Genomic DNA, 72,089 nt, shown 5'->3' with positions numbered 1-72,089 from the left:
AAAAAAAAAAAAAAAAAAAAGAAAAGAGAGAGACTACGGCAGAGTAAAACTACAAGGAAAAAACCCAGAAGATCAAAAAGAAAAACATTGTGCTAAAAGTTGCATGTGAAGAACTGCACACCAGAACGTCAGTTGTATCAAACCCTCAGATGCATGAGCAACACTATGAACGCTGAAGTGCCATCTACTGGTATATCTTGTGCTAGCCACGTTGCTTGGAGTCCACCATGCGATTCCATATGGAATAGAGATCCATGTTTTGCTCTGATGCTGAGTTTTTGGTAACTGTGGGTAATGGACCTTGTGTTATATTTTCTCCACTGTAAAAGGCAGTTAATTGAGATTTCAATTAACCTGGGTATTTTCACAACTAGTGCAAAGCTCTTCAAAATGTAGCGGTAGAATGTTCTGCAAGACAAGGAGAAAATTTTGCATGTCCCCATCCAAGCTCAGTGCTTCTGGACAAGACGTAAAAAATGAGATGTGAGACTCATAAGAAATGGACAACAGAAAACAGATGAGGAAAAAGAAAAGAGAAGAAGGTAAAGACCAGTAGGAGTTAAGGAGGAGGAGAATCAATAGAATACAGTGTAAGTGATTAATTGCTAAGGACAGTACAATTTACGCTGCAGTTTTACCAGATGTGTATGTGTTGCTCCAGCTGTGGGAACAGTAGACTCTCCAGATCTTGTTTCTGACACACAATAACTGTGAACTCTATTATGTGCAAATAATAAATCTAAGCAGCACCTCCAACATATGAATGAGCAAGAAAAAGGAGGTCATATTTTCAGAAGTGTTAGCACATATTTGTCAACACCAAACTTAGCTAAATAGCACAAAGGAAGACTACAAGACAATGGTAACACATATACAAAGCAGTGTGTGAGCTTGCAAGTAGATACACAGTTTTGAAATCCCATGTTTAATAGGTAAGGCCCTAGGGATGGCAGACAGGCAGGGTCTTGGGCAGACTGGATGGACTTGTTTTGCTGATGTATTTACTGGCTGGTATGTTAATTTTTTCAATGTGTTATAGAGCAGTTCCCAAGATAGGGTCATGACCCCACTTGGGGCCCACAAGCCTGGAAGTGAAAATGAAAGTGGGGTTGTGACCCTGGAAGTAGGGTTGCTAAGGGAAAACTTTGGGAAGCACTGATGTTGTGCTACTAGGTGAGACCCCTACGTGGATGGTATGTTTAATCACTGCTGAGGGACAAAGTTTTTACCAGCGCCTATATTTCTTAGAGTTGTCTCATTTCTTGCCAGATTTATTGCCAGATTCAAGTAAATGCTTCAAGTACATGAAGAGAAACTTGAGAACTAGATTGAGAATTTTGAGTATCACATCTTGAAAAGATAAGGCCCATAATACAGTGAATGCACATCCACCATTTTCTTTCAAATATCCATTGGTAGCCACAATCTACAGATTAAAGCACTTCCCTCACAATCCTTGGCCAGATTCAATCACTTCCACTTTTGCCATTTTACAGAAGCATGATCATGCCACCAGGTTATCATTGTGGCATGGAACAAAATCTTCGGGTGTTGTTGAACTCTGCTTTGTTACTGGGGAACATGGGGGGTTGTCCCTCATCACTTATATAATCTTTGGGCAAGGAACATCTATATCGGCTAAGAAAAGAGTTACTACATTGAGAAAAATACTCAATAGAAAGGGATAACCACTCTGAAGTCTGACATTCCTTAGAAGAAGTGGCACAGATACCTTCTTCAAGAACAGATCCTGAGATTGAATCCAGCTAATCTGGTGAAGGTTTGAAGGTTTAGTTGCCAGGACACATTAATCTAGTGTCACTTCAGGCACTGTAGAACATCTTTGTTGGTCTTCAGCTGCTGTACCCAAATTAGACAGTTTTTCCATAGCTCCGGCATAATTTCTCATACCCCACAAGGGAGTTTTGATATGCCAGTGAGTTTTAAACAGAAAAAGATCCCCATGTGTGGACAAGTGAATTGAGCCCTTAGGCTCTTAAGTCATATAAGTACTTTTGAAGAGTCATGGAAAGTAGACATAAAGAGTTGAATCTCCTTATTTCTCATGCTCTATGCACATCTATTTCAATCTAAAATTATATTGTGCCTTGACTGCAGTTTTCACTGTGGAGCTGGACAATATTTCTGACTTTCATTGTAGTCAGTAACAGAACAATTGTGATACGCAGCAAGTCATTTCAGTAAGTGAAGAGGCATTAACAGCTGATTTTTGGCAGCAACATGTCTTTGTTTCTCATTTATTAGTAACCTGTATTGATTTATACCAGGATTAATTATTGATACAAATATTTCATCCATATTTTTTATGTCACAAGCAGGGAAAAAGGCATGGCTGTGAATAATCCATAGAATGGTTTATGAAGCACAAATTCCTCAGAGAGTGTCAGATACCCACCTGGTGTCCCTGAGTGCTGGATTTCACATTTAAATCTCTGAATTAACAGATGTCTATAGTCACACACAGGCAGAAAGCCCCTTCTTGATACTGCATCTGAGGAGACTCATGGACACTGTTTATTTTAACAAAATGGTGGGGTATCTTGTGCTTGTGAAATTTATTCCAAATCTACACGTCTTGGAATGTTAATAACCAGTATCTGCACAGAGTTCAACTCCCAAGTTTTAGTTCACAAAGCACATTTTAAAAAGACAAGTACACTTATTGAAATCAATTTCCAAAGAGAAAACACCTACAATTTTGAATAGAAGTCTCCAAATACAAAACCCACGGTCTTCTGATGAATGCAACCCCATTAAAAATTATGTTTGTTATTTTTTGCCTGAGTATTTTGGCAAATGAGATCCAAACATTTGAAATTAACTGAGGCAAATAAAATTTACAGAAGGCATTATAATAAAAACTGAAAATGGTGGGTATCAAAAAGAAAGAACTTCATTTAAAGCTTACCATATTTTGAAAAACTGCACATTTCAGATCCTCCCATTTCCTCTCTTAGAAGTGGGGACTGTATAACCATTTTCAAGCTTTTTCTCCACCACTACGAATACTTGAAATATAGACTTCTATGAAGAAATAATGTTATGCAAGAACTTGGGGATTTTAAGAAACCAAGCAAAAACAAACATTGAAAAACATGATAAAGTCATTAAGAGTCAGCAAGGCTGCTGCCAAGCAGAGAGGACTTTATTTATTCAGAACTGTTTTGTCCCATGAAACGGAAGTCTTATCTGCATTTAAGAACATTTCTTTTAATTAGTCCCACATAGGAAAAACCATTCTCCTCATCTATAAATTCTAATTCCAGCTTAAACAGGTTTTAAAGGTATATCCTCTTCTTGGCAGTGAAGCAAGAGTCAAGTCTTGGGCAAGAATGTCAGCATACCTACATCTTTGGAAGGGTAGGGTGAAGGACCGTTACCATGACAAAAAAATAAAATTGCATTGCTAGCAAACATAATCATGTCAGTAAAAAGTATCAAGTATAGACCAGACTGGAATACATCATTCTCTGTAATACCAGAGAAACCAAATTATTATTTAGAATTTGATTTTTCACAGGGGCAAGTAGCCACAGCTGCTTTTAAAGTTTTAATAGCTGTTTTTCACTGCTGTAGTAAATCACATAAGAATATATCAAAAAATCTTTTATTATAGTCTTGTAAAATATTCAACAGCATGTATCAAGCCCAGAGCCTATGTTCTCACTCTTTGTTCGGATGATGCTAATAACAACAAAAAAAAATCCAAACAACATAATATTTTGACATATGTGATCCCCAGAAGAAGACATGTCTGTCACTGTGAAATCTTCATCTTTTCTAATGAAAAGCAAAATATTTAAAGTCAGTTTTTCCACAGTTCATGGAAAAAAGCTCGCACAAACTATCTGGATATTTAAAACGAATGTCATTATTTGCACATGCAATCATTTGCTGAGCTGTCTTGTCTCAGGCAGATTGTGCACTGAATCCTCAAAGGTTTCTTGGGTTTCACAAAACCTGCAAATCACAGATGAGATCTTTGTTTAAAGCCTCCAATGGGGGAACAAGTGGCTCAACAAAGTAGAGGGAGTGTGACAACTGTTGCTCATGAAGAAGGTCTGACAGATCCACCATTATGTTTATTTTTTCCTCCCCCCAGGTTGCAAAGCAGTGCTGCTGCCGTTGAGTAAATCTAGGGGAGGAAAGATGTGAGTTTGGCCCTATCCACCACTTATGCAAAGGCACGTATCCCTAAGCTACTGACTTCAGTACACGGCTGGGGCTTAAGATCCAGAAAGGGACCCTGGATAGTATCCTAAGGCAGGCAGGGATATAACAAAATCTGGTAATACTGTATTGATAAGCTCAGCAGGGTCACAGTGTGGGTGTATGAGTGAAGTGTGAATTTGTTATCAAGGTTCCTGGCATACTTTTGGCTCAGGCCAACTACCTCTCTTCTATAATTCAAATTCCAGGATCTGCACAGGCCAAGGATCATCCCCAATAAGAATAAAGTTAATACAGCCAGGAGAAAAAGCCACAGGTTTTATCTTCAAAGAAGAGTCCATTTTATTCATTCACACAGACACAACCGTCAGGTCAGGTTTACACACTGTCTGCATGAAACACCTTATTTATATAGTTCTGGAAATTACTTGTATAACTTGCAACTGATGGAATGACATAAGACAAAGCCACAAATGAGCTGTGCATGATATTCATCTTAATTTTCCAGCAAAGGCAAGCGTGTATCAACCTGACTATGTTCCTTACTCCTTGAAATGCACCACAGATATTCTTCTTGGAGAATCAGGAAAGAGACAGCAGTTAAGTGAATATATTCAGTTAATACCTTAATATGCAAATAGTATACAAGTAAAACACTAATAAACAGAAAACGTGGTTGTTATTAAAATATTCAGGGAAAAAAACTGATTGATTTCAGTAACTTCAGTGAACTTCACAATCTGTGTTTTTGAATCGGAGAAATGCCAGATTTGGAATAAGTAGTTGCCTTATGGAATCTTGGCGTTTTCTCCTGCTCAGAAATGCAAACTCTGAAGTTCAACTGAGCTATGCAAATCATCTTGTCTAATGCTGCTCTTATTAGGCAATTCTGTCTTGATATTCTAAGTAATGAACTACATAATACAATCTCAATGGTATATGGAATCAACATGTTACTTCAAAAGCAAAGACACTTTCAGTAAAAAATTGCTTAGAATAATTTCTTTCATCCTTAAATTAAAGAGCTGCTGTCTGCACAAACATAGCTAGGCAGACTGAAGCAAGGAATGAGAAGGAATGAAGTGCTATTGGACACACCTCATGGGTTCTTGATATTACTAGGAATATTCCAGGTGCATAGCTTAGTCTGAGATGCTATCTACGCTATGGGATGTGGGCAGATAATTCACATTTCCTTTCTTGTATGTCACTGATCTGTCTGCATGAGAACAGGTTATCTAGCCTTCTGAACAAAAATAACTCATTAAGCTCTGTTTCAGAAAAGTTCACAGAAAATTTTTTCAAGGTTAAAGCAAACATTAAAAAAAAAAAAAAAAAAAAAAAAAAAAAAAAAAAAAAAAAAAAGGAAGAATGCATAACAAAGTATATTAAAATAGCCAGATGGACTACTAGTCCTAGCAAGCAAATAACAGGAGCTAAATCACAGCTGCTTATGTGTTTTTGTTTGGTTTTGGGGGTTTTGGGGGGGTGGTGGGTGTCTGGGTTTTTTTGGTTGGTTGGTTGATTTTGATTTTGTTTTGTTTGGGGTTGGTTTGATTTTTTTTTTTTTTTGGTTTGGTGGTGGGTTTTTTGTGCTTTTTTGTGCTTTTTTTGTTGTTTGTTCATTTCATTTTGTTTTGTTTTGTTTTTTGGTTTGGTTTGGGCTGAGTTGGGTTTTTTGTGGTGGCTGTGGTGGGTTTTTTTTAATTCCAGAAAGGTGGTTGTTTTTTTTTTTTATATTCCAGCACAGAATTGATTAAAAGCTACCTGCTTGGAGCATCCTTGTGGGAAAAAAACACTCTAGTTTTCCAGAAGTAACTGAGCAGAATCAAGGCTATTGCCTTGTTACTTCAGAACAGTATGATAATTGCATTGTCTTCATTAGGATTTTGCAGGCTTAGTTAGCAGGAACTATTTGATTTACTGAGATTATAAAAGAACTTAAACAAAATAGAAATTAGTGAAGTTACAGCTTCTGACCCTTCAGTTCAATGCCAGCTTGAGAGATTTGCACCTGATTTGAGCATCCAGGTCAGCCTGGGAGCTCTGTGCAGTATTAGTTCTCAGCTTGTGAGAGCTGTAGTCCCTTCATGCATGCAAAGCTGCTCTTCTGAAAATCCATCCTCTCGCAATAAGATAAGCTCTCTAATTTTTCTATTGGGAGAACATTCTGTCTTGGGTAGCACTCTTTGGGGGTCTCAGACAGCCACCAGCACCTTGATGACTTTAACTTAAGGTTTCCACTGCAAAGGAAGTAGAAAATCAGGCTTGGCAAAGGTGAAACCCCAGTTTTAGAAATATAAAGGTAACCAGTTCAAAAGGCACAAGAAAACTACAAAATAGTGACTTGCAAAATAGTTGCATTTCTGGGGCTAGTTTTACGAGGACAGTTTGCTAAGATTCATTCATAAATCCAGCAGACCTAACCGCATGGAAAGACAATCTGTCAAGAAATTACCTTGTTATCACCTTAAAATCATCTAATTTACTTGGTCCATGCATGGTGGAAGAGAAGACTGTCCTGTTTTCCTGTAGGCACTAGGATTTGTGGGCCAGTTGTCTTTTTCTTACATCATCTCTATCTCCATCAAGGTATCTAGATGGTTTGGATACGTTTAAAAGATACCATCAGGAAGTGCTTTTGCTATGGAAATCACATACTTCCCTAGAAATTATGATTTAAAAAAATACATAAAAATTGAGACTAAATAGATGGAAGTTCTGAAATCTTACTATAACCATTCTGCTAGTTAACAGGGACCCTTTTTGGTTGTAGTTTGCACTCAAAATTCATAATCCTGTAGGGTTTTAGCTGCTGTAAAGTTTGCAAGAGGTCTTCAAGTCCTTCTTGGACAGGTTACATGGTAACTGTGTTCTTATTCTGGAAACCTATCATCAGGAACTGGTGAAAGGGACATCAAGTACCTAGGACACTACAAAGAAATACAATTTTCCTCCAAATATTTACATGGGAAGATATGGAATTAAAAAAAGACTTTTTATGATTCCTTCCTACTGATTCCTCTCCACCTACTTTTGTTATAAAGAGGAGGATGACCTGTTCCAGAAAAAAGCATGACTTGGTGATTTGTCAAAAAGGGGATGAGTAATACAAACCCAAGAAATTGTATTTGGCTAGAATCAACTTCCAATGAAAACACTCCCTAGAAAGTCTGAGTTTGGAGCTTATTTTTACATCAAAGTATTTAAACTTTCACTAATAATTACAGTTTCAGACATCCCAATGTTGTATTTTTCCATTAATAAGCAAATTTTAGTTTCTGACTTAGAGCTTTCAGCTGGTTGACATAGCAAAGAGAAGAAGTGAATGACATTCTGGGAAATCTCCACCTTGTAATTCTTGGTCTTTAATACCTGGTAGAAAAAGCTTCAGGTTCCATGAGGCTTCCCTATAGATAAGGTTATTGTTTATAATGACAACCTCTGATCAGACAAAACATTGCATGCATTTAAAAATAAACAACATATTCTCACACAAAGGAAATGAAATAGAAATAATCCACTTGCGCATCAGCAAAAATCATGCCATGACACCATAAGGGAAAATCTTAGTTATGCTAGAAAAAGGTGGGGAGTACAGGAAAGTTGGGGGGGGGGGGGGGCTAACAAACAAACAAACAAACAACAACAACAACCAAGATAATCACTATTGGTCCCAAGGGAAAAAGTATCCCAACTGAGGACTTCTTAACCATCTTGTTTAATATACTTGTCAATTTTATCTTGAAACAAAATCCAAGCACACAGATGTTGACAGCAAATGTTAGGATACATGCTAGTAGTACAGATAAAGACACAGACACAACCCAGAAAGAATTATATGACCATGATTATTTGGCTAGTGAAAACAGACAAAAGAATGAGACTGCAGGTGAGGAACAAACAAAAGTGATACAAAACTATAGTGTGATATGAACAAACTTCAAGTCAAACACAATCCCAGGACAAGCTACAAAGAGCAATGAAGTTCTTGAACAATTTCCCTAAGGAGTAATGTGGCAGAATTAGTCCAGATCATATTAAGACGGAACTTTATCAAAAAAGGTTATGTTATATAGTTGCCTAATATAGGAGGAGATTGAGTGCGCCAAAAGATTCTTTTTAATCCTATATATTCTTGGTTAAAAAGACCAAAACACTTTGCCACTGTTTCTAAAACTGTGACTTACAAGGACGAAAACCTGCATTCAGCAACTTTCTATTAAAATTTATTTTCTTGTTCCAGATTTTTGTGTGTAGAAGCTATCACTGCAAGACCTTTAAAGCATTCCAGGGAAGAATTTGAACACAAAAATCCATATAGTGATAGAAAGTTTTTAACTTTTGTTTGGCTGATGAGACAACAACCAAAACAGAATAAATATATGAAAGAAACCATGGGCTCTGCCTTTGTAGGGAAACCTTAAAGACTGAAAGGTGTGGTGATGAGGAAGGTAATAAAGATAATTAATAAATGCAAAATTCAAAATAATTTATATAAGCATTCCTGAAATTCCCTCTCCCCCTCCATTTTGTAGCAAACAGTAACAATTAAACAAAGTTTAGTTACAACATAGAAAGTTCTAGGGGGTTACCTGGTATATCATTTTCTTGCTGGTAAATCAAACATTGCTCATTATAGAACTACAGAAATTAATGTGGTGTCTGAACTTCATAACTTGGATTTTTTCAAGAAATATCCCTAAAAACTGAAATTCAGAAACATGTAAAAACATGTTTCAACATTGTTGGCTGCGTACTTAAAGACAGAATATTAAGAAAAGGTAAAAATTCCTCTCTATTTTCACTGTACTTTAGGAACCTAGTTGTTTTCTGAAGTGCAAATTGCAATTTTGTCAATAAAATATTTCAAGAAACTGCAAAAGTTTGCATTTGTTTTTTTGTTTTTTAAGGGTTTTTTTAGGTCATTGGAATTAGAGACCTCAATTCAGTGAAGTATATTAGCACATTCCGAGTTTCCTTAGGGCCACGAATATCTCAATTAAATGCATGAAGGACTTTATATAACATCAATGTCAAAAATACATCTGGGTTTTAAATATATATGAGGCAATATTATAAAGTATTTTTCATTAATATCTGTTAAAAATGCATTTGGTTTTGAATATGGCAATATTAAAAAGGTATTAAAAAGGTAAATTAGGAATACATTGAATAACCAAATTTGATGCTAAAGGACTAGAAATTGTCTGATCCTGTCAGATATTACTTAAACAGTTGTTACATATATTAACTAAAATAATATTTGTGAACATATATAAATGTTTTTGCCATTTCTAAGATTCATCTGAATTAGAGATATGAGACATAAGATGAAATTTAAGCTTCCAGCAAATGTTGCTAATGTCATATTTTTTTTCTGGGAGCCTTTGTTCTCATTCAGAATGCCAGTGATCCTCTCTAGACCACAGAGATTCAATGGAAAACCTTTATCATTATGTCCATTTTGTTCATAAATGTACTCTTTTATTTCATCTTGTGTTCTCTTTTCAGAACAACTACCCTCCTCTTCAAAAAAGAAAACCCTAATAGCAATTTCCTCCAGTGAATTCCAGTAAAAGGAGGCAAGCAATAATAGTATGGATTAACAGGCATTAAAATGAAACCATATGGAAACATGGGCAGAGGATTTGAGCAGGAAAAGTACTGTTTAAAACTTAATCTTTATGTCTTAAAAGGGATTGCAAAAGTTCTGAAAACTCTTATTTCAATGCTGCTACAAAGCCAGTGTTCTGAAAAAGTAAAACAATGCTCATGTTGTCAGACTGGATCCTCTTAGAATGACAGCCTGAGAAATACACTTTGTGACCTAAATCTAAACTAACAAAAGACCCTGTATCTGTCACTTTAGTCACAATTTCTGTGATCACTGACATGTACATGTGAACAGGGAATTTATTACACTCTTGTGAGACTACTACCCCTTACCTTTTTATGATGAAAATAGAAAATGAGGAAGACTCTCCACTGTGTGACATGGCAAATAAAGTACAAAGAAAGAAACATGAGAGCTACGTTAGTATTTAGCCTCTTGGTTATCAGATGGGGAGAAAATGTAACATAATTTTAAAATATTTAAAATTACAGTTTTCTACCTGCTTTTCACTGCACTTGATATAAAATCGAAAATACATAAGAAAAGTAGTCTGAAAGAAGGGCAGTTTTAATACTTTCCAAACTGACATGAAGAATATACAGTCACAACAGCGATTACAAGTCTTTTTGATGAAGTGTCTCTCATTTAAACTTGTTTCTGCTTTCCTCATGAAATGGAATAATCTCTCCAAAATGAAATTTAAAAAAAAATACTCAAAGAAAGGTAATTGCTAGTGTAAGACTTAGAGGCCAGGGAAAAACAAAAACAAAACCCCAAACAAACAAACCAACCAAAAACAAACAAACAAACAAACAAACAAACCACACCACACACCACCCATATGGGAAGAAAGGTAGGAAACTGATAATACATAAATTGATAAAATTAGAAAAGAACTATTAAGAGGTAATTTCACAAGCCAGTTATTCTACCAAATTCTTAACTATTTCATTGGAGAGAAGGAAGAGAAAAAGTAATGATCATACCATTTGAATGAAAGAGCCTCAAATGGATGAGTTAGATCTCTCCAATTAAATCCTGACATACCAATATCTGAGTCAAAAGGATAAGTATGAATAACTTTGCCATCTATATTAGTTAAACTAAACTCAACAGGAACACTCAAATGAGTGGAAAAGTCCTATTTGCATATAATAGTTTCTGTTTCAGATGAAATAAGAATTTATTTCAGTGGGTTTTCCTTGTGTTGCAATACAACTGCTTTTGGTGAAAGCTAAATCTGATAACAAAATAAAACCAGCAACAATTTAGTCAAGAAAAGGGAACAGCGACCCCAAACTAAAAAAGGACTGCATAAGCTACTTTCTCTTGTAATTATATGCTTGGAGGATTGTTTTAATTTAATTTTTTAATTGCAAAATTGTAGTTAATTTTCATTTGCCAGGGCATTAATATCACTTTTGCTTTGACCGGGGGTTATTTTAACGAAGGCAGTGGGCAACAGCATGTCCCTGAGAGCAACCAGTGTTTTCAAGGCCTGGAGCCCACTCTGAAGGATTGCTGAAAATTAGGGAGAGGAGACAGGGCCCCATTTGGAAATCCAAGTGCTGTTTATTGTCGGGGCATGCATAGAGGTGACAGCCTTGAATATAGACCAGGGATGAGCACTGGGAAAGAATGGAGAGCATGGGATTAAATACAGGGAAGAAGGAGCAGATCCCAAGGACGGGGTCCAACAGGGACAGGATACAGTGGTGCATAGGAGGGGCCAGGGACTAGGGAGAAACAGGGGTGGAGCACTGCGGTGAAATACAACCAATGGGGATCAAGGAAGGGAAGAACATTCTAGGGATTATACATATAAAGTGAACAGGGGCTGAACTGGATGACATAAACTCAATAAACCAATGGAACAACAGAATTTACAAGAAATTATATGGTTGCAAAGGCCCATGGGGGAGAAGTTTTTCTCATTCTCAACCAAGAGGGTTTTTCTCTTCACCTGTCTCAGCCCCTCCTGGCTGAGGTACAACAACCTTGGTGGTAGGCCTCTAGGCCTCCAGAGCATAATGCTTCTTCACTAGTGTATTGCATAAAATCACATATTCTTCAACATATTCTCTTGTTAATCACTCAGATTTTTTCTTTTCTGGACATTTTCTAAATATTCTATTTAGTAAATATTCTGCTAATATGTATTTCAGCAACTTACTTCTATGGAAACAGAATCATTAATCCTTAAAAAAGCCATGAGATGCTTTATAGAAACCATATTGTTTTTCTGACATCATAGTAATTTTGCAGAAACTAATTGTGTGAACAAAACATTCCCGGTGCAAATAATACAGGGAAAATCACAATCAAAATTTAAAGTACTATGTAGTATGCTTCACTACGGTAGAAGGTTTTTATGTCTTTCATACAAATACAGAAGGTGAGGAAATACAGGTGTGGTCTCTTCCAGCATGCCAGTGTACAAGGCAGACAAATACAAAACTTGTATTTCCTTATCTAAAGTACTCACAGCTAAAGCAAGTATAATCAAAATGCGCTGTTGCCTTCTCTTTTGCAATCTCTTCATTTCAGATTCCAACTGCTATTGGGATATCCATCTTTCATTTCTATACGGACAGTTATGGACAGTTACAGATATTGAACTTTTTGGCAGTTCTTGTGTATCTTAAGACTCTGAAGCTCTAAATTTAAGACAAAACTTAATTTTTATCTTACAACAAAGATAAAAAAAATATATATACATGGTCCCATAAGATAGATAATCTGATTATGACAAGTGGGTAAATCAAAAAGGCCCAGTGTCAGAAAAACCCTTTTTCTGACACAGAGATGGGGCTCCTCAGGGGCATTTTAAAAGATTTTATTCTATTTTCAGTCTCATGAGAAGGGCAAGATGGTACAGATGTTACAATTCACACCATCAAAATCAGAAGCCAAACTATTTCCTAATTACAATACATTATAAGCATTTTTTGGCCTATCAGCTTTTGCCACACTATGCTGCTAATGATTCTAAGCCAATAATCGATCAAAACACCCCATGTGGGTCTCACTACAATACAGCTTTCATAGTTCTCTTTCTCCAAAATACCTAGTCTATTTGCAAGGTCATCATATGAAACTCGTTTCTAGCTCAATTTCTCTCTCAACAATGTCTGTCCTACTCTATTGCCCTTGAGGTATGCTTACCTCACCTCAAGGTTTGCACACAGATGCTTAAGACCATGCAAGCCTTCCGCCAGGCTCCGAGAATTGTCCTCAAAACCATTCCCCACAATTCCCCGTTTCTTGAATGGAAAAAACTTCTTTGATGGCCTTATTGACAACAGGCAAACTATGTTTTTATTTCTCTTTAGCAAACTCATTACATTTTAGGGCCCCTTCTCATTTCTCAAGAGATTGATTCGCAGTGCTAGGTACATGACAAATAAACCAATCCTCACACGAGGTAGAGCATAGACAGTCTTTTGACCTGGGGATTTCCACGGCACGGGAAATCCCAAAACTGCACAACGCTGAATATACACTGCCCTTTTCCAGATCTTGTTAGATGTGGAGCTGGCTGGGGTATGGAGGTGGCATGAATGCCTGAATACCAGCATGCTCAGGGCAACACAGGAACTCCTGTCAGCAGCACAAAGCAAGTTGGAAGTAGCACTTTCCTCTATCTGGTCAACAAGACAGGTGCACAGTTGAAAATCCCACAGATATTGCTGCAGCCAGGAGAAAATGCAAAAGCATTTCTTTAAATGTCTTGCAAATTTTATAGCACAGAAGCTTGATTCCCAGTCTTGTCTGTGGTTCTGAACTGCAAAAGTCTGGGGTCCAATCCTTACTTCAGTTTGTATGGCGTGGGAACCAGCGGCCAGCCTTCAAAGTTTTGTTTCTATTATACAAAGTGAGGTGGGGCTTATTCAAGACTTAGAACAATTGTTTAAAATATCCCACACAACACCTACCCGGCTTGTGGTTTTTACTGACAGAGAAAACAATCAAGTTCATTCGAACTCCATCTTTAAAATAACTTCTATGAGTAGGAAAAGCTTTAATGATAATGGATATTACGATGGGAACTTCAGAGTGGAAGACTAAAAGCCATCCTCACCTCCAGTGTCTTCAGAAACATCTTGCAGTGGTAACTACACTGAGGTCTACTTTCATGCTAACATGAAAGAATGTCAGTCTGATCTAGCATTGCACTGTTAATATATTTCTGCTCTATATTTCAATTTTCATAAGGCTAAAGGAAATTATTTTCAAGTATATTTTACTGGACAGCACAATAGTTCCATTAAGATATATTTATACTACATATTTTCAATAATTTCCCCTAATCTCTCAAAAACATTCAAAAGCCTCCTTCTTCCAAGCAGCTGGAGTTATTCAGTATCTACCTGTAGCTGATGCCATTCAATAATTAGGCAAGTGAGAGACTATTTATAGTGATCAAATTTCTCACATAGCAGTCGTATCCTTAACATTACTCTTGTGAAAAATTGAGCATAAAATGAGTTTATGAAGATCAGATCAGTTTAAGGTTTAAATTGTGCAGAGTAAAGGAAAGGAAAACAAAGTCACAAATTAGATAAAAAATGTTGGTTTCAATACAATTCTGTACCATTAAATAAATTAATAATTAACAAAGTAATATTTCTCATAATTTATTTTCCTAAATTTTCAAATGCATATATTCATTTAGTTTACTTATGATTCCTGTTTTCATAATGAATTAAAATCCTTTACATATAAATATAAATCTTATAGGGATGTATGGGATATACAGAATGTAGAATATATATAAATTGATATAAAACTAGATAAAATATAGCTCTATATTAATAGAATATATATCTCATGGATATAAATAAATCACTAATTTTCTGCAATATATCAAGAAACATTTTCTAATTTTGCATGAAAGGGAAATAGAATTCAGAAAAATGGGACTGCTGCTCCACTACATATTACTACATAATATAGTGTTCCCAGCAATATTACAGACTTGTGATTTTAAATTCTTTTTCTCTACATTAAATAGTTTAGGTCAGTTTTTTTAGTACTAAATACCATGTAGTATTTTGGAAACTTAGGGTTCAAAAACTATGCAAAATATGAGGTAAAGACTTCTATAATAGTTGGCAACTGAGAAATCTTTTTTGCAGCATGAACTATAAGGACATAGGAAGTCATACTGTGTCAAGAATGGAGGGAATAATTTCCTGAAGACTTAATTTTCCAGGAACCTCACAAATAGCTAAGAAGGAAGACTGACTATAGTTATTAGTCAAGGAGTGTCTGATCTGGACAGCTAAAAGGACTAGAATCTCTAACAATTGTTTTATTATTCTAAGACTCTTACACTAACAAATACTCTAGCATACCTAGGATCTTTCAAAAATCATATGAGAAGGCAGATGGCTATAAAAATTCATAGACTGAAATCTGTTTTACCTCCAGTTAAAAAAAAAAAAAGAAAAAAAAAAATTACCCTACAGATGTTAATAATTGTCTGGGGTGGGAGTCGGGGAATGGGAAGGCTGGCTTCTAAGTAAACAATGCAAAAGAAGACAAAGAGGTCCCTGCTGATGTACAACAATAAAAGCAGTTTTCTCAGCAGTGTCAGCTTAGCAAGCCTGAGGGTCTGTATTTTAAACCCCAGTGGCCTGACGTCACTCACCCTGATGGTGTGTGTGAAGGAAGCTATCTCTCTGCAATGACCGACCTGAAAAGTGTTTTCAAAGCCCAGTGGGCTAATGTCACTCACACCGATGGTGGATGGTGGGATCTCTCAGGGTGGCAGCCTGGGGGAAGTGAGCTGCAACACCAGCAGCCGACCATCACTCACTCTGATGGCAGGGGGTCAGCTGGGATTCTTTGGTGGCCTCCCGGGCAATGGTTAAAAAGAAGATTTTGGTTCACATGTCAATGTCTAACTTGAAAGCAGAGAGTATAAAAAGTGATTTTTTTTTTTCTTTTTTTTTTTTTTTTTTTTTTTTAAATTGTGTTTCACTAGTGGCAGCAGTGCAGCCAGGAAGGGGAGTTTCTCTGCAAGGACATCTGATTGCATGTGAAGCTTACAATGGGGCTGGCTCTGCCTGGTTTTAATTTTTTTCTCCTGTATGAGCTATTTTATTCCCCCATACCAAAGGGGGGGGAAAAATTAAATCCAGACAGCTCCAACTGCACTTTACATTTCATATGCAATCAAACAGACTTCGAGAATACCATCAGCTTTTTTACCAACCTGCCTGCCATGTAGAGAATGTAAACAAACACTAAAATTCCAAAACATCATGTTCTCATGTTAACTCATCTTGTAATGCAGAAACTGACATTTGGGACAAATTCTTGTGTTAAATTCACCCTGACACCTAAAGCATTGTAAGGCTTACAAAGGATTACACAGGAATATTCTCTGTCCTGCTGCAAATACTTAAAAAACCCTGTGAGCACTAAGTGTAGCTGATTTTTCATCAGCAAAGTAAATTATTTGGGACAGAATAAAGCCAAAAGGATCACTACTTACAGAGAAAGTTTTTTACAAAGATAACATTTTCAAAATAAAATTCTCAAACTAAAACTTAGTATTTTAAAAGCTAAACCCTAGTCCTATGAAAGTAAATGAATGTTATTTAGTCTGTGTTAAACTGTCATGCTTAGTTTCCTGAAGGGTCAGAATCTGAGATATCCAACATGGAAATCATAGCTTCTGTATGACAAATCAATGCAACCAACAAATAAAAATGAAACTGGGAATTCATGCAGCTCTAGACAATATAATCAGCTTTCTTGTATTTTGTATCCCTTTTCCAACAGCTCTTTGCCCCATTAGACTGTCGAGATTGAGACTGATGCTATTGTTTCCTACATAGTTCCTCTCTGCCACCCAGAAGAAAACAAACTAATTCAAAGTAACAATACCTTAAGGAATAGCTCAAGAGTTCTGCTGGTCACTGCTAACTGAAGTTTACTTGAGACTATGAAATTATTTCTATCAGAACTGGTTTGTTTGGGGATGAAGAAAGGCTATACAACGTCAGTCTAGGAGGAAAAAGTAAAAGGTTAAAGTTTGCTCTCCAATTTTCACAATGTGTGCAGCTCACATATGTGAAGAGAAAATATGACTCTAACTCTGCATAGTTAAGCTAATAAGCTTTCTCATAGAGTGAGACAATAGGAACTGTGAGCATACTGTACAGCACAGTAAGTGCTGGCACATGAACTGTTTCAGTCTTGAGGGACAGTGTTTCACAGTATATCAGTGACAGAAGACCAGCTTGCAGCCAGAATTATGAATGAAAAGTTTAAGCCTTCATGAAAGTATTGACTTCAAATGAGAGTTTTGCAGTCACCTCAAAAATTGATGCAATGAACTATTTTGAGGAATATCGCATTTAACACTCCATTTTCTAAGATTTCTGTGCACAAAAAAAATCATCAGTTTAACTTAAGACATGACGATTTTAAAAGGTGTTGTACTATATGTGTGAATACATTTACACAAATTTAAGCCAATCAGATAAAACAGTACATATTCAACCTGTAGGAGTATCTTACAGGTCTACTTATAAACCTGGGCAAGTAGTGAGAGACAGTAGAATTCACGTCTCCCCCTTTCTCAGGCACCAGACTGCAAAGAACTCTTGGTGCATATTAATTTCGCAGTCAGCTGTGTGCTTGGAATTGCCACAAATGCTCTCTCTGGAGAGCTACAGTTATTTGTCTTGAAATAGTCCCTCATAATTTTGTGACTATTACACAAAAAATACTTTATCAACAAATGCTATGGTTACATTTAAATTAGAAAATAAACAGTCTAGGGATCCTTTTGTACCTCTGATGCAGCTCAGCTCTCATGGCACAGCTCACATCCATGGAGCTAAATTCTTTCTCCACTTCTCCCTACTCAAAAAAACCCCCCAAAAAAACAACAAAAAACAACCCCAAACCCAGAAAGGCCCCATCCACACTGCTTATTAGGAACAGTCCCAGGCCCATGCTAGTTCCCAGACTGTGCTCAGACATTGTTTGGGATGGTGCTAATTAGTCAGGGTCAAAATGGTTCCAGGGGCTGTGCAAGCAATTAGCAGCACGTTCACTTGCACACATGCTCAAGCCCATCAGTCGTGATCTAACACAGGACCATCCTGCTCCTGCAGCTGCCGAAGGCAGCTCCTGAATTTGGCACCCTCCTTTGGCAGATCCAGTTAATAAGGTGGCAACTTCAAATTCCAGCTGCCATGTGCTACCTCTGTCCTTTTCCCACCCAAAGGAGAGGCAGCAAGGAGAGCAGGAGCTTGAACTGGGTCACATGAAGCACAGGAGCCTTCACAAACCACTGGCTTCCTCTCTGGCAGGGAGAGAAGATACAAAGCTGGATCTGCCCAAAAGATCTTCCGGAGAGCTATGATAATTTGCCAGCTGACAGACAGACTCAGATAATTTACCTCAGTTCACAATGGAGCCCACAAAGGCAACACCAAACCACTAGTGCCTTTGAACAGCTATAAAATCTTCCCCTGATTACATAAATGGCAGAACACTCCTCTGACCTGAAGCATCAAAAAGGAGAAAAGTTTGGATTAGATGAAGTAAATCTGAATTGGTGTGAATGGTGTCATCACTCATGCATTTGACAAAGATTTTGGAAGAGAGAAAAACTAATGAATTTTGTGAGATGCAGGTGTCTTGCTATGTCTTATATGCAGGTGACTGAAGCTTTGATGTGAGAGACATGCATTATTAGGCTGATAACTAGTACAGCTGTGAAAAAAAAATCCCCCAAAAGTGTGGGAAGCAGTTTTTCAAGTCTTTCCCTCAGACTTACTGGACAAAAACTTCTAAGTTCAAAAGTTCCCACCTGCATTTAACAAAAGACAACACTACCCAATATAAACCATTCCACTTCATCATTGCTACAAAATGACTCCTGTTATCTGTCTTACAACATCTGACTTTGAACATAACTCACTAACAATTTAAAAGTTATTTTTAAATATTCACATCTGTAAACCCATCAAATTTGTAAATTGTTGTTGTTGCTGTGTCTCTCTATTATGCTGCTGAGACAGGTTTTCCTTTTCTCCTTTTTCCGCAGCATTGTTTCTGTTTTGAAAGGGAAAAAGAGGATACACTTTCATTTCCCCACAAATCAGAAATATTCAGTGGGAAGAAAGAATAGAAAATTACATATTTTACAGTGGAAAGGTTGGATAGGATGACTTGCAACTGCCTAGTAAAGACTATGGAATAATGGCTCTAGGTGTGACATTTCATTAGAACTACATAATATATGGGTGTTGCTTTGAAAATTCATGTTCTGTTAATTTGATACTGCAGAAGACATTTGTTGAAAGTTTGTCTAGCTTTTCATTAGAACTATTTTTCAGCCTTCCTTCACTTAGGGCAAGAAAATGCTGAATTTTCTCACTTGTGCAGAATTTTTTGTATCTGACTCTGTCAAACTCAAGTGCAAGGCTTGCTTCTCTTAGAGCAAAGCAGAAACAGTTAGTTTCAGACAAAACCAACATCCCATCCTGTAGGAATTTATTAGTTAGTTTGTTGGGTTTTTTAATCTTCTAAATATTTTCTCATTTTTTAATGTTTTTAATTTTTTTAATATTAAAGCTAAAACTTCACTTAATCGCTTTTTTTTTTTTTTTTTTTTTTTTTCCCTGCCAAAATGTCATCAGATTCTTAATATAATGAGGCTAATTTCAGGAATACCATCTATTTGCACCATCAGAACAAAAAACTTTTCAGTTCTTCATAGTGTTGCACATCCTAATCTAACACTGCTTTTGCGCCATGTGTTTTTGTAAACTTTATGTCATTTGAGCTTTTGGCACGGAACACAATCATACTTGACTTCTGATTTATAGCAATCTGTCTTCTTTAACCATGTACACAGCACCCTAATTATTGTAAGGGCGTGAGTACTGTTACTTACTTCCGGTTTACAGTTAATGTATTATAAATACAACTCCAAGAGACATGGGGTCATGTCAGTCTTCCTTGTTTGAATATAGGAGGTAAGGCTGGAATTGGTTTAAAAATAGAACAGAACCAAAAGTTCTGCCACAGTATGCTAGAGGCTTCCTTATCTCAGTGAGCTAAGAATGTGAATCCATTTCAGACAGTGAAACTAAGAAGTATGCTAAAAAACAGGTGCAAGAAGATGTACCAACACTTTCATGTCTTTTGTACAGAGTGTACCATCTTGTCTGCAAAACATAATGGGAAAGTAGGGGGCCAAAAATACTTGTCCCCACAGCTTCTGTGCCCAGTTAAGTCTCCAGGCCCAGGGGGACCAGCCAGCCCAAACAGCTGTGCTCCCTGGAGCTTGTTCTCTGCCATTGAGAGTCACAGAATCAGCAAGTAGTAAGGGTTGAAACAGATCTTAAAAGATCATCTAGTCCTAATATTCCTGCCATGGGGCAGGGACACATCCCTGGTTCCCTAATCCAGGTTCCTCAAGGCTCTATCCAACCTGACTTTGAACACTGCAACCTGCTTTTGGACACTGATTGGGGAATCCACAACCTTCCTGGGCAACCGGTTCCAGTACCTCACCACCCTCACGGTAAGGAATTTCCTTCTCATAACTAACCTAAATTTCCTCTCTTTCCGTTTGTGTCCATAAAGAAGATGGTGTCACAACCAACGCTTCAAGAAAATGTTTCTGCGCCAAACACGTAGCTGGGAAAAAGGACCGTCTGCACTCCAAACACGTGAATGGCTCCTCCCCGGAGCTCCGGGCATCATATCAGCCTTCCCTCCACGCCAGCACTACCTTTCGCTCCTGCCTCTACAGAACCTTCGCTCCCTAACCCCGCGTCCTTCCCCGCCTCTTTCCACCGCCTCTTTCCACCGCCTCTTTCCACCGCCTCTTTCCACCGCCTCTTTCCACCGCCTCTTTCCACCGCCTCTTTCCACCGCCTCTTTCCACCGCCTCTTTCCACCGCCTCCTTCCGCCCTGGCCTTCGCGTTTCCTGTCCCGGCGGAGGAGGTTTGGCCCCGCGGCGCCGCCGTCTCGCAGCAGCTGCGCTGAACATCATGGCGGCGTCTCTCTCAATGTCAGCGGCGCTGAGGGGCCTCGTCGCCAGGAGCGGTGCGGCCGCGGTCCGCCCGCCGCCGCCCAGGTAACGGTACCGCGGGCTCCCCGCCGGCCGTCCGGGGGGCACCGCCGCACCCCGGCGCCCGCGGGGGCCCGAGGAGGCCGTTCTGGGCCTGGGCCTCCGCCGTGGCCGCCCCGGGATCTGGGCCGGGGGGGCCGTATAGGGCCCCGACGCGGGTGGGGGGTGGCCAGACTGGCAGCAGGCGCCGGCCCGAGGCTTCCTATGTGTCAGTCTGTGCGTGCCCTTGCCCGTCCCAGTCTGTCGGTGCGTGTCCTTGTCCGTCCTTGCTGTCTGCTTCGCGGTGACCGGTGTCCTTGCTGTGCCTGGAGGTCGAGTTCTGGTCGTCGTGGCCTCGCTGCCGGGGAGCATAATCTCGCCAGCACTCTTCCGAGAGACTTGTACCCCGCTACATTCTTTTGGATCGTGTTACCTTTACTCTCCAGTCGTTTTTCTAAACACGTTACTTTTTTCAGAAGATGAATACTGCTTTTTCGCCGATTTCCTAGAAATAATACTGGAAATAGTTTTATAATCTCAGGTGACACTTTGTTATTTGTTTCTTTAACGCAGAGATCTGTGTTTAAAGTCATGACCCAACCGCGAGTTGAGGATACATGCACTTGTTTACTTTTGTGCATCTTAGAGGCCCAAGGCTTATGTAAGACCCCACTGTGGTCAGGAGAAGTAATGTAGTTCAATGCCTTTAGTTGTGATTTGGAGCATTTGATTTTTGTGCTCCTTAAGTCTTTGCATAATAACAGATACAGGTTAGTTCCAGTAATTTTTTAAAAATCTGTGGGGGTTTTTAGATGTGTGTGTGTATATAGATACGTGTGCATGCATATAGAAGCATGCAGAGAAAACTATATTTACACACAGAGCTACAGCTCTGCTATTTTTTCACATTTTTATTCTCTGATTGTCCCATTGGCTACTGCTGCCTCCTCCCTCCCAAAATGGCACCTGTTTTGTAGTGTTGAAGGTTAATAATCAGTCTACTAAAAATGCTTTGAAATTTGTGAGTATGAATTTAGGAGTTTCTCTACGCTAATCCATAAACTTACTGTTAATGTTCAGCTGTGTCTTTCTGCCTTTCTTCTACTGTTCTGTGGTTCTGACAGAATTGTTACCTGTCCCATGTGGTAAATTGGGTCAGTCGGGTGATTCAGGCTAAAAATAATTTTGTTTGTTTTAAAGTCTTATCATTTGACATCTCAAGTAATTATTTCAGAATAAATAGTAGGATGTAGCAGGGCTGGTTATGAGAAACTTGAAAGTATGAGGAAGGTACACTTCAGCTGGCATTTCTTCTTTGAAACAGTGCATTAGGTTCCTTGCGTGCCACAGAGGTTGAGGAAAAATTAGTATCCCTTAGCGTTTCCAGTAAGAGGGATGTTTGGGTCATGTACCTGAGTGAGACTGAAACTTAAGTTTCTCATTCTGTAGTAAAGTGGCCTGATCATAGGTTAGCAAGTTTTCTTGGAGAAGGGAGAGGGCCTTACGAGTTTCTCTTAAAGTTTGTACACAGCTTTGTAATCACTGTTTGTTGTTAGAATGAGAATAAAATTATCTATGGAATAAGGAAAAGGTGATTCAGAGTAAGATAGTTTTGGCAGTATGAGGGAATGCTTAAGACTCATTTATTGCATAAGTTTTGCAAAGTAATTATTTCTTGGTTAGGTAGGCACTGAAACTTAAATATTTTCCCAATTACTCTTTTATATACTCTTTATATACTTTATATACTCTTTTATATACTCTTATATGAAATTTTATTCTTATTCATCCTCTGTAGTCTCCCTACTAGGGAGTGAGATTCAATATACATAATTACAGAAAAGGATTTAGGATTCTATGTTTTAAATTCAAGATGTCTTTCTGCAGCTCATAGTGAGGTGATAAATCAGATAGAAATAGACAGGAGAAAGTATATTTATTGCTTTTTTACTTTGATTATTGCTTCTTTTGTGCAACTGTTTGTTTTTATTTGTTACATACCATATCATCTTTCTTACAGAGCATGCAATTCTTTGTGTTTCATCAGAAACCTAGATAAATTTTAGATAGATGCCTCAAAATTTGACCATGTACAAGTCCCATTTTTTGCTTTAGTGTCTCTCATCTGCTGACCTCACAGATCAGCAGCTATCCTTTGTGTTTCATCAGAAACCTAGATAAATTTTAGGTAGATGCCTCAAAATTTGACCATGTACAAGTCCCATTTTTTGCTTTAGTGTCTCACATCTGCTGACCTCACAGATCAGCAGCTATCCAAAAGACTACTTCTTTAAGAAGCCAGTAGTTTGCTGCTTGTCTTGCAATTGGATATATAAATCCTGCAGTACTGGTTTCCTTTCAGAAAATTATTCTGACAGATACAATTTAGTGCAAGTAGTCTCTTTGTTTTGAAGTATATTTGAAGTATTTGTCTAATTTATTGGTGTAGTAATCGCTGTCATTGTCAAACTGTAGAAAGAATGTGTTATACCAGTACGCTAGATTTGTGTCTTTAAGCAAATACAGGTGATAGAATTACTTAAAATAAAAATTGTTGGTGTTCTTAGGAGATGACTGAAGAAGATTCTGGAACTGTCAACTGTGAGGGCATTTGAATGATTCGTATCACTCCAGCACTGTGCTTTTGTTTACTTAGATTCAGAGTAAAGTTTGGTTGTTTGGTAAAACTTAAGGCAAGTTTCATGTTACTTGCTTAAATTAGGTTATGAGAGTAATATAACTTATTGTTTGGACACTGTAGGATTGAATTTTAAGCATTCAAGATGTAGGTTTATTTGCAGTGTATTTTTTATGCAGATTTTTGCATTAAAAAAGTCTGAAACTGCTCTAGTTTTCAGAACTTCATTAAATAATAATATGATCACTTTCTAAGAGTTACAAGAGAGATTCTGTTTTGATTTCTGTTAGTGATATTTGGTTTTTAGATATCTTATGACATCATCTCGCAGAAATACTGGTTTCATTGGGACGTGTTTAGGCACTTTTAACATACACGTGCCCAAGCTGCCCAATGATTCGGAACTGGTTATTTCCACAATATGGACATAAGTGCTCAGTCTGAAATGAAGAGAACATGCAGCGACATTCCTCATATCTTTATGAAATCCTGAGTACTTGTTTTAAATCACTTAAGCAGTGGTTACTGAGTCCCTCATTGTTTTATCTGGTGGTGAGCCTAATAGATATCAACAGGTACTTGAGCTGATTCAGAAAGTAAATGTGTCTCCTTTGCTTAGATTGTATTTTGAAGTTTTTATGCTGTAAGATCTGAGAAGTTTTCAGGAGGCTTGAAATTATGTTGAACATGTTCTCCCTAGTTTGATCTAAAAGATTGCAGTGTTTCCTTCCATTAGAGATATGTAGTTGAATCTGGGAAAAGAAAACTTAGAACAAATTCCTGCTGAACTGGGAATCAGATATTTGTTTCAAAACCATTTCAGAGTGTTTCTGAGAAGCCCTTTCTATCACAGTTTTTTGGAGTCAGAATTAATTTCTGTTGCTGTAGTAGAATGTTGTGTGTAGGTATAGTATGGCCACATGCTCTGTGCATGTCACGATAATGAGTTTTTCATGTCACTTTTCAGTGGTTTTTCAAAATGTGTTACCTTGCTCTTGTAATGCTGTTGTAAAGACTCTGAGTACAACAGCAAATTTTTGTTTCATCGTTATGGTTTTCAGGAGGATGTGCTTGCTCAAAAACTCAAGACACAGTAGGAATTGCAAAGCAAGTCAATTTTAGTAGTCATTTTTGCGTAAATACATACCATCCCCTGAATATTGGAGAAGCTGCCGAGCAGGAGAAGGAACATGGTGCTCAGGTGGGAGAGGCAGGTAGGCTGTGTACTTTCCAGGCATCCCCTAGCTGAAAACGGTGTGCATCATGTCCTCCTCTTCCCTCCACCCCAGAACCACACCTTACATCACCTTCTGAGGAGTGAGGCCAGTTTCAGCATCATCTCACACAGGACCAGCACATGAAACGGAGTCATAACGGTCCATGATCTTTCCTCCATGCCAGCAGCAGCTTTACTGTGTGTTACTCCTCTTTCACAGGATTAATCCCACCAGGTGACTGATGTATAGTTTTATTACTGAAGGGTAGTCTTACCAGCTAACAGTTAGGCCTTTTACATTATCCTGTCCATGTGTGCAACTGCAGACCAAATATGGCCGGCCTGAGACCTGTCTTCTGTCCCTGAAACAATCACAAATGGATATCTGAGGTTATGAAAGTAAAGAATTACGGACACTTGTGTAGTGCGTATTCACTGATACTTAGTTCATATTCAAGAAATTGAGGAAATCTGGGATGTCTCAGTTTTCAGTTACTATATTTATAAGCAGGCTTCTCCCTCAGGAAGGTGAGGGAGATGCCATTTTTGTAGCAAAATAAAGGACTTCTAAAACAAAAAAAACCCCTCCTGTCTTAATTTTTTTATTCTGTCCTTCCTTGGAAAATAGAGAAAATGCTTACTAACTTAAAAAAAAAAATAAAAATAAAAATCTGCAAGATAACTAGGTTACTCTTTTGTGTTATTGTTTGGTTCAGTTTGGTTTTTCTTCTTTCTTGAAATAATATTGGCCTTTTTTTGCATGTCAGTACCAAAGCATGTGTTAAAATATGGTGTAGTAGACTTCCCAGAGCTAGGTCTGGGTAGGGCAGAGAGCTCTTCAAAGATGCACAAAGCCCTGACTTGAATCTGGTAAATAGAAACACTATTTGGCGGGTGTTAGTGCTAGCCAGAGTGAGATTTTTGTCAAGTCTGGAATAGGTAGCATGTTGCAGAAGTTGTATTACTTATTATTTCATCCACCTGTTATATGTGTCTGCTGCTTACTTCACTCCATACAGTATATAAAAGTATGTGTGGTGTTGTCAGGCTCAGACACATCAGAAGCTTTGGTTTTCATTCATAAAAATCATAGTTCTGTTGCATTTATCTTTGTTAAAATTATTTTCAGTGATTGATACAATCTGCATAGAGAACCTGGAATAAAATTTAAAGATAAAACCAAGTGAAAAAGCAGTCTTTTTTCAATCTTGCCCTAGCTGTATAAGAGAATAGTTCTGTTTTCGTTATTTACCAGGAAAAATATGTATTTGGCTTTAAAAAGATATATTTGGCTGGAATTTTACAATTTTATTATAAGTATGTATTTTGGTTTTAATGTGTATCAGAGCAAGTACAGTGAGTCACAGTGTCTTACAACATAATAACACTAGGGTAAATGGAAATCTGGAATAAAGTTCCTGCAGTTTCTTGCTCATGAGATTGTGGTGACATGGAGTGTTGGAGAAGACTTGAGGTGAAAGATATGGAGAGACAAATGGACATTGACAAGGGGAGAAAAAGATGAAATCCACTGCAGTTCATACACATAATGAGCATGAGCTTAAAAACGAAACTCCAGGCAGCAGTGTGTGTTTGTCTGGTCTTGCAGACACCCTGAAGCAGTAGTTTGGGAGTAGGTATGAAGTGTCTGAAGTGCATAATTAGTTTAAAAACAACTCCTTTCGACTCTGTCTACACTGTTCAAATAGTGATTGTGTGGTTAAGAGAGGGTCTAGGAGCCAAATGTTGCCTGTTCACTGTGACTGAAAGCAATATCAGTGGTTATTTGTTATAGTCACAGGTCCTTTGACGACAGCCTGTCTGGCTCTTTTGAAGGGCAGCTCTCTTTCCGCAACAATTTTGCATGCTTTGAGGAAGAGAAGGGGAAATTCCTGAAAAATAGGATGACTTAATTCCCTTTGCAGTATTTTATGTAGTATCTCAAAGCTGCTAATCCATCATTACTTGAGTAGTTACAACAGGATAACTTACTCATGTCTGTTGTTTTCATGGGTATACACCATTATTAAGATATCAAAGTGACTGTGGTGTCACATAATGGTGTCTTAGATTTCCTGCTTTTGCCTTTTCTGTTTGGCATTATTGGAAGTAGGATATAGGAGTGCTTCTTGTTTCATTTGGAGTGGAAAGAGTAAGCTTTGGAAAGCCCCCATGGAATAATGAAGATGTTGGACGTGGTGAAACATGGGAGCAGTTGGATGTTGCTGTCAATGTAAACAATTCCATCACAGTGAAAAATACTGTTTATTGTGTAGTTTAGTGGCAAGCTCAGATCAAGCTCATTTGAGTTCTTAAAGTGTGTGGGATTCCTGTAATGTTTGTGAAAGTTTACATACTTCCTGTATTTGTGTAGAGGGGGAAGAGGATGGATAGAAAGATGTGCACGTAAGAGGGGCAGATAGGAAAAAAAAAAATTTGGGAGAGGCAAAGTTTGAGAATGGAGCAAGGAGGAGATGGGTTGTTCTGGCAGTGGCAGTTTCTGTAATGTGCTTACAGAGAAGTAAGTAGAGCAGGCCTTGTGACAGCAAAATGTTCCTAATAAGGCTTCTTAGATTGCTCTTTCTTATTGGTCATATAACTTGGGATGACTTACTTTAATTACATTCAGTACCTTCACTTTTGAAATTGGAAGCCCAGAGGGGAGCAATGACACTTTTCAGAAAGTAACGGTCAAACAGAGACAAGCAGACAGATGTTTAAGGTATATTTGTATTGAAAGCCAACTAGTAAATAATGAATGTGCTTGCTTCTCCACTAAAACAGCCTAATGCTTTTCTAACCAATTGTATGGCAACTGACCATTGTGGGCTCAGAGCTGTAGGTTGCTTACATAAAGTTTGCCTTACTTTTATAAAAGCATTCTTACATGTGATAATAACTTTTTTCAAAAACTTACTGATTTTAGAATCTAATAATCTCTCTACTTGGAAGATTTGAAGAGGAGTGGAGACATAAGTAAAACCTCAAAATTGTACCAAAACAACAAAAAAACCACCAAACAACCCAAAAAAGCTTTTCGGGGTAGAGATGAAGTTTGTTGGCAATAGTATCCTAAAACAGAAGAACATAATACTTTCCTTTAGGGACTAAAGAATTTAAAACAGAATCTAACGCTGCATTTGAAAAATTACCCTTTGTTTTCAAGACAATCCCCCAAACATTCTTATGGAAAAGATTTTAATGTTGATATATCCTAATACCAAGTATTTTATATCTCAGAGTTTGAGAAATACATTTGTAGAACTTGTTGCACTAGGTTGAACAACATTTTTTGTCAAATAAATTAATCTATAGTATGATTATGAAATGCTAAATGGGTGCATTGGGAAGGGGAGTAATTATGCCAGCTGTCAATGGATAGTGTTTTGAATCTATGTTAGCAAAATAATAAAATTTGCTTTATTGATGTAGGTTTTATATATCATGTTCAAAGATTTAACTCATAGTGGAAAATATTGCTATTTGGATTTTAAAAATTACCTTCATTTTTCCTTAGTGTAGGTTTGAGCATTTTGACTCAATTGACCTTGTCATTGCCTGTCTCAGATGAAATAGACTGTTTTAAGAGACTGAAATGCCGAGAGTCTTTTATAGTTAGCATGGAAGCATGAACCTGCTCACGAATAGCATTTTTAAAAAAAAAAGAAACTAGTTTCAAAACTCTTATTTTATACTAATAAATTCAGTAGATTTGTATGATCCTTAATAGCTAAATGTTGTATATGTTTTATCCATGTGCAGGTTTTCATTCTTACATGTGGATTTTGCTAAGTTTTTAAAATTCTTTTGTAAACGTTTGATTCTGAGTGGGTTAAAAAGTATACCTCCAAACTATCTTAAGATCTTATCCTTTTTTGTTTCTAATAAAAGAAATCTCTAAACTAGCAGGAGGCAAGCTGAACAGTTTATATTACCTTCTTTATAATGTGTGTTTTCATATTTCCAAAGAAATTAATGGCATAATTTCTGTCTGAGTTTCAAAGGGCAGTTGTTCTCTCCTGGCAGTGTAATAGTATATTTAGATATTATTTACTTAGCTCTTTCTAGCTGCTGTAGTTTCTGTCTGAATCTTCCCTTGAGCTGTAACTGATGTTGAAGAAGTAAAGTAACTTTTTCCTCAACAAGACAGACTGTAGGCAGCACCAGAATGTGTGTGGGCAAACAGTTCTTGCAGCTGCTTATGTCTGGGGTCTTAAAATGAAAGAGTTCATAAACAAGTCCTGTTCCTTTTTTCAAGTCAGACTTTATGTATTTGATATAAATATTTTTAGACCTTTTATGAATGCATATTTTATATTGAACACCTCTGACATTGTAATTTATGATCACTCAGTTGAAGTAATCTTCTGGTAAATCTTAATGAAATAATCTGCTAAGTGTTAGTGATGCCATTTATATTAAAGTCCAAACTAAAATTTTGTTACAGATAATGGCTGTTGAGTTTTTAATCCTTTTTTAAATAGATTTCAGTAGTTTTAAGTTAAGATTTTTATGGATAATGCATGTTCAGAAGTTACCATGTATCATCATCTTTCTACTATATTTTAAATGAAGGAAAAAGGCAGGGAGCTCTTCCTGCAGTAGCTTTGCCTATTCTGTCACATATTCAAAGACTGTTTGCATCTGCTGCATAAGTAATTGGAAGGAGAATTCTGCAAGAGTGATGTTTTGTCATATGGCAATGTTTATGCCTACCAGAGAAAGAGACAAATAATCTTCATGTTTTCTGAACCTTATTCAAGAATAAGGTTTGCATTTAAAACACCAGTGTTGCCTTAAGGCTTTAGAAAAGCATGAGTAATATCAATACTTCCAGGCTCCTTTCAGAGAGAGCTAACAGCTAATTAGATAGTGTGAGTATGAAAAGGAAGAAAGAATACTTGTGGAGGAGGAGAGGCTCAATGTACAAGAAAGAGTACAAGCAAACACACAAATAGGGTAGCTGATGAGATTATTTTTATTCTCAAAGGTGATTTCTCAAAAATGCTTCTGGGGTGTGTTTACATTAATAAATAATGACAGATGGAAATAAAATAAAACAGATAATTATAGAAGAACAGAGCACTCAAGCTTTCTTTGAGTGTAGACTTCATTTACATGGCTTGGTAGTTTCATTATATTTCTCTTGTAAAACACAATCATTTGTCCTTCATCAGTTTAAAGAATTGTTGTTCCAAGATTGCAGATGCTGATGCAAAAGGAAGGGTTGTTTTTTTTCCTAGCTAGTGCGGTGTAATTGTTGCTTGCACTTGTGTGCAGAATAGGCGTTAAAGTTTTGGTGTGGTAATTTTTTTAAGAATTCCTGTAGAGGACACTTACGTAGGTTGCTTGTATTGCGTCCAAGCATTTGTTTTCATCTCAAGACAAATGTGTATTGTAGAAGGTATTTAATCATGCTGGTAGCCACAACTAAAAGCTTGTGTGGTTGGTATCAAGGTAAGATTTAAAATCAGTCATTATAGAGAGACGACGTAAAAATTAAGTCCTTTGCTTTGGTTGCAATGTGAGGCAGAAAACCAAGTGCAGATAAATTGCATACACTGGGAAAAAATAGTATTGTATTTGATAGGAATTAATGATTAGCAGAGTGTTGGGGAGCATCAAGGGCTGTCTACTCCAGAAAGTAGGGCAAGCTGGAAAGTAAGGGTGACCCCAGCAGGGACAGTGCCCTTACTGACCAGGACAAAAGCCAGAACCAGGGCTGGAGGTGGGTACAACTAATGATGCCACTTAATCAAGGGCTGAAGACCCAGAGCTGAACTTTTAGGTGGAACTCCAGGGCCACAGGTGGCGGATGTTCTTGGAGGACCTGTGTGAAGCTGGTCGTGGCCATTAAGACCTGCTAGCGCCCTTAGTGTCCTCACGCAGGGTCCAAGAGAGCTTGTCTTCAGACTGTCAGTATTAGAGCACTTGAAAACTGAGACTATATTCTTCCGTTTTAAGGTGGCAGCACTGGTGTATCTTCTCTGCATATAACTCAGTAGTCAAAATTTTATTGAAGTGTGGAGGTTGTTTTCCTCAGAGGTGTGTAAGAACCATGTGGGCAGACAGATCAAGTGGTACGATTAAGTTGTGTGACTTGGAGAGTAGCTAAGGTATATGATAACTGAGGAGTGGCAACGGTTCAAAGGGGAATTGAGGAGAAAAGCTTAGTGTCAGAAAGGAAATTGAAGAGAAAGGTATCTGTGACAAGGCAAAGATCACAAACCAAGTATGAAATAATATCATACAAAATAGTAATACCTAGATTATCCCATGCTCATCTAGAACAGCTAAGAGCATACAGTTTTGAAAAGAAACCTGTATGTCATGTTCCATTTGGCTTTCTCTTAAGTGGCTTGTACTACAAACATTAATATATAGCTCTTAAGCACAGTTTGCATAGGTGCCCAACAGCTATGGCTTACTAGCCAAATAGCTTATTTGACTTTCATAGACCATTATAAATCAAGATGTAGTTTTCCAGTAACATTTTAAAGGATTCTTTTTTTATGTTGTAGTTTACAGTTCAAGTGTTTGAGTGATAAGAAAGAAGAAAGATTAAATAAGAAAGAAGTTGCCTTTTATATGTATTTATATATATACATATATATGTATGTATGCCATGTTTTACAGGCCTTAGATTATTAAAATAAAAATTAATTAAGTCAGTAAATGCAATCATATTGAAGGGCTAAATTAATAGGAATGGATAGGGATGAAATACAGGACCATGCTATGTCATATAGCAGTTTACAAACACAGAGGAATCTTTACTCTTTTTTTCTGTTTAATGTTACATGATTCAAAGGCTCTTTTTCAAAATGCACAAAATAAGACAGAGGTGGGTTGTGGAACATTAGTTTCATTCCTCACAGTTTTGAAATAAAACCCTTTGACTTTTGTTGTTCCTTCTATAAAGAGAGCATAGTTTTTAGTTTTGTCAAGTTGTACGAATGCCTGAATGTGTATGTGTGGGGAGTTTGACATTTAGAAAGCACAAACAAAGCAAATACATCACCTGGGTATTTTATCTTTATACCCTACACAACTTTTCTCGCTTCCTTTTCTCTTATTTTTTAACTTTACTAGGCTTTCTAACTAGAGAATGTAAATTCAGTTGATAGTTGTTACAGGCTGTGCAACATTTCTAGTATTATTTGTCTTGAAGCTAACTTGCGTATTAGAGGTTTCTGGTTCTTGGCAGCATGCTGCTTTCAGATTGTAAACGGAGGTTAATTCCTAAGATTAGGTGTTCCAGTTTGGAGAGTAGTGTGAATGAAATGGTTTATTAGCAACTGTACAGGTGGCAGTAATTCAGAGCTCCTGTGACCTGATAGCTTTTGGACATCTTACAAATTACGTATTATATTGTTGTAAATGTAGTATACCAAATCTCCTTTCATAATGGATTCTTTGATTTCTGCAACAAAAATATTTAAATAATTTTGAGTAATTTTATTCTTAACATGTTAAGCCCCTCTCTCAAAAGTGTTTCTAATCTGTCAGAGACTACATGTATGCTCTGAGTCATGTGCATGTGAGGGTCAAGGAGCACTGACATGACTTTTTTAGAAGTTTAGTTGCAAATAATGACTCAGCTTGCATCCAAGAACTTAAAGAAATGTTTTGATACCAGCCTAGGACTTGCAGAGAGCTTGCAGGATGCGCAGGTGTTGCTTGCCAGTGTGCTGACTTGAACCTCCAGGCTAGCTCTGTGGATTTTTGGCTGAACTTTTCCTCAGCTCAGGCTGTTTGCATTGTGCATAAGCTTATACTCAAAAGCTTAAAAGACACCTGTACAGCTCTGCAGGAGTAGGTTGAGCCAACCTGGGTGTACTGTCTGCCTGATGTGGAGCCTTCTGAAGGACTGGTCTTTGTTGTGCACCTAGTCTTGCTGCCTCATTTAGCTGGCTTCTCCGATGGCCCCTGGGCAGGCTTGGTACTAGGTCAGAGCTAACCTTCTCTATTATGTTGTGACTGCAAGAAAGCTGATTAAAAAAAAAAAAAAAAACCTGGTGGTGGGCAATTCATGCCTTCTCAGAACTGACTTGTGTCCTGAGGAATTCACTGGTGTGCAGGGGTGGATATAACATTCTGGTCCTGTGGTAATTCTGAAAGGACCATTGTGCAGTGGTTCATCTGGTACTTGTTTGAATGTAGTAGGTCAACAGCATTTTCTCGCCTATGGGATAACTAAAGTGGAATCTAAAATACCTAAAATTTGTTTGTTTTCTGCTTAATGAAGTATTCAGTACTTCAAGATTGAACTAATTTAAAAGAATAATTGAATATTCTGAGTTGGAAGGGATCCACAAGTATCAGAGTCCAGCTCCTGGTCCAGCACTGGAGAGGTCACACCAAGTGCCTAAGTGCATTGTCCAAACACCTCTTGAGTACTCTTTGGCTTGGTTCTGTGACCACTTCTGTGTGGAGCCTGTTCAGTGCCCAGCCACCCTCTGGGTGAAGAACCTTTTCCTAATATCCAACCTAAACCTCCCCTGACACAACTTCATGTTGCTTCCTCAAGTACTGTCACCACAGATCAGAGATCAGTGGCTGCCTTCTACATCCCCTCACAAGTTGCAGACTGCAATGTGGTCTCTCTTCAGTCTCTCCCAGGCCAAACAGACCAAACTACTTCTCATGTGGCTTCCCCTCAAGACCCTTCAAAACCTTCATGGCCCCGCTGTGGGCATTCTCTAATAGCTTTATGACCTTATATGAGGGTGCCCAGATCTGCCCCCAGCCCTGGAGGTGAGGCCGCCCCAGTGCAGAGCAGAGGGGACAATCCCCTCCCTTGCCCGGCTGCCCAGGCTGTCCCTGCTGCCCCCAGGACACGCTTGGCCCTCCTGGCTGCCAGGGCACCGCTGGCTCGTCTTCAACTTGCCACGGACCAGGACCCCAGGGCCCCTTCCATGGCACTGCTCTCCAGCCTCTCATTCCCCAGGCTGTCTGTACATGCAGGGCTGCCCCAGGCAGAAACCAGGACTTGGATTTAATCCATGTTAAATTTCGTCTGGTTCGTGATTGTCAGTCCTTCTGATTGTCAAGATCTCTGTGCAGCTTCTCTGCCTTCAACAGCTCCTCCCAATTGTCAAACTTGCTTAGTATCCCTTCCAGTCCTGCATGCAGGTTGTTAATGAAGATGTTGGAGGTGTCAGGGCCTGAGATGAAGTTCTGTGGAACCTCCCTAGTGACAGGTCCCCAGTCTGATGTTACCCCTTTCACAGTAACCCTTTGTGCCCAACCCATGAGCCAGTTCTCACCCATCCCGTAATGTGTTTGTCCAGCTGTGAGCTGGACATTCTGTCCAGAAGGATTCAGTGAGAGACAGTATTGAAAGTTTTCTGAAATCCAGAAAGATGACCTCAACTGGCTTCCCTTGAGCAACTAGGTGTGTGACCTTGTTATAAAAGGAAATTGACAAGCAGGACTGTTCCCTCATGAAGGTGTGCTGGCTATGACTGATGGCTGCATTGTCCTTCAGATGTTTTTTCAGTAATTCTCAGGATGGTTTTCTCCAAAACTTTACCAGGCACTGAAGTGAGACTGACAGGCCAGTGGTTTAATATTTGTAATGGCAGGTTAACTTAACATTTAGCTACAAAAATGCATACTTTTAAGTTCCAAACCACAAGTCAAATGCTTATTTCCCTGTTAATTTAGTGTATTTAGATAACCATATAATTTATTTTCGTAAGTTTTGCCTGACAGAAAAGCATAGTCACTTCTTGCCCTGTTTTCCATACACACAACTGGAAAAAAAAATTGCATCTGAATTTATTAGCAAATAGAAGCAGTGTTTATATATTTCAATTTTGATCATTTCAGCAACCTACTACAGAAATTTCAGTAGTTTAGATAAATAAATTAATACTGCTTTAATCCATTTAGAAATGTAATTTCCTCTGTTTAACATCATTTTGTAGACAAAGGAAAAAGTATGATCAGTTAACTTCGTCAGAGTATGAAAATATTGTATATTATTGAGTTTTCCTCCAAACACAAAAGTGTGTTTGCAGTTCATACTCCAGAATAGAACTACATGTCACCAAAGGCAGTGTTTAGCACTATATTACATATTTTGCTTCTGTTGGAAAGTAGTAGGACTAGTAAGTGAAACCGAGTAAAAATAAAATACTGTTGACTCTATTAAGTCATTGTCACCTCAACTACAGTAGTGAGTTTGATACCAAGGAAACATTATCCCATTGTGTTTAAATTCATCTCTCACAGGTTTAACTTTGCAAGCTGTCTTTATAAAAATGCATTATGTTGGGACTAAATAAAAATGTTATATTGGGCTGAATACTGTAGTCTGTATTGTATTTGACATTGTATCATTATTGGCTGTGTTTTATGTGCGAGAACTTCATACTGATTTGTATTCGGTCTCTTTAATCACAGTGTATGACTAGGCTGGGTGCTGTGGAAGTTGTTGGCTGGTAGTGTTTCTTTTTGTTCTTTTTGTTTAGAATTTAGTGTTTTTATAGTAGCTGTACATTTTGAAGCCTATATTATTAGAAATGCAGTAATAGTAAATGCAATAATATTAGAAGGGTTAAGAATTAACAATATTCCATGTCTTGAATGTTTCACCATGTCTTCTGCATATATGTAAATTCACATCCACTGGTGCCCTGGTCTTTCAGTGTCAGAACACTTAAAACATCCTTTACATTTACTTCTTGATGACTGTCCTCATTTTTCATGTGGCACATGGGGCTTTCTTCAGGACTTTGTTTTACCTATACGTTATGATTGGATTACCTGTTTTGTGATACCTTTTTTTTTTTTTTTAACCATATCTCTGACAGCTGACCAAAAGGGGGTGCTAATAGATCAAACAGTCAGATGTTGCATAAAGAGGTTAAGGAAAAGTTTTTGTGCAGTAGTTTAAGTCCCACCTACTGAATTTTGTCAGGTAAATACAATTTTTCACATCTGTGTGTTGTGTAACATTCCAGTCACAGCACTGCTCTCTGTGGAAGGCAAATTCATTCCATGTAAACATGGCAGCTTCTTATGATGTAGGGGTAAACCATGGGTTACTTAGCAGATATTTACAGTGATGAAATTTGTTGAGTTTTAGCAGTTGAATACAGATACCCAGAACAATCAAGTAATACATTCAAGTCAGATGCCTTAATTCAGATAGCACAAAAGACATTCACTGGCCATTTTTTTTCCTGTTTGGTTTCTCCTGCTCAACAGAATTTAATGGGTTCAGCAGAGCTGGGGCCTTTAACTTCAAAAGGGAAGACCTAAGAATCTTCCCTGCAACAAGGATCTGCTGTGTCCTTATTCCACAGTGGGAAAAGGTTGAAAGATGGTTGAGAGACCTGATACGGTTATCAGTATTTTAGTTTTCCAGTACTGAAGAACTTCAGTGGCTTCTTGATGGATTTCTTCATTTGTGTAGCAGGGATGTAGAAAGCATTTGTGACTTTGCTGTCACTGCAGATGATGGTGGAAGGGTAATCCACATTTATCATGGAAGATGTGGTTAGATGATCACAGCATTTGTTTTTTTCAGTATACATGGTACCTACAGAAAGTTTTGAATTCTACAGACATGTATTTTTGCTGGTAGTCCTCATTAATTCATTCTGTGTTACTGAGCTGATGTAAGAGTTACAAGTATTTAATAAGATCATGTAGTTTAGTCTTTGCCAAATACTATTCCTGTCTTCTCTCTACAGTGTAAAAGACATTTTACATACCTAGGTTTATTGTGATACTCTAACAAATGGAAGCCAGATTATTTCTAGATGCAGTGTTCAGTTCTATAATGTAAAGGCATTTAAAGAACTATGCACAGTGGAAGAAAAAGTTACTTTAACTTTTTAAAAATTCCTTACACTGAGACCCAGAAATATCATTAAAGTGTATTGTTTTGTAGCATGTATATGTAACAAAGTCTCTGCTGAAGTAATCAGATTGGTGATAAAGACAAAACTTGGGTAAGCAGTGTTACAGTTAAATAAACTGTAGAAATTGGTATAATGAAATTATCATAAACTACGGAAAATCTTAATAGAAATAGATTCTAATAATAGAAAATGTTATAGTAGTGTCAGTAATGGTATAAGATCATATAGATCAAGATTAAGGAATTGAGATTCCCAACACAATGGCATGGGGCAGGGAGAAAATCCTTTTGCGAATATAAATTACATGATGTTTAAATAGTGGAATCAGAAGATATAGGGGCCACTATACTGTGGGTAAGTATATGGAAAATCATGAAGAAGAGAGGTGACTTTTTTAGTAAACCTTAATTTATCTTTTACTCATTTTGAAGAGTTTTTGTTTTAAAAGGTGAACTTTTACAATAAACCTAGGTTTTTACATTTAAGCACCTGTTCATCACTAACAAGCTCACTTTAAGAAAAACATTTGGGCAGATTCACAACAGACCTGTGGCCAGCTTGGAGCCTTGTCACACTTTGTTTATTCGATAGTAACCATGAAGGAAATTCATTTGTTATGTGTTTTGAACTGGTCATTAATGGTCCTAGACGATAGCAAAGTTTATTACTGTACAACATGTACTGTACTAAATGTACAACTTTCTGTACAGTTTCTGAAATTCTGAATTATTTTAACAGTCTGTTTGTAATGATTCTGAGTATTCAATGTATAATAATTCTATATCAGAATTAATTAGACTTAGAACAGGGTAGAACTTCCTGCTCTTAAGGCTTCATCTCTAGATAATTTCAGTAGGGGGGAAAAAATCATAAGCAGTCAAAAAGAAGCAACATGGGGTGGCAGAGGGAAAGGAGGAAAACAGCTTACGTTTCCAGAGGTTAGTAATAGAAAAAAGCAGTAGGATCTTGTGAGAATGGAACTGTAAAATGTATGTTCTATACTTCTGCAAGATTATCCATCAGAAAGGCTGCCCAAAAGTCAAGGTGGATGTGGGCAAATACTGATGAAGAATTTTGTGAGAATTACTCTACTGTTGAGGATGAAATAAAAGGCTTAAATCAAGTGTTCACTTAAATTATTTAGATTGCAAATTCATTTAACTTGAAGGTAGAATAGATATTATAAAGTTTATACAATTTCTAAGGCGAGGCTTGAGTGATGAAATTGCCATTGTGGGAGTTTGCGAAGAGAGGGTTGTGTGAAAGAGGTGTATTTCTTGGTTCTGTCCTCAGATTAGTGCCTGACATTAGCCACAAACTTGCAATGAAGCTTGTTGAAAATTAAACAGGCATCCTGGGAATCAAGCTACATTTCCTATTAACTTTCAAATAGCAATATTTCAGTTCACATGACATTTCAGAGTTGCTGTTTTTTCCAAACTTCAGATTACTTTCCTATGAGAGATTCAACAAATGGAAATATCATCAACCTGCCATCTTTAAAGCACAACTGGTGTTTTATGTATTTTCACATAGAGGTGTGTCCTGTACTGCCTTGAGATTCACTTTCCTAGTCCAAAAGCCAGTCTGTAACCACTCTTCAATTAGGAAGTTCTTAAGAAAATGTGTTGTTTCCAACTCATTGCAGTCCAGGGATGGACAGAAGGCAGCTCATTTAAGAAGGGTACAAGGTTGTAAATTCCATTAACAGCTGTATGTTTTCCAGAATTGTGTAGTCAAGAGAAATATCTGAAAAATGATGAAGAGGAGAAATTGACTTAGGTTAGTAAGCTGTCCATCTGCTTTTGAAGAATAGCTGAAATACCATGGTATGATGCCTTGTAAGTCATCCCAGTTGACAGAGTCCTCTCATGCAAAAAACCCAGCTCCCTGTGTAAAATGTAGAGGCATCTCAGAAAGAAATTCTGCCTTTAATCTGGTGGGGGTTTTGCCCTGCTCTTTATCATGGCATTAGTAAAAACAATGTCAAATGATGTAATGCTGAGTGGAAATTATTTTCAAGGGCATAGCATTTGTACTTTTCAAAGCTGATTAATGATTTTTCAGTTTAATGCAAACCAACCCACTCTCAACCATATTTAAACTAAATTGTGCTAAATTTTGTTCATAACTGAATTTATATTACAAGAAAAAATATCATCCTGATCAGCCCTCTCCACAGAGCAAGCTTCAGAGAAGTTCTTTATTTGTAGTCTAGGTGAGTTTTCTTTAGAGAATGAAAGAATTAAATTGCATAATCCAATGTCCTTCTTTGGAGAGACATTAAGTAATTTAGTGAACACTGTATCACCTGAAGTTCCAGAATGCTGCAGAATCTTACTTTGATACTAAAGCTACTGTAGTGAGAGATAAACTAATTTTCCTGTTACAATGGTTTTTTCCTGTATTAAAGTTGGATATTTTGTGGCTTTAGCTACTTAGGACTGGAACGCAAGTGTAATGATGCTGTTCAGGACGCTCTTAGGAAAACTTCTCTCTTGCTGTGTAATTGAATAACAGCCTGAATAACAAGTTACAACCTGTTCTAGTACTGCAGTATCTCTCTATTCTGTTTTTATGATGTATTATTTTACATGTACCAGTTAAAAAATAGCAGCTGTGTTGATCCAGAAACACTCTGTCTGGTACAGAGATTTTGAGCTAACAAAGTAGTTACCTTGAATTTTTATGGAATTATTGTGCTTCCTTGGACTTGAAAACTTCTGAGTTATGAAACAAAGAAACTTTGCTGACTGATTTTGTCACTTTAAATAGAAATAGATGTGTCTGTCCATGTCACAGAGTTAGGTGATTCTATAAACTTTGTGCTTTGGAGATGTTTTGAAGTTGTTAATGGCGGAGGGAAGATAATTAAGTAGAATGTCATCTGTGTTGAAAATACAGATTTATATTAAATATTTCTGAACTGAACCTTGTTCCAGTTGCTTAGTTTCAGAAGGTGATTGTAGAGAAAACTGAATTCTTGCATTTTTGTTCCTCACTTCTTTAGTATGGCCTTAATTAAATTTGGAGCACACTGTTGTCTACCTGGATTTCTCCGAGAGTTTTTATATGCTTTGTCAAAGCTTCCTCCCAGAAAATCTGGTGTGTTAGAGTCTAGTGAAGTGATCCATGCAGTGGGTGGGGAACTGGCTGACAGGCAGCACTCAGAGGATGTTGGTGCTTCAATCATTTCACCATTGCAACCTGTCACAGGTGGGGTCCCCAGGGATCAGCTTTGGGCCCAGCACTGTTTGATTTCTTCATAAGTGATTTATGGTGGGATCCTGATAAAAGTTTGCTGATGATACCAAACTGAGTGGGGAAGTGGACACTTTGGAAAGGAAATTCACCGTGCAGGAAGACATAGATAGGCTCTAAGAGTGGGCTAAGAAGATCCTTATGAAGTTCAACAGGAGCAAGTTGCTGTTGTTCAACCTGGGAAATCATAATCCAGAACTACAGTACAGTCTAGGATTTACCTGTCTGGGGTCTAGCTCTGGGGTAAGAGACCTAGGGGTCTTGGAGGAAAACAGTCTCAATCTGTGTGGACAGTTGCTTCTGAGCAAAGAGAGGCAACAGATTGCTGGGTTGCATAAACAAAAGCGTAACCAGCAGAGATGAAGGAAGTTACCATGCCACTGTTTTCAGCACTTCTCAGGTTGTACCTGCAATACTGTATGGACAGACTGGAGAGGGTCCAGCGAAGGGCCACAGAGATCATGAACGGCCGCAAAGATCGTCAAAGGACAGGGAAGCCTGCCATGCGGGGAAAGGCTGAAAGAACTGGGTTGGTTTAGTCTTGAGAAGATTTAGAGGAGACCTTATCTCCATGTTCTAATATTTTAAAAGGTGGTTACACAGAAGGTGGATGCTCCTTTTTTACAGTGAGGAGAGTTTTACAGGTTTACTCCTGTGGAGATTTTGGTTAGACAAGGAAAAATTTTCACAACGTAGGTGAGTCAGTCAGCTACTGGAACAATATCCCCAGGGAAGTGATGGGTTCCTCAGTGTTGGACAATGCAAAGATTCAGCTGGACAGGGTACTGGGCCATCTTGTCTAGGCCATGCTTTTGCCAGGAAAGGTTGGAACAGATGGTCTTTGAGGTTCTCTTCTGACCTGGTCTTCTATCATGAGGTTAGAGAATTGGGTTTCTTGGCTTGTTTCACCTGCTGTTGCATTATTTTGCCAAAAGATGATTTGTCCTCAAAGGGCCTAATCCTGTCATTAGTGACATAATGTAAGCTAAGGGCAAATTTAACTTGATAATTTGGTCATGTAGAATTGGGTTCTCTGTTTCAATATGTATCTTACAGATTATGCAAGAAGATAAATTGTATTTCTTCGAAATGAATGAGCTAACCCAAAATTAGTTAGAATTGAAGCAAAATAGTTTTGAATTTTGCCCACTCACAACCAGAAAGCTGTGTTTGCAGTATCAGCTTAGAGTTTATTTAGTCCTTTTTTTTTGGTTTGGTTTGGGTTTTTTTGAATTTGTTAATGTCCTGCCACTGAAGCGTAGAATTAGAGCTTTACCATTACAAATAGATTTAGGATTTTTTTCCTCTGATGCCATCAGTTTGAGGATCAGAATTCCAGAATGCTTGCAGCAGCCTTGTATTTTTCTGTCTGTTCGTGACAAACCGGCTACTGTACATTCATATAGAGCAGTACAGTCCTTGCCACTGGCAGTCTCTCTGTGACAGAGAGCCTGTAGGCTGACATAAAGTGCAGCCTGTTGTGAACTGCTAAGTGGGAGTCTGCCAAAAACTCAGCAGACAGAACTAATTGGGGAGAAAAAGGATTTTTGTGCCCTCATCTCTCCCTCTTCAATTTTTTTTACAAGACGGATATTGTTAAAGTAACTTGTTTATGTAAGATTTGTCTGCCTCTATTTTCTCATTGCATGAATCATTTTTTAACTTCAAGTCTTGCACTGCAGGTCACTGAGCACTTCCACATGGCGGCTGGCGCAGGACCAAACTCGAGACACGCAACTCATCACAGTTGATGAAAAATTGGTAAGGGTTTTCTACTGAATACTATGATACAGCCTTCAGGGTTATTTCTGCACAATAGGCATTCAGTATGGTATTCTGCCTTCTTCTAGGAAAGCCACATAAATGTCAACTGCAAAGCAACAGTCCTTTATACACTTTCATAAGTGGAACATCAGTAAAACATGAGTACGTGAAAGAATATGGCATTCAAATTGTTAAGCAATGTAAAATGATGAGTACCTTATTTATTATTGTTATGTTGTAGTCAAAGACCAGTGTGAGCTGTAATTAATAACAAGTTTGGGTTTTTTGAAATTTATATGCATTTTCTGTGTAGTGAAATTATACAGAATTTGCCAGCTTCTTGAAATTTTCTTACTTGCTACCCATATTACTAAAGATACTATGTAAAGAAATATCATGGAAGATTATTTGTTTCTATGCGCATACACTCTAGCTTTTGAATATGCATGAAGGTTAGATTACAACTGGAAACAAATGCATAACATTCTTCTGCTAATCAGCAGCAGATCAGAAATTTGGCAATCTTTTCTTGTAACTTCTTCCATAATGTGTGGTCTGTTACTCTAGATGCAACCTGACACTTACGTTTACATTATTCAATAGTATCATTTTTGTAAGACTTCTGGGAGGGAAATGCATCACAGCAGAAGCATACCTTTCATTGGTTTTCATATCACTTTTGAATCTTCAGGAAAACAATGTTCCTGTCGTATGTACCAGACAGTTCACATTGTATGTATCTTTTTTGTATCACTAAAGCTATACAAACTACCTAAGAAATACTTGGAATTTATATTTACAAATTGTATATTTGTTATGATATGTGCAAGTTGAGACAGCTGAAGTTTAGCAGGCTGTTGGAAAAAGAACACTCTTTAACAACTCTTTAGGGTTTTTTTCTCTCATGCTTTGCATATAGATGTAACTATGATAATCTACATAGGAATTAAAAAATAATCAGTTACTTCATAAATTTCTTTCTTAATTTAAGAAGTAACAGTGTAATCTTGGATTTAAGAATTAAGGAAAAAAATAGTACTTTATTCTCGCAGATATGGTTATTTCACTAGTCTAGTTGCATAACTTGGGTTCAGGAAATTTGTACAGAGATAATGAGTCACTGTGTAAAAAAGATTGAACAAGTCAGTAGACTTTCATTTTCCTAGATGAATTCTAAATGCACTGTTCTTTAATGTTAAAATATATATATTTATATAGAGCTTTTATAATGCCTGAAAAGTATCATGTTTCCCTATTGTGGCCTTAGGTGATGGATACATATGTCTGAAAAGACTACAGAGCAAAGACACGCACAAAAAAAAAATACTCTTCCATCTTCCATATTGAATTTAAGTGTACATTATCTGAAGTTACTGTTGTACATTACCCTGTCTAGCTATGAGAGTTTATACTTCAGTTGAGTTAAAGTGAAACAAGTTTGAAATACATCTATTCAGTTCCCTTAGTGTTATTGTAAATACACTGTACATGGAGTGCATATTTCTAATGTCATTATATGTTGTCATCAAATTGAAAACTCTCATATCATATTTGCTGGGTTTTTGAGTTCTTGTATTAGCAGCCATTAAGTATTTATACATATAATGTATCTAAATTGATTATTTTATCTTTATTTCTTGAAGTATTGGGTTAAATACTTCTGACTGAATAGTGTTTTCTTACAATGTTGTGCATGTAGGTTCACATTCTAAACGCAAAAATCCCTTTTCTTTTTTAGGTTATTATAGGACATGAAGCAAAGTGACAGAAAAATGGAAACTTCATTTGTAGATTTTACTAAATTTTGGGAATAGTTTCCATAATATTGTAAATTCCTGTTCTTTTAATGGGCAAAATTTATACCCCATTAGCAAGGGAAATTGTCACAGGGTTTGATGTGGTTTTCAACTCTTTCAGCATTAGGAGAAGTTCTCTAGACACCTGTTAAATCTCATGTTAAAGAAGAGTACTATCTTACCCCTTTTTAGGTTGCTGCAATGTATTTCCTAATTTTAACTATGATTAATTACAACCATTTGAGACTAATTTAGCATATTACAGGAGTTTTCTGTTAATTAATGTTACAAAGCATAAAACCATTATTTCCTTGTATTGTATTTAAACTATATTCTGGAAATAGATGCAATAACATTTAATTGTAAAAGACCTTTTCTACTACAGATTGTCATATTGTCAAAATCATATTTTAATGGATTTGTCATCTTTGTCATATTTTTTAATTTATTTTTTTTAAGCTGAACATTATCATAAAGGTGCTTTTACTTGCATTTCAGAAGGAGCAAGAACAGATGGAGGAGGGGAAATAGTTATCCTTGTTGTCCATGCTCATCTTGTAACTTATTATGGAACTGAACTCTTCTGTGACTTTGATATCTGAAAGGCTGAGGTTGTTGAAAGCTTTTAACTGCATGTTGTAGTGGAATTAATCTGTATTTCCAGTGCTCTTGTAGACCTTGTGTACATGCATATATGTACATGCATATGCTAGAACATTTTCAGCAGAATGATTTGTTTCTAGCAATGCTAAAATACTCCTTCTGTTGGGAAATACAGATTAAATGGAAGAGGTATGAGCATCCTGCTGAAATTCAATACTTAGGCAGCAGTCGTTCACTTTCTTACTGCAGCCTAGACTCTACACTGCTGAATACAGCAGAAAGATGAGTTCTAATGAAATAGCAGGAAAACCAGTAGTTTAAACCAGATTCGTTTGTCACACTAGGGAAAAAAAGCATGTCTCTTTAACGTAAAAGGAGTTAAATGCTTAGCTTGTATAGAACATATGCAAGAAATTATATCTTTGTCTCAGTTATTAGCTGTTTTCAGTGAATACTGAATGAAATAACTTTTAATGAACAGTAAGACCTGTTCTAAGTAAGAAAATAACATACAAAATAAACAAAACTCAACAGAAATAGAGGTCTTGCATCATATTTGATTCTCTGGCCACCAATTAGGTCATATTCCCAGAGTCTGGAAATAGCAGTCTCTCAAGCCCCTGCTGACATTAGGAAATTTGGGCTATAGAGGGCAAAGGCTATCAGAAACAAGTCTCACTCAGGTAATGTTCAAAATTATTTAACTGTTTGTGTGTATGGTATAACATGTGTTATCATCATTATAAAAAGTTGAAGTGGTTTTGCCTGAAATGGGGATTTGAGCTGTTATATTTCCTATGATTTGTTTCAGTTGTTGTGAGTAGGGTGCATCAATACTGTGTGCAGCTAAAAGTCATCCAGGTCAGCATGTGTGCTTTAAGTGGCCTTCCCAGTCAGTGCTGGTAAGGCTGCACTGTGGATGTTTAACCTGGAGTTAGGCACTTTGGTGGAGGTTGCTGTTTGCAGCTGAAAGGTTGCCACAGATATTTGTCAATAAAAGGACTTTTTAATTGGTTAAATGATGATATTTCAAGAAAGTTCAAGAATTAGAACTACTGTCAGAGATTATCTGTTGCATTGCTAAAGAGGAATATTTAACTAATAATATATATTCTGTAGCTCAATGCGAAAATTATTGCAAGAGCAGTTATAGGGCTTGATCACTGGGGATTTGTAGTTACCTCACAGATGTTTTCATTCTGTATCAGGCCAAGATAAAATGAGTTGCTGCAAAAGGTTAGGCATTCCAGGCCAGTGCTGCACAATGCAGTTTAAATGGTGCTAAAATAGTTTTTTCAGCATGGTGAGAACATCTAGGGGCTGACTATTACAAGCATGAAAGGCTAAAGGGAATGATGCTATTAACATTTCATTGCATGTCCTGAAGTTGTTTTTTCTGTACTGCTAGTTAACCTCTTCTAAGTAATGGTTCAGAAGTCTTAGTATTCAACCTCAGTAAAGGACCAGTTTCTGTCAGACTGTAGACAATCTCTGTGTAACTCACTGAAAGTAAGTTCTATAAACCAAGCCGGTCACAGAAAACCTGACCCTGTATTTGAGGGTGAGTAGTTCATACTTTTTTAAGAACTCTCAAGATGAGCTGAAAATGTCATATACTGCAGCAGCCTAGGCCAGTGATGTAAGTCAATGTGGGTGAAGGAAAGGCTGTGATGTTGTCTACCTAAATTTTAATAAATCCTTTCCCACATCTTTCTTCTGAAAAAAAATACCTGCTCATGGCCTAGATGGGTGTACTTTTCACTCAGGGGAAGCCTGGATGGCCAAGAGTTAAATGCTGGAAGGCCATGTCCAGAGAGTGATGGTGGATGAGGTTAAATCTAGTTGGTAATGATCATAAGTGGTATTCCCCAGGGGTCATTATCAGAGCCAGTCCTTTTTGATATCTGTATTGATGACCTGGTCAAGGGAATCAAGTGCACCCTCAGTCAGTTTGTAGATGCCACCAACTTGGACAGAAGTGTTCGTCTGCTGGAAGGTAGGAGGGCTCTCTAGAGGCATCTAGACAGGCTGATTGGTGGGCTGAGGCCAATGGTGTGAAGTTCAACAAGGCCTTATCCCTGCTTTTGGGTCACAACAGCCCGAGGCAGTGCCACAGGGTGGGACGGAGTGGCTGGAAAGGACCTGGGGGTGCTGGTGCCAGCAGCTGAACGTGAGCCAGGGTGTGCCCAGGGGCCAAGAAGGGCAATGGCACCCTGGCCTGGATCAGCAATGGTGTGGCCAGCAGGAGCAGGGCAGGGATTGTCCCCCTGTGCTGGGCACTGGTGAGGCCACAGCTCGAGTGCTGTGTCCAGGTCTGGGCCCTCAGTGCAAGAAAGACACTGAGGTGTGGAGTGAGTGCAGAGAAGGGCAACGGAGCTGGGGAAGGGTCTGGAGCACCAGTGCTGTGAGGAACAGCTGAGGGAGCTGGGGGGTATTTTGCTTGGAGAAAAGGAAGCTCAGGGCACGCATCATTGTTCTTGACAACTACTTGAAAGGAGGCTGTAGTCAGGTGAGATTGGTCTCCTCTCCCAGGCAGCAATTGATAGGAGGAAATGGGTTGGATATTAGGAAAAATTTCTTCACAGGAGTGGATATAAAATATTGGAACAGGTTGCCTCAGGATGTGGTTGAGTCACCATTCCTGGAGATGTATAAAAGATGTGTTGATGTGGTGCTTAAGGACATACTTTAGTGATGGGCCTGGCTGTGCTGAGTTAACAAGTGGATTCAATTATCTTATGGACCTTTGCAGTGATTTCTGTGATTCTTAAAACTATTACGAAATCTGTGTCAAGAATCTTAGCAGCTTACTTTTGGCCGTGTAGAGGTATCATTTAGTGTCTTTTAAATCTTTACTACTAGATAATCCAGGAGTAACCGTGTATTAATAGGATTCTCAGAATATGATCCTTTTCCGCCAAAAAGTTGTGGAAGCACTCCAGTCCGTTTTTTCTAGAAGACTGTGTTATTAGCAAACATCACACGGTGTTTTCAGGATTGAGTCATAGTTTGTTCACCATCCAAATCCCAATTTTGGCTAGGATTAAAAATTAGTGAAATTGTATAATCTTTGTTTGATTAAAGAACTGTAGACTTTACCATAATAAACAGTGATAATACTGCAGCTCAAAGTAAAATATACAAACAAGTGAAAAATAGTCTGGAATGATGAAACTTCTTCAAAACTCAATCTGGTAGTCTACAGTGCTATGAAACAAAGGACGTAGCAAATCACACTTTAACACGCGTTATAAAGTGTAATCATTGCTTTCCCAAGAACTGAGAGTATATAATACACTTTACTGTGAAAACCAAAGCAGTAATGTGTCATAAAATTACGTGTGAGACAGTGTGACATTGCATTGAAGACTGTGTGTAGGAGCTGTTTTTGCAACTCAGTGAAGAGAAACAGTTGGCGAAGTATGCATTTATTAAGGACAGGCTTACTAGATTTTCTTTTATTGAAACTACTATTTCAGCCAGGAATTCTCCAAACATTACCACAGTGTTAAATAATAGGGATATAATGGATGTTCTGTGTTTTGGTTTTCAAAATGTTGTTAACCCATTGCGGGTTAATTACTTAAAGGTGAGTTGAAGCTGTTCCTAAATTACCTTAATGGGATAAAAGAATTTGCAATAAACTTTAACTTAATCTACTCTGGCTGCAGTATTTATTCAAGTGGCTACCATAAAGTTTTCAGTTCAAGACAGTGTTCCTCTGTAGATGTGGAATCTAGCTAACAAGTTTTTCTGTACTTTTTATGTATACTTCTGATAAGGACTCATCATATTCAAAGCATTTATGGGACCAGGATGGTAATTTCTATGTTTAGAGTTGCTGATTCTCTCCCCTTAGCCTCAAATTTTTCTCCTGTGGCTTGTCTTCCTTCTATTTTTTTTTTCCTCTAAATTAGATCAGAAGCTTGTATTTGCTTCAGACGAGTGAAAAATGAATAAAAAGTAATAAAGCTGTTATGTAAAATTAGGCAAAAAAAGATTTTTTTTTCCTATCCTTTACTTTGCAAATGTTTTGAAAAACAGTTTCTAGTTGTGCGCAAAGGGGCTTTGCATATGAAGCCTGTGATTTGGAGAAGTACTTTCTTCGATCGTGGTTGTGTCAAGTAAGCAGGTGCTTATCTTATTTGAACTGTTGTACTTGAGATTCGAGATTTGAAGAAGTGTTGTGTTTGTCTTTGGTAATCTGCAGTTCTGTGTTTAACTGCTCTGACGTTTGACTGATGATAGAGGCTGATTAAGGTATAAAACTACATTCTAGAATTACTTAAAGATTAATTTAATATTTCAATAGAAGTAACATATTCAAAAATGAAGACCATTAGAAAGTAAAAACACATGCACATCTACTTTAATAAAACTGTCTAATCTGAGAGCAGACTTGCATAGGGTTAAATGCTTGAAGGCCTCTTCTCTGCAGTCACTAATAGTTTGTGTCAAACTGCATTTTTGCTGCAGAACATAATCTGTTAAAAAGTTATTTTTCTATTTTTCTGTTTTACCTTGCCCACACTCCTCCATTTCCCGTCCACCCCCCCACCATCCCAGTAAAGACTAAGAAATACTACTTTGGGAGGAATAAACCTTGCTTAACTTAAAAAAGCAGATTAAGTGAAATATAATATTTGAAGAGTTTAATGACTCTGGAGATGGTGATAACCTTTCTTCCTTCATGTACACCATTCTGATCTGCCAGAGTATATATTTATTTCTATACATTAATATTTTTGTTTCTAATTGAAATAATTTAACATATTCTTCTTTAATAGTTTTGGTTCATAGTTGCATTTGGGCTTAATTACAGTACAAGCTCAGGTGTATCTAGTATAAGTTATATACACACTTTCAGGACTGCATGTTTATTATATTTTGCTGTTTGGCAATTAAATCCCTCCTCAATTGGAATATCTTAACTGAATTCAGTCTGTAGTATTTGCTACGACTTGTTTTTATAAGCAGCTGTAGTTTGATGAAGCTTGCAGTGGTTTAGGAAACCCAGTTGGCTGATAAAGTAAGAATTTCTGTAGGCAAAAATTCCGTGAGAATGTCTGTAGACAAGTTACTCCCTTTGATAAAGAAGCTTTCTCTAACTCTGACAGTGCAAGTAAAGAAATTGCCATCACCTTTATCTGTCTTCTAAGAGTAATAAATATTGCTATATTACTAAAGCTCTGTTGAAAATATTTCTGGTGTTCATTTTAGAAAACTACATTTTTCAGGTAGCTCAAAACCATGTATAAAGTGAAAGATCATTGTATCCATGAGGGCATTTTCCCTCTCATCCCTATATAGGTTTATTTTGGGTTTAGGCTGGAGTAAAGGATTTGGATTTCTTTGGTCTGAGGTTCTTTTCTTTTGGTACATAGTAGTGCTCTCTCTGCTGGCTGTTGGAAGGAGGAGTGTCTGCGATTGAGGTTACACAACCCTTCTGAGTGTCTGTTTTGTCTGGGCTTCCTTTGTGCAGGATTATTGTGCAAAAATTTGAAGTCTTCAATCTAGACCACTTGGTCAAAATATGTCTTTTTGAAAAGTATGTAGGCTTTTTTTTATTATTATCATTACATGGTATTTAACTTCCTGTTCAAGAATAATGCTTTTGAAGTGCTTGCTGTGATGGCTGCTCAGAACAAATTAAAGGGGTGCCATTGTGCTGTGTTTAATTTGGATTCCAAAGGGTTATTCAACATGCAAATAACTCACTTGATTTTGGAAATGTGAATATGCAAACCGTGTTTCTCATCCGCTAGAAAGAATAAAAGCAAGTAATCGATACAAACAATTAATCAACAGGAATAAGAAGTAACTTCTTTTTTTGGAGCTGTTTTGTTCAATAGTTTTTCTTTTAAAAGGATGGTATTTCCATGTTCTCATAAAACAGTTCCATTATCTGACCCTTTCTAAAACACCCAAGTTAGTATCTCATGTTACGAAATAAATCTGTAGCTACCATGAGTTCTTTTTGTCTTGTCAGGAGTAGTTAATAAATTCCCTGTACAGTGCTCGTTTTTCTGTGCATTCAGGTGTGTCTTTCTGCTTTTCTATGTTGTAGACTTAAACCACAAATCCTAGCCTAAGAAACACTAGAAAACTGCAGATCCTAAGAAAGCTCCCTGTGCAGACATGAAAGCTGTTTCTAGTCATGAAGTTCTAGCTGAATCATTTTATCAGCTTAGAAAAGCTTACCTTGTCTGGAAAGCCTGGTGATTTCATGGGAATCCTTGAACTTCTTGGTCATGCTGCAAGAGAGTTCAGGGCTTCTTCAGTGCTTTCTGACTCTACTCAGATCATCAATGTGGAATCAGATGCTATTCTAGCTCTTGATGGCATGTTTGTGAGGAATCATTGAAGTACTCCCATGTCCCTTTTCTCAAACTGGCAAGGTTAACCTGTGTTAAGTGTAGTCATGGACCCTGGAGAGAGCGTCTGATGTTCATAACCAGAGTTTTAGTATGCCATTTAATTCTTGTGTTGTGATGCATGCACTGTAGAGGAATTGCTTAGTCTCCTACGTATCTCTAATGGCATACTCAGTTCTACTCAATCCAAGTTTAAAGCAAAAGAAAGTCTTTGCTGATGGGAAAATAACTTTTACGCTATTACCCGTTACCCTGAAAACTTGGTTAACAAGTGAGAAGAAGCTGAGCTGTAAGGAATTTCTAGAAAATGCTGGTAAGACATACCAAAGACCGTATTTTTTTATAGTTGTTTAAGTTACCTTGCAGATATTTCTAAAAAGTTATGACTGATTAGTAATTAGGATTAAAATTTCTGCAGAAGTTGCTGGTTTTACTTATCAGTTCATTTTCTGGATGTGCAGATCAATCTACGTATAAAAATAAGGAACTGTTTTCCTATGTATGCCAACATCAGCTGTATAAATCACTATTTGAAGTTTTTACTGAGTATCATATTAACCAGGCAGAAGCTGTTTTGAGATAAATATTGCAGCTTCCACTAGTATTTTATTTTTTGTTCTTCTGGTTTGTATTTTTTCTTAGGAACACATTTTTGTTGCTGCATTGACTCTATTCGAAAGCATTCTTGAGTGAACTCATTCTGCATCTTTTGAGTCAGAAATTGAGTATCTTCTCTCTAATGTCTGGTTCCAGTACAAATTCTTACTTTTTAATCACCATTTAGTAAACACAGTTGTACATTGTACTGTCCTTTGATTTTTTTTTTTCCCCTCACAGCAATAGAAAACTGAAAGGAAATATATAGTGTATCAAGTTGAATTTATTTGATGATGCATTTCTCTCTATTTTATTAGAAAGTATAAGACCATGATTTCTGTCTTGTAAGTAAAGGCCAAGCATATAAAGGCCAAAGCACTAATTACAGGAATGGACTTCTAAAGATAACAAGCTAAAACCAGTTGTGAAGTAATACTAATATGTTCTGGTTATGATTCAGCTTTTTTAGGGAGAGATTTTTGAAACCATCAGTTTTAACTAGCTGTAAAGATAAATGTAAAGAAACCCATTTTGTCCAATGGTATTAAGGTGTATTTTATTGATGACATAGAAACAGTGGAAGCCCCATCAGCCCTTTCCATCCAGGAAGTAATGACTGTGCTACTGTTAGAAAAGAACCTTCTAAAACACAGTTGAGATTTAAAAGCTATATGCACTAATTAACAAAATACAGTGAACATTTAAGCTGTTAATAGCCGCAACATCCCTGATGCATAGACCTTCAATATGCTAACAGTGCATAACAGTTCTCTATTGTGCATCTCTTTAATGAGGGTAACTGTGTCAGTTCTTTTCTTGCTTCACTACCTGCTGTGTATGGAAATCATGTACACTATTTAGCGCTTTCTTTCAACTTCTAAAGTGCATGCATATTATGTAGAAGCATTACATCCTGCATTAGGGTAAGGGGCAGTTTTTAGCAGGTCTGATTTTCTTGTAGTTTCTTAAGTGCAACTTTTCTTCTTCTAAAAAGCATGCACTAACAGGGATTTTGCTCTATATTTGCATTTCTTGATTGGGGATTTGCTTCTGTTTTTCTCTCCTGTGTCTCACACCAATTGTAACTGTATGGGCAAAGATCTGTTACAGAAATCATTTTCTTTATAAAGGAGTTGTGAAGAATAGAGAACATGCATCACAATGAAGGCAGGCATTGGTTGAATTTCTTGGTACTGTTCTTAGTAGCAGACCATACAGCAGTGTGACAGAACTGTCAAGCTAAACTTTAAAACACTACTTTTTGTCTTTTTTTTTTTCACCCTCACTTTGATGAGTACCTTTTTTTTTTTTTTTTTTAATAAACAGAACAAATAGTTTGCTAATTTTTAAACCTTAAAGTTAAATGCTGCTCCATAGCTACCATTCAATAGGGAATTAATTAATTGGTAGTTGTGAGGTGAAAGGAACACTAGAAAATGCATGATAATGGGATTTAAATTTTAGTATTCTTTGCTCTAGCTTCCAGCCCTGGGACATTGTTAGTTAGTTAAAACCGAATTCACAATTAATGTTTCATACACTGTAGTGACAATCTTCAGTATGGTTTTATCATAGAAAATCTTACCAGAGTTATCAGTTCCTAAGATGTTGTTGTACATCCAAATGGGTACTCAACAGCTCACACCTTAGAATATTTGCTGTCTGGGTTAGATTAGGAATTTACCAAGGTGTTCCTGCCTCACAGCAGCAATTCCACTACCTGTGTGTAAGTAGTTTCATATTTTCATAGTTCCCTGCAGGCTCTGAATGTTTTGCTCCCTTGGGTCTTTTGCAGCTTCAATGGATAAGGGAGCTTTAAGAAAAAGCCACATATTTAACATCAGTTGAAGCCCTTTCCAAAAGCTGAAGATTATGAAACAAGTGGTATCTGAATTTGGGAACTCTGTTGGGGCCTTATTTGGAAATTTTCTTAATTGCTGCTTTAAATGAAGCTTTGTAAGGTTTTCACGTGGGCATAAAATAGATCATAATTTTTCTTATTCCTGTAAAGCAGTAACCTTAAATAATTCATTTAAGTCACATGCTTATGGTTTATTTTGTAATAATAAAACGTTAATTTAGTGAATGTTAAAAGTAAGTTCTTTATTAAAATAGCATCAGAAACACTCAAAAAATACAGAAATTATTTCTAGTGCACAAGAGTAGCCTGAATTTCGGCTTTTGCTTCAGATATGAAGACCTCATCTTGAACTGCTAGTTAAGGCTCTTGGTGTCTATGATCAAAACTGTATTTGTAGACTATAAATCATCAGTAATGAATAATTCACCAAGATACTATTGAAATACTGTGTTTAGCTTTGCAAGACAATCTGCTTTACTGTGACTTATGTTGGGATTGTATTATAAATAATCAGAACTGCAAACTGAATAAATTATGTTTGAAAAACATGCCATCACTGAACTGCAAGTAAACTACAATATGCTATTTATTTAATAGTATTTACAAAATTGAACTAACTGGGGGAATAGATACAAAGTTCTTTCTCCTAGATAGTCTCTCTCTGCTAGTACTTCTGTCTGCTTTCTTTCAAGGCCCTTTCCTGCCTGTTCTCTTGTTTTCCTTTGAGAAATGGTGTCTGTAAGAGCAGTTGCTTATGGTAGTATAGCAGGAAAGTGTTGCCATAATGTAAATTATTCTAAGATAAATCAGATTGTTTCAATTGTTTGGTTACCCTCTTTCATTTTCTACATGCAGTTAAACTGAGACTGCCTCTTCTTTGATTTGAAAGTCTGTAATCTAAAACTGTGGCTGTAGTCTTATTCTTCCCTAATTGATTTTCGTGCATGTTTTTTGTGAATTTCTAGTAGAGTGCTTGAAATATGTGCACTGTAGAAAACTGTATTTTTAAAAGGCCTCACAAAAAGACCTAGCCACTTGTCTGTGTGTGTGCAAGCAAAAGATTTGCTTAATATGCTTTGGATGAGTTCTTGAAAGTATACTTTCTCTAAATATTGTTGGGTTAGAAGGAAAAGTAATTTGCAAGATCTTCTGTAATTCAGACTTTTTTCCATCTTGTTCAAGATAATCATGCTGTTTATCATTTCGTCATTTAGAAGAACATCACATCTACACTGAAGTCTCTTATGAGTACTAGTAGCAATATCTATCTGTTTTTACTAAATAAACTCTTTGTCCCTGACTGCCCCAGCTTTCCTCTATTTAATAATGATTTTCTTAATACAGATATATGGAGAAACCAAAGTGTAAACCCAGCTATTTGACTTCCTTTCTTTTTAACATCTTTTTATTTACCCAGATGATATCTGCACAGCTAAGACATGCTGTTACAGGAAAAAAATGCAGTATTAATAATACCCTTTTTTTTCTTGCAATTGCTTCTTGGCAGAAAAAATGATACTGAACAAGAAATTATCAGTGCTTAAAGTGGAACTTAGGTGTTTCAACTGTTTCATTTTAAGTATGTAACATGTTGTTTACTTGTCCATCAGAATGCAGGCTAAGTGGTTGATATGTTTGCAAGTGTGTCAAGAAAATGACCTTTCTGTTTTGATACTTGTCAGGGTACTGCGAAGTGCAAAATCATAGATTTTTGGGTTTCTTTTGAGTGTTATAGTTTAACAAAAGCACAGCTCAGCAGCTTTTCCCATAACTTGCCAGTAATCACTCTTATAAATAGCAGTTTTCTGTGGCTTTTGGAGAAAAGACTAGAAAATTTGGGGATGTATTGCAGACTTCAAATGAAGTGTTCTAAAGATGTGAAAGAAGGCTGGTCAGAAGGACGTTTTCTACTCATTACTGTGAAGTCATGTTCCAGTTGTTATTCCTGTTAGCAACAGATTCAAAGAAATGCTGTTTTAATGGTGTGTGGAATGTGTTATGCCATTTTATTTGTAGTATCTCTTACTCTGTAAGCAAGTATAGAATAATATTAAGCATGTAAAATATTGGAGAGTGTAGCGAGGCTTTGAAGTAGGACAACAGGGAGGTTCTCAAGGAGTTTTTGTAACTGCAGTAAATACTCAGACATCATGGCTGCTTTAGTGTTACCTCAGCTGTGAAATACAAACTGATGAATAGAAATGCTAAAGCTACCACTGCTTGTTTTGGATGCTGATACTTCTTTTGCACAATGGCAGTCAGCAATCTAAAAAGTATTATAGTGGACTTAGCTTGATTCTGTGATGGTTTCTGCTTCTATTAGACCTACTTTTCTCCATTTTCAGTTTCTCTATAGTTTTTTACAAAACTCCTTGTGAAAAGGGATATTCCTTAAAATAGAAGATTTTGTGAAATCTTTGTTATTATCAAATTCTGTTTCCTGTTTACAGTGTTTTATTTTCTTTTTAAAAATACAGCTCTTCAGGTGCTTTTTTTTCAGCTTCTTTGTTAATCATTCTGCAGAATGGCTACATGGGAGAATATGAGTAATACCATGTTGTTCACCGTTTTCTGTGATAATGCAAAATAATTGTGAAGCCTGAAAGAAAACTGTATCCTGTGTGATAAAAAGTTTCCTAAGGGCATATAAGCTTTTTCCCCTTGTTTTGTCTGTGGCTGCTAGATAAACGTTGTCTAACCATGTTTAGTTCATTCTGCTCCGTTTTTCCATTTGCAGTTTACATAGCAGATTCTGCTCTCTTGCATTTCCTTCAAAAATATTGTATTGAAATGTAGAAACATAAATGTTCTGATCCTGACTTACAGTGAAGCAGCTGAGCACATACAATAAAAAACTTTTTTCACAGTGCTACTTTGTGGGTATTATGCAAGATGTTCTGTGCTTTGATATAACAAAGTGAATTGCAATTTGAATTTATAGCAAAACTTTACGTAATTAGTCAGGTAAAACGTGCTGGAGGTGGGGAACAACTCTTATAAAGTACAGAAAACTTCTACTTTCTCTCCATTCTAACAAGTGTAAAACCATTGAGGTTAAGTAGGTGGGGCAACCGGAAGTAATTGCTAAGGCCAGTGGCATTTTTGTGGTTTAATAAAGGCAGAAGCTAATTATTCAGTTTTTATTTAAGTGAAATGATGCCAAAAAGGAGGTTCCTGCAGAGCAGCTGCACTCCTTCAGTGTTACCCTAAATTACCACAGACACAACTGTCACAAATAGAACTTTTAAACTTGATATATAGCCACGAAAGTAAGGAGCCCTTTGTCTGGAATGCATGCAGAAGAACTCCTTTATACAAATCAACCGGCAGATGACGGACAATGATGAAAATTTGATTCTTTGAAGTCATAATGGTCATTGAAATGTGTGAAATTCTGGTATTGAAAGGAGAGCGGCTAGCAAGACTCTGAATCCTGGGTGGTTGCTGGAAGCTTGCTGGGAGGTTTTTCTGTGTTTTGACATCAACTTCCCATTGCTTGTTCCCTGTTTCCTTTATTTAAAAAAAAAAAGGGAGTGCTAAACTGTAGGTAGTTAATAGTGGTTATGTACAGTTTCTGTCTTCGTGGTGAAAGAAATGCCATAGAAGAAATATGACACCTTTATGCACACCTGACCCATCTATTCAAAACCATTTGTTTTCAGAGTTACTTTCATTTTGTCTCTCTCCTTTAATTAGAGAGTTCCATTTCTTGTCCTCTTTGGAATTTCTGCTATTATTGGAGTACTTAAAAGAAGGAAATTCTCGTTTCCTTTAAAAGTCATCTTTATGCTGAATAGTGCTTTCATTGACATTGCCTCTGTGAATCAGTTTTTCTTATTGCTCCAAAGCACATTTCATTTGTTACTACCCTTTCCAGAACACCTTTAGCAGGCTTTCCTCCATGACAAACATTCTTAAATAATGTAAATTTTAATAAAGAAAAACCCCTATGTTTGTGAGAAATTTTATGTGGTTTCTGCTGTTTAACAGAAAGTGTTTTGTCCCTTTGAGCTTATTCCAAGAATAGTCAAAATGCCTCAAAATTTGTATTAAAATTTTCTTGAGTTACAAAAAAAAAAAAAAAAAAAATCAGAGTTTACAATTCAAATAATATATATATTAAGAAAAACAGAATGTCATAATGCACCTTTTAGGTGGCAGTCTGTTTTAAAATGTAAAACAGGGTTATTAATTTTTAGTAAATCTATACAGTTCAAATCTCAAGTCTTTTATATTGTCATCTAATATCTTTACAATTTTGAATGCTGAACACCTCACTAGTATCTTAATATGCTAATACAGCAAAATTCATTAAGAAACACTTACCAAAAAGAAAGATAGTCATGTGAAACCAGCTGTCAAAAATATCTTCGTTTTGGAAAGTTGGTTCACAGGTAGTTTCAATGAGAACTTAAACTCAGAACAAAGCACTGAAGACCCAGTAAAGAGTTCAACCCAATGCAGCATAGTTCTTTTCAAGTATTATATTGTTTTAATGGCATCTTGGAGCGGGAGCTTTAGCCCATTGAAATGTCGCTTAAAGGACAGGTTCTTCTGTCACTAGCTGGAGCTGTGTGGATGAAATGATCACAATAGAGTGTTGTAATGCATTTTAAAAGTGTGAGAAATCAGTTTGTCTAGACTAAGAGTGCGCCTACAGGGAATAGGAATCTTAGAGCTTCTGTGCTCTTTAGGTGTCAAGTATGTGATAGATGCCAAGCCTTTTTATTCCCTATCTTTGGCAACAGCTCAGCTATGCTACAGTACCTTACATGTCTACAGCAAGCAAAATCAGTGATTTTATGTCAGGACGACTTGAGCTTCAGCAACCAGAAATTCATTGTCCTAACAACTGTTCAATTGCCTTCTTTTAAAATGGGAAAGATATCAATAAATGATTGCTAGATTCCCAGAAGGCATGGAAACTCTAGCTATAATGAATGTAAGTATGGAGAGTTAGCAACACCATGTAGATATTTCAGTTTTGGAACGCAGGCAGGTTTTAATTTTCAGTTTGAAAATATTTTTATGGGATTAATCTTATATTACTAGTGAAATAACCTTGATTTAGAGCCAACTCAGTGCCCCAAAAAAATATTGCTTGAAGGGTTTGTCTGGGGTTTTGTTTTTACTTTCATCCAGATTAACAAGTCTAGGCATTTCCTTACTATGGTTATCTCATAAATATAGCATTTGCTGATTTTAACCCTCCTTTTAGATTGCATTCTGTATGCACTGTGTAATATTTTTATGATTTTCTGGTGTTAAGTCTTCAAAAGAGAAAATAGTATACATCCATAATATTATTTAACTTAGTGTCTTTATTTTAGTAGTGCCAGATTGTTCTGGAAGAATTCAGAAACTTCTAAATCTGAAGCATAAAATTCATCATGGATTTACAAATTGCTGAGTAATAATAGTAAAAAAAATAATAATTTTGAGCTATTTTGAAGTTTACATATCTGAAAGTATTTGATGATAACAAGCCCAGCATTTTTGCATGTACTATTTTGTTTAAGAGCAGAAAAAGAATTTTTTGTGAATATTACTACATTTTCTCATGTTTGTTTAATGCAGAAATAAAGGCTAATATTTCAGCCTATTTGTATAAATAAGCAAGCTGAAATGTTGAATCCCCACCAAATTTAACTGCAGGTAAAAACTCCGTTTTTGTGAAACAAAGCACTTTGCCAATTCAAATCAGAAACATTTAAACAAATTCCTTCCTAAGCAGCAGTTTAAGCTTCAGCAGTGAGAAATGCCGGTCTGTCAGAAGGTATTTTTACATAGGTGTTGCAGCATTCCAGTAGCTGGTACTACTTCTCTTTCATGCCACTGCTAGATTCATATTAAAAATAAGCATGACTCAGTCCTAATGAAAGCATTTATAATGGAGTTGTTAAGATACTTTCTTGGGGTAGCTTGGGTAGAAATGTCAGAAGTTGGAAAGCTAGTGTGGATGCTTGTTTATTGCCCCTGCTGTCCTAATTGCAAATGTAAGTCAAATGCTTTAAACTTCCTCCCTTTTATAGTTTTAAGGGACTGATCTCCCAAATTTTCTGAAGTAAAATTGAAAATGAGAACTGCTGCATTTCAAAGGATTGTCTGGTGACTGCATCAGGAAGTTTCAAGTTTGCCACAAAGCAAAATCCCGTAAAGTTAGTAGGTACATTTATGTAAAATGACATAATGTAAAAGTGTTCTATTTAAACTTCTCTTTTTGTTCAAGTCACAGCAATACTGTCAAGATGAGATCGATATGCCCAAAGGTTTGCTGCAGTTTTCTGGACTTCTACCAGTTTACTGCTTGTTCCTGGAGAGAGAAGGGGTGGGCAGGGGAAGGCAGGGAGGGAGACTGAGGAGCTCCCACTGGCCTTTTAAGTATGTAAGGAACAGTAGTAGTTCAAACCTCCTTAGAGATGGATTTGATGTTTGATTTCAGTCTTTACTAGGGTGAACTGACAGGTTAATTTTGCATAATTACTGTTTAGTTTTTAGCAAGAATGTTCACTTTAATTATATCAGATGCTGCTGAGGGTAATTTTTCACAGCAATTCTTTTGAATTTTTTTTCCCTATCTCATGCTTTGTTAAAGTCAGTTAATATTTTTAGGCTAGTTTGAACAATTTATCTTTGTTAGATTTATTTGGAAGGTTCATCCCTCCCCTAGTAGAGGAGGGCATCCTGCTATTGATCATATACAATGTTACAAATATTTTTTTTTCTCTCTGAAGATTGGAATCTCTTAAATCATCTTGTCCTTCACAGATACACTGAAGAATGATACTGGTATCAAATGTCTGTCTCTTGATCTTGAACATTAACAGAAGAACTGACTGTCAAATGCTGAGTCATAACTTGAAATATGAAGAGGGGGTCAGCTTTATGTAACAACTAATGGTTATTAATTAACAGTAATTATGGAGATAAGAGCTATCAAGTACCTTCTCTGCAGTTTCAAACCATCAGTAGCGTATTGTGCAAAAGATACTACCTTCTGCCTCTTCCTTCATGCTATAAGGGTAGCTTCTTGAGTCAGCACAGGTGTTGGTGTCTCTTAACAATATACAGAGTTAAGTCCAAGGGAAAGCACTTACACTGCAGCACATAGTTGGCTGGCAAGTATTTTGGTGAATAGTTCTTTTCATATCAGATTCGGGCTCCTGATGCTAATGTAAAATTTTGGAATTTGTCGATGTTTCAGTCTGCACTATAATATCTTCTTGAAGGAAGAAAGCATTTGCACTTTTCCACATTTGCTTTAGCTGGTGCAAGTTGAAGCAGTACTGACTTAGCAGGTGTAGACAGAGAAGGATGGGATGGCAATATCCTGTCCCTCCTCTGGTTCTAGCTGTTTTGTAGATGGGAGATGAGCAGGTAACTGATCTAAGCAAAGCCTATCTCAGCCAAGGGAAGCAGAATAGCAGCCCTAACATGTATCGCCTTCAGTTGTGTTCAGCTGAAATCATAATGTATTTTTAAACTTTTTTCAGCTTTTGTAACTTTAAAAATAAAGCATGAAATTATGTGAAAAGCATAAACAGTATTATTTTACAAGTCTCTTACGAAACCTTGTTTAACAAGTCACATTATGTTTTTTTTAGGATATTGCTACTTTAACTGGTGTTCCAGATGAGCACATCAAAACCAGAAAAGTTCATATTTTTGTTCCAGCACGTAATGCAATGCAGTCAGGAGCTAACAATACAAAGAAATGGAAGATGGAATTTGATAACAGGGAGCGCTGGGAGAACCCTTTAATGGGCTGGGCATCTACGTGAGTACTTAACTGAATTTAAAAATACTTTTCTTCTATATTTGGCTCTCACTAATAATCTGAATTTGAAATATCCTTTTTGCTTTTAAATCTGATTGTGTTATAATAGTACTTACAGTAAGTGGTTGGGTTTGTTTGTTGTATGATTTATGATCTGTTAAGTTTAAAAGCAGATTTTTAAAGCTCACAATATCATCTGGAAGAGTTTGAAAGACATGTTAACAACCAGACGTTTCAGTGATTACACTGTGGTGATGTTAATGTGTGGCAGCATCAGGGCCAGAAGGTCATTACTTACATAAAGTAGTAAATCATTCTCAGCTCTCAGTTGCCTCTTTTAAACATAAACAACAATACTTCCGGATTTTTTTTATCCTGAGGATTTAAAATGACTAGTAATAACTAATAAAAAAACCACAACAAGCCCAGCTATTTAAAATATTACCCTTTATTTGTTAAAATATTGTCAATATTGGCATTAAAACCTCTTAAATACATAAAAAATCCAGAAAGGTACTACTCTTAGCTAAATATACTGTAATTTGGAGACATAATTACAACTTGTATGCATCTGATTTTTAGTTCTTTTTTTTTCCTTATATGAATGTAGTATCTGCATTTCACAGTGTGGTTAGAATTCCTGTAGACTCTGAGAACTATACCGGCAATTTCTCTGACAATATTGTAATTTTGATTTGAAGCTGTCTCCTTTGAGGCATATTCAGAATAGTTAATTATTAGACATAAACTAAAATCGGCCACTAGAGATGATTTTTCAGACTTCAGAAAGAGTACAATATGTAGTAAAAGATCTGGCTACAATCATATTAGCACTTATCATCAAAGAATACAAAATTCTATGAAAAAGAACTTTAACACCTTAAACATCAAATAATTTGATAATACTTTTTTGAGATGTATTAACATTCTAAATCCAGACACAGAAATTATTTTTACATATATATATAAATGTATCCAGAAGTTTAGTTCAAAGTAACTCTGTTGCATTGATTTCTCATAAAAATTTGAGAAACCTCTACATATGTTTTTATTTTGGGGTGGGGAGAGGAATTTCTCAGGGGTAAGCAAGCTCCAGGTAAGATAAAAAATTGGTCTCTTGAGAATTGACGCTGCTAGGTTAAAGGTTTTGTAAATTAGTTTGAATCCATTAATTTTTAAGGCATTCTTGTAAAAACTGTTACACTCTGGTATTATCATTCAACACCCAAAAATACTTAAGAAGAGTTTCTTCTCTTGAGATTTAATTTCTACAAAGAACATTTCTTAGTCAGTTTTCCATATAGTGGCTTAGAGCTCTTTAGGGTCTACATATTCAAGTCCTTCTTTCTCTGAACTCAATATACTTATTTAGCTGTGGGTCTTTCCTATATTTCTGTTATTTTGCAGTCTTATTTGAGGCTGGAGTTTTTTTGCACTTGTTATTTCTTTGCTATTTGGGCTTTTTTTCAGTGAAAATTATCCAGTTATAGATCTAAGTAAAATGGGCCCATAGCTTTTTTTTTTTTTAATTGAGAGGCTTTGTTATGAGAATGCCTAAAGACAGTTCATGGGTGTAACTTTTAATATATAGCTGTAAACAAAGAAATGTGGGAAGTGTAAAGTTTTCATTGTATGAGCTCTCGTAAGAGAACAAAACATGGAATCCTAATTTTCTGTGACTGATAGAATAATTGGGGATAGGCATAGGAAATTTTGCAGCAGTGGTACTGCTGACACTATCAGGACATTGTGCTGGACATCCTGAAATCCAGTTTTCTCACATGGATAGCTCATTTATGGAAATAAATCAGAAATGTATTTAGATTGAATGAAAGATGATTCCACATAAAACAGAAATAATAGTTGCTGCACAGTTCTGATTTCCCAGCTGTCTCTGTCCTGGAAGGCTTTTGCCATATTTGCAGTACTGAGCATTGGTCCCTCACTACACTTCAGACTAAAGCATCTTTGTTCCTTTTTAGCAGTGTTGAAAAGATTTTTCTAACTCCAGTCATGGAAGAGAATGATAAGGAAAAGTTGTCACAGTACTGCAGTACACTAGGCCACTTGATTCTCCGGTCATATCATCAATTAATCCTCAGTTCTTAATTCACTTAACTACTGTCATAAGAGAAATCTTTAAATGTCTTTAAGGGAACCTCTCACAGTGACTTGCAACAGTGTAATTTCTCTCTTTATCTTGGATGTGGGTTTTTTGGGGTGTTTTTTTGTTCGTTTGTTTTTGGGGGTTTTTTTGTTGGTTGTGTGATTTTTGTTTGTTTGTTTCTGCTGTTTTTATTGGGGAATATATTGGATATATAGTGAACTCCATTTTTCCATGTGTACATCAGATAAAATTACAATGTTGTCTTTGCTGGAAGCGAGATTCCCCCTTTTCCCCTCCCCCTTCGCCAGTCACAGGCTTTGTCCTTTATTGTAGAGAGTTCAGTGTATCTCCAGTCTTTTCTCTTCATTTATCCTTCTAGGTTCAAAGAGAGAACAGTTGAGCGGCAGCTCCTTCAATAGCTTGTTGCAATTTGGTCTTGTCTTTCCAGTTGTCTCCCAGGCTCATAGGCAGTGTTGTCTCAGGGAGGTTTTATCTTTGTGTTGCTACAATGAGTATCTCATTTCTTTAAGAGTTAGAACTCCTCTTGTTTTGTTTTGTTTTGTTTTAGCCATCATTTGTCATTGTTCTTAAATAGGTCTTTTATAGTAACAAATAAGGCAATTTTGTGTTTTAACTGATAATTTAATTTGTTTCAAAAACCTTTATGGTATTTCATTCACGCAGTTGAGGAATAGCTGGTCATCTAAAACCAACCACTGTGTAATTAGTTAGCTAGCGGGTTGCATTTTGGAGCTTCGTTTTCAGTTGTGGCCTGTGATCTACTTGCTGTGTTGGAATAATTGTGGGGGTCATGTCATCTCAGCCAAAACAGAATTCTTTTTTTTTTAATACACTTTTCAGTTTCTGGTTAATTCCTTCTCTGCTCGCTTCAGTATTTTGCTCTTTTCTGTCTGAGATTATTCTTCCCCTAGCTACTCTACAGACTCTTAGTCTCCTTGAAATGTTCAGAATTACCTTAAACCTCCTGATCTTACAAAAAGAGAGGGATTTTACAGATTTAAATTAAAGAGTCTTGCAGTCGACTTACTATAACCTCAGCAAGTGGTTAGATGTGTTTGTCTAACAACTCAATTAATTTTTGCAAGTAGTTGTGCGGGAAGTTTAACACACTGAAGGAGTAATACTTTGCAAAAAGTAAGTGTTGACCCTGAAAATAATTTTTAGAAGTCTTTTGGATCGTTTGCGAGTTGGCGATTGCACACAGTGAGTAGGTATTACTCACAGCTCACTGTGTGTAATACAGTGTTTGAGTTAACATTTAAGATAGAGATACAATTTTTTTTCTATTTCCAATATGTCTAAAAATTGTCTTCTGATTACTTACAGAGCTGATCCTTTATCCAACATGGTTCTTACTTTCGCTACTAAAGAAGATGCCATTGCTTTTGCTGAAAAAAATGGTATGTATTGTGTGTATGGGCTATGAGGGGTTCATCCTTCCAACAGGCAATCTTGATCTCAAAGTATTAGCAACAGAATAAGTACAGGATAAAGTACCTTCCCTCTGTTCTGCAGATTTGGAAGACAGCTAGTGTTCTACTTGAGGAGGAGGAAAATGGGAAGGGGGTATATTTCCAGGGGTGCCGAAAGCATTGAATCTAGATTTTCCACTCCCTAGAAAGGAGTTTCAGCCATTAATATTATTATTAAAATATAATATTAGTGTTAAAATGCTTTTGCAAGTATCTCTGTTTTGAGTGAGAGCTGAACAAGACGTTGCTCAGGTCCTGGAGAATACTTCAGGTGTATCCCAGGCTTAGTGTTCCAGCTGCATGGCAATGTGATCTTTGCCCAAATGTTTAACATGAGCATCTCAGTTCTTACTAAGAGAAACTGTCAGAGTTCTTGTGAATGTTTGATAATGAGAAAAACTAAAATGAAATGACTGCTATGTTGCAGCATAGATTTATTGTAAAAGGAACCGAAGAGGATCATCAAGTCCAGCTCACAGCTCCTGGCAGGACTACCTAAAAGCAAACCATGTGACTAAAAGCACCACTCAAATGCTCACTGAACTCTGAGAGGCTTGGTGTCCTGGTCACTTCCCTGGGGTGCCTGTTCCCATGACCACGCTCTCTCAGTGAATAAGCTTTTCCTATTATTGAGTCTGGATTTCCCCAGACAATGTTTCATTCCATTCTTTGTGTCCTGTCACTGGTCATCAGAGAGGAGATCAGCACATACCCTCGCTGCTGCCCATGAGGAACCTGTATACTTAGGATGCTATGCCTAATTCTGCCCAGCGTTAGAGTCTAAACACCTATGCTTAATGATTATTCTTACTTGTGAAAAAGACAGTAGAAAAGCCAGTATCATCACTTAATATTTAAGCCAATGTTATATCAGAGGGTAGGTATCTGTAAACTTAGTTGGGCTTGTATTTGCTGACAAATGATGGTACCACAAATAGTACCCATAATCTCAGCCACTGGAATATTCAGCAGTCCTGTTTTGTGTTAGCATGAATTTTTTGCTGCTCTCTTTTCTTTTTCCTTTTTTTTTTTTTTTTTCTTTTAAATCAACTCCATTTTCCTTTAAAAGCTAAGCTTGATGCTTAGCCCCTCTGGATGTGAAGAAGATTAATTACATTGAGATAAAGCCAGGAATAATGCACATGAAGTGTAAGGTTCTTCAGAAGTCTTCCCTGTGGTGTGCAGCTTTCAACTATATTTAGTCTGGGGTAGATAGTAAAGTTCCTTGGTCAGACCAATTCATGCAAAGTTGTTAGATGATCGATATTGTGCACCACAAATATGGTAAGTCCATTAACCTGTACATCTAAGAATTTAAATTAAAGAGTCTTGCAGTCCACTTATAACCTCAGCAAGAGGTTAGACGTGTTTGTCTAACAACCCAATTAATTTTTGCAAGTAGTTGTGAGGGAAGTTTATTGTGCAATTTATTTGCACTTTTTGATGGTAAAGGCTAGAATCTAATTTGTCTGTTCCGCTTTGAATGGAAGCTTTTTTGGCTTAGTCATGCTAGTTTTATTGAAAAATAAGTTCTGTTATCTAAGAAATTATTAAGATCATATTTGCATTGGATAATATGTGTGATTTTATTAGTGTATTTTACTGTTTTATGAACAAATATGAAATTTGGGAGAATTTGGTGTAGTTGCATTTATGCGTCTGTATTGTTCATGTTATTTCTTGAACAATTCAGCATACAGGAGAAAAAAAAATTAATGAAATGCCCTGCTTATGTCATCTCTTTGTAGATGTTTTTCCTTGTCTCTTCAAATGCAGATTCAAGTAAAATGCATTTGTTCAGTGTAAAAAGTTTCTGTCTTCACTGGGTTAGAAGTTACTCTTGTGCATGAAACCAACTAAACTAAGGCTATGACTTGGTATTAATATTAGTAGTTCAATATTAACTAAGCTTGCACTCTTAATTTTACCATAATTGAAATGCACCAAACTTTTCTGTCGATACTGATTTGCCTAAATTGTGATTTCATTTTCATCTTTATTTATGCATATGATACATGCATAATATTTTCTGTGGTGATGCCTTCAATATCATGTGTAGCTAGAAATACAGATTTTACATTATTTACTTCTCCTTTTTAAAAGACATTAGAAATTTAGGCATGCATTTATACTGGAAGTTAGCTTCTTAACCAAGATAGTATTGAGTCATATCTAAATCTATGAGCACAAATACTTAACTCTCTCTGTTCCTCCTGTATGAACCACACGAATTTTCCATGACAGAATTCCTTAAGAATCTGGAGTATTATTTCTGAAAACATTCTAGATATTGTAGGTTATTTTGGTACAGTTGGTAAATTTAAGTGTTCTTTCTCACCTGAGAAGTTAGGGAAATAAGGCAAGCTGTCTTTCTGCCTCCCCCATGTGATGTGTTTTCTAATATCAGAGTAGCAGCACTGGATACAATAGTAGGAGACATTGCTGTCCAAAATATTACAGCTGAGGATGGTCGGAGTTCTAGGCAAGGAAGAATAATTTTTAACTGGAGGAAATTAAAAATTCTGACTGTTGATCTATTTTTTTTTCCCTGTCTGACATCAGTGAAGCAATTGTTTAAAAATATACAGCTTAAGTAACAAGGATGGAGAATTTTTATACTCGACAATAACCTTTAGTCAGGTGGTGAGGGTGTTCTTCCAGAGGCAGTGAAATCTGCTTTCTGTCTACTTGGCTTGTGTGGCAGGGCTCTGGGCAAGACTAACTTCCCCCAGCATTTTTTATAAAAGTGGTATTTTTATAAAAGTGACCTCTGCTCTGTCGTGAACACCTCAAAGTGCCAGTCTGAAGGAGTCTGTTCCAAAGTGTGGAACCTAATCACGTATGATGGCCTCTTGCAATCATTATTGAGATGTAACTAACCTTATGTATTTTGGATATCTGTGGTGCTGCAAGTCATTGTGTTGGCAGTTGCAAGTCTCTTTTAGAGGCACTCGGCCCCTCTCCATCTAGTATACAAAAAGATGAAGCAATACCTTAGGGCTGTAGATTCCATTCCAGCAGCCAAGTGTCTCAATGTTAGGTGTTACAGTGCTGAATGTTGCAATACTGAAATCTGTCTCTGGATCTAGTTCTGGCTGTTTACTCAGGCTTATATTTTTAATCAGAGCAGGAGGCAAAAGCCAGTGTTCTTACAGATGGAAAGATTATGTTTTTAAAATCTCTGTTCAGTGTTTCTTACAGAGAGTAGTTAACTTGGAAATTAACACTGGTTGAGACCAATAAACATGAAGAAAATGTTTGTGTGACATTTGTGAATACGCAAAATTGAGGCAGTGAGATGACAACTTGTGTATCTTAAAGAACATTTTGCTGTGTAGGTGTATCTAGACTGTTCACTGTGAGCACCTTAAGTATAAAAATTCAGATATATGTATAACCATTTGGGGGCTTGCAACTTTCAGTTTTAAAACTAAGGAAGAAAAGTACTGCCTTATGGGTATCACTTAAAACTGCATATTTAACCACTTCTGGCTTCAACCGAAGTATCTCAACTTTGAGTGAAATATTGCAGCTAAAGAGACCAAACTTCGGAATACTGAGTGCTGCCCTGGCAACTTTCCAGGCACCTGGAGGCTGCAGTCAATTTGCATTTTGATTTACATAAACACTAATGTCTCCACCTCCTCTTTTCTGACATTTTTAAGCATTTCTCTTGCTTAACTATCACATAATTTACTTGTCTTCTATCACTTCATTCCCTTTTCTTTTTACTCCTAATTTTTTATGTTCTTATAAAAAGTGTTAAGTATTAAACTCCTTTCTAATGTTGGAAGTTTTTTCTGTGCTTTTCTTTTTTTTTTTTTTTTTTTTTTTTTTTTTTTTTTTTTTTTTTTTTTGTCCTCCCACCCTTCTTTTTTTATTAGCTTTCCAAGGTCTCCATTGTCTCCCAGCCTTTGAGGCTGCTCTTTTGTATGTTATTTTATGCCATTTTTTTCCTTACCGTCTTCATTTCCTGTACCAGAGCCTTAGTGTTTCTGTGTGCTATGGAATTGTGAAGCCATGAACTTCCAGGACAGTCAGTCTTCCCTGTTGAGTTTTTCATTGATGACTGTCGGGTTTTTTGCATGGAGGTCTGTAACATGGCGAGCTCTTGCCGTGTCACAGAATGGTCATTTGCCGCATTTATGGCATTTCATTATTCTCCATTGCCAACTAGAAAGGAACAGATTAGTTGGTGCCATTTAAGTTAAAACTTTGAAGTTGCATTTGTTGTATATTGTATTGTATATTGTATGAATATAACTCTTCATTGTTTCTTGTCTCACCCTGCAATTACCCCATAACCTCTAGGCTGGAGTTATGATGTAGAAGAGAAGAAGATGCCAAAACCTAAATCCAAGTCTTACGGTGCAAATTTTTCTTGGAACAAAAGAACAAGAGTGTCTACAAAATAGGTTGGCATTGGCTGTGTGACTGTGAATAAAGTCAGCTGTGCTGTATTTATAGTCCATGTATAATACATCTCTTAATCTCCTAATAAATTTGACCTTTAAACTACAGATGCATCTTGTGATGTCTATTTAAAATGGTTTTCATGTCTCCAGTTGAACCTGTTACAAACTTCCCTATAAATAGAGGAGATTTGAAGTGTTCATACTTCTGAAAACTTGCTGTACTAGGAATCTATCAAAAGGAATGTTTGAAATCAGCTGCAGCTTTAGAGGCTATGATTGATCTTTGATGGTAATTTTATATCTACTATCCTGTTTAAACTTCTGAAGTTTAATAAGTTCAGTAAGCTTTGCACATACAAAGTCTTTCCATAAAAGCTGAGTTTCTTTTCTTTCTGTACAGGGCAGTGTTGGCAGTTGAAGAGCAAAGGATGGGTATAACTCAAGACTGTTCTGTATAGATGTATATTATATAACTACTTTCGAAATTAATACTGTCATTATCCCAGAATGACTGGGATAGAAAGCACAGAGTTTTGTTTTGGTTATGGAGCAGATTTAGTCCAAAAGATTAATATTGTGTTTGTTTCTCTGTGATGTTCTTGAAAAGTGAAGCTAAGCCAGTTAAACATTCACAAATGAAGTCAGAATACTTGTGCCTCGCGCAGTATCAGCATATACTAATTACGTAATTACAGTTCTGGGTGATTTATTGCTGGTTACATGTTTATCTGAATTGAGGTTTCCTGTTGCTTAACAGGAGATGTGGTGATAGCATCTCAGCCTTAACAGCAAGTATATATTCTAACCTCAATTTGTCTTAAATGGTACTAAATTACTAGTTTTAAAAATGCATAATGTTATATTTGAAATGTTTATGTGTCTTCGGCTCTTGCTTTATTTGCTTTAACATAACAAGATATGGTACTGACACATGATCAGTAAAAGGTATTACAAATTGGGGGGAGCAGGGTGAGGTGTACACGTTTTCCTATGCAACTGAAGAGTTTTACCCCAGCTGTCACAAAAGATAGAGTTAAAACAGCTCTCTCCACGCAGACCTAAGTAATGGTGTGAGTGCTGTGTTAGATTTTAACTAAAAAAAAAAAATAATAAAACTATCTTGTATCGCCCAGGTTTTATTATTATATGGCATATATTCTTGTTTCAGTTTTAACCAGCTCCCTGTGTGCTGTCTAGCATTCATGTAAGGCATTGATTCTGACCCAGTTTCAGCATAATCAACCAGTTGGATAAAGTTGCTATTTTCCTGTCATGGAAAAAAACTGTTATTCCAATTCATCATCTCTTGAATTTTGAATGCTGCATCTTGCAGTGGAGCCTGAAGTCCTCCAGGAGCACCAAAGTGCACCAAACTAGAATCTCAGCAGCCAGAATCTACTGCATTTCTTTTTTTTATTCCAGTTCAGCTTAATATGCCTATCTTACTAAGAAGACAGTAAAAAGGAAAACCATTTGTTGGCGTTTTTTCCAAGAGCAGCAAGTTCCTAACTTAATGCTCTTCAAGCTTTATCATATTTTCAAAATGAAAAATCCATGGATATCTAAGACACCACTTGGGTTTTGAAATTACATGGTCCATGGAATTGACTGATTAGTGTCGGATGCCTAACATTATCTTTATACACCTAATCCATGAAATTGCTATTTGTTAATTTATACTTCTCATAACTAGAACCAATTTCACATAAAGCACAGTTTCTTGTTTCTTTGTTTCTCCTGGAAAGATAATGGAAATACTTAAAAGGAGAATTTGATAAATTCTCTTCTTCGTCTAAGGAAGAAGTCTTTTTTGTTTGTTTCTTTGTTAATGATTTTGTATTGTTCATGCCAACTTGAAGTCTTTAAATTGTGTTTGAGCCCCAGTATTCTTTTCCTTTGATCATTTTCCTAGGACTTGAATTTATTGGTCCTGTTGCATGGTTCATGACCATGGTGACGGTGAGAATTGTATTGATTATAGTCTATGGTCTATAAACCTATAAACTATGGTCTTCAAACCTTAGAACTAGTACTGAGGGCGTGACCTTGGAAAGGACCAATTGCAGTAAGAATATATTTTCGAGATCAGAAGTTCTATTAGATACTAAACTTCTTTACCCTTTCATTAATTTACCAAATTATTACAACACTAGGCTGGAACTGAAATTGTACGAGATGATCTGGCTGTCTTAAATTCCTTCAGAAGTGAATGTTTCATAGGTGAACTGCAGTTTGTATCTACTCCAGAGTTTGTTGGGATAAGTAAAATTACTCCTGAACCTTTAATATGTCAAAAGGCACAACAAATAAACTACTATAATAGGTCATTTATGATGAGTGAGATTAGCAATTCATCTGAAGGAGAATTAGAATGCTGAATGAGATTACAGATTCATTTTGGTGGTCGATTTAGATGTGCTGCAGACAACTGATCTAAGCTTTTAATGGGAGGAATATTTGAAACCCATGAAATCAACAAAATCATTACTGTGTAAAGAAAAAGTGTAAAGCTCACAAGTAAACTGAATATATTCTTTACCCAGTGGGATTTGTTTGCATCTCATGTGTCTTGCCACCTTACATGGCAATGGCAAAAGAGTTTTAAGGAATTACTAGACAGTTGCGGTATTGCAGAGTAATATAACACAGATGTTATATTTGCATTCTTTCACTGAACTGTTTTGGAATTGAGGTCTTTTCTTTCCAATTTTGTAGGTTCCATTATTGTGGAATGCCCTGTGCAAATAATGGACTGATCTGAAGTACTTTGGCTTTAGTAGTTATGTTGTGTGAAGGACTGGAGGCAGCGTGCTAGAGGCAAAGTCCTTTCCCATTTCTAGCAAATTGTTCCACAGAGCCTCCAGTTTTTTGAAAAAGGCTTATTATCTGTCATTGCTGTCTCAGCCAGCATATCATAATGAGTTTTGGATTATTCCTGTCAAGTCTTGATGAAAGTTCCTTCTTCAAAGAAACAAGCAGCATCATATCTTTCCTCCTGTATGCTACTATTATTCCTGTCAACTCTACAAGGTGTGTGGTATATAGGTTTGGGGGATTTTTAGTGTCTCTTGTCCACTTGAAATTTTCATGCATGAGTTTTGAAAGGTTGGCCAGTCCGTACTATAATTACTGTGTAAAGCCAAGAATGTTTTGGTGAAATTTTGGCTTCATTAATAAATTACAGTTTCTTTATTTTACCGTACATTTGTGTTTCCACCTTCCTGACAGCTGATACCAAGTGTGTATTCTGCAGGCACCAGGTATATTGGCATCATTCATAATTCCAGTAGAATTTTTCTAAAATTAATAATAAAATCCTTGCAATTATTATAATGGAACATAATGTCAGGAAACTAAAAGCGCACTTTCAGATTTCTAGTGGAGTATTTCTTAGTTGTGCAGTTTGCTGGCTA

At 36.8% G+C, this 72,089-nt stretch overlaps 1 protein-coding gene across 3 annotated transcripts; it reads left to right on the top strand.

Moving 5' to 3' along the window:
• Nucleotides 1–20,759: 20,759 nt before the first annotated feature.
• Nucleotides 20,760–69,520, top strand: NDUFS4 (NADH:ubiquinone oxidoreductase subunit S4). 3 transcript variants are annotated; one of them, XM_040089800.2, is made up of 6 exons: nucleotides 20,760–20,925; nucleotides 41,572–41,650; nucleotides 60,489–60,661; nucleotides 64,116–64,189; nucleotides 68,573–68,676; nucleotides 69,077–69,520. In XM_040089800.2, the coding sequence occupies exons 1-5, from the start codon at nucleotides 20,840–20,842 to the stop codon at nucleotides 68,674–68,676; spliced, it is 516 nt and encodes a 171-aa protein (XP_039945734.1). In that variant the 5' UTR covers nucleotides 20,760–20,839; the 3' UTR covers nucleotides 69,077–69,520. The 3 variants fall into 3 exon arrangements, with proteins under 3 accessions (XP_039945734.1, XP_058280057.1, XP_039945733.1); XM_058424074.1 differs by having other exon boundaries at nucleotides 69,082–69,092; XM_040089799.2 differs by lacking the exon at nucleotides 69,077–69,520 and having other exon boundaries at nucleotides 20,761–20,925; nucleotides 68,573–68,781.
• Nucleotides 69,521–72,089: the final 2,569 nt, after the last annotated feature.

This window comes from Hirundo rustica, chromosome Z (assembly GCF_015227805.2).
Source record: "Hirundo rustica isolate bHirRus1 chromosome Z, bHirRus1.pri.v3, whole genome shotgun sequence".
NCBI lineage: Eukaryota > Metazoa > Chordata > Aves > Passeriformes > Hirundinidae > Hirundo > Hirundo rustica.
This window is presented reverse-complemented; position numbering and strand designations above follow the sequence as displayed.

Bases quoted from the DNA above. Each gene is read 5' to 3' on its own strand.
- NDUFS4 (XM_040089800.2), top strand. From the start codon at position 20,840: ATGGCGGCGTCTCTCTCAATGTCAGCGGCGCTGAGGGGCCTCGTCGCC. The intron at 60,662-64,115 runs GTGAGTACTTAA...GATTACTTACAG, and splicing joins TTAATGGGCTGGGCATCTAC to AGCTGATCCTTTATCCAACA. The intron at 64,190-68,572 runs GTATGTATTGTG...CATAACCTCTAG, and splicing joins TGCTTTTGCTGAAAAAAATG to GCTGGAGTTATGATGTAGAA.